The sequence below is a fragment of the Cryptomeria japonica genome, chromosome 6 (genome assembly GCF_030272615.1).
Source record: "Cryptomeria japonica chromosome 6, Sugi_1.0, whole genome shotgun sequence".
NCBI classification, from domain to species: Eukaryota; Viridiplantae; Streptophyta; class Pinopsida; order Cupressales; family Cupressaceae; genus Cryptomeria; species Cryptomeria japonica.
Genome location: NC_081410.1, coordinates 128,880,947 through 128,953,035, shown reverse-complemented (window position 1 = coordinate 128,953,035; position 72,089 = coordinate 128,880,947). Strand labels below are relative to the sequence as shown.

At 37.1% G+C, this 72,089-nt stretch overlaps 1 pseudogene; it reads right to left on the bottom strand.

Moving 5' to 3' along the window:
* Window positions 1-31,004: 31,004 nt before the first annotated feature.
* LOC131876530 (uncharacterized) lies at window positions 31,005-32,871 on the bottom strand (annotated as a pseudogene).
* Window positions 32,872-72,089: the final 39,218 nt, after the last annotated feature.

Genomic DNA, 72,089 nt, shown 5'->3' with positions numbered 1-72,089 from the left:
CATGGCTATACTTAGCATTGATCCTCTATGCATAACTTGTGATGAATCACTACTCTTAAGGCACATGAATATGTCACTACTCTTAAGGCACACAAATATTTTTTCATCTCTGCACTTGTTGAAAATGTGGCATTGTTCATGTGCTATTATTGTAGTTCTAGGGTGGGTTGTATTGATCATTGTTTGGAAGCCTCGACTTCATGTTATTGGCTACCCTTATGTCCCTTTTCAATGTGACTTTCACTGATATACTACCCTTTCTTATACATTTAATTGTCTTTATGATCTTATGACTGTAAAGAAGCTTTGGGATTGAAAATGTTCATTGAATTATGAGTCCTATGGTTGTAGCTACTCATGATGTCTTGTTATGATGACTTCTACATGTCACGATCTCTATGTTTGGATGACATCTATGTGTTTGGAACTTTATTATTGTTGAATGTAGCATTAAGAATCTATATATTAATGATGAGATCTTTGCAGACCTAAGGACTGTATGTCTTAGTGTCTTTATGTGTTAAAATAACAACATTCTTGACATTTATTATTCAATGCCCTACATAGACTGATTTGGCTTAGAAAATGAAGGTTTTATTTGGCTTTGTCCCTTTGTGCTACTACATAGACTACATCTGTGTTCTCTTCAACGTGATTTAGGACAATCTTTTTTACATCCTTTCTTCTCATTCTTCGTGATTGTTGTCAACTATCCATAAGCACTATTATATCTTTATATCATTGAAATGGTGACCTTAGATTGTATAGAAAAGTTTATTTTCCTTTATCTCTACCCTTCATTGATGTAAAACTCTTCTCTAATGCTTTTGTAGACACTTAAAAATAATTATTTTAATTATTTTTAATGCCTCACATAATTAATTAATTAATTATGTTAATTCAAATTCTCCTCAATATTAATTAAATATAATTAATATTGTCACTATAGCATGTGATTGATTTATTTATAAATCAATCCCTTTCTTTATTCTTCTAAAAAATCAAATCCTCACAAATCTTCCTCTTAGCTAATTAATTTCAATTAATTAGTTAACCTACATGATTCCTACAAATCATCTTCTTAATTCATCATTAACCTAATAAATTCTTCTAGAAACTCCCTAAACTCACTTAACCTTATTCTTCTAATTTTTTATTCCCTCCACTCATTCTCTCTCCTAGTCTAATCCTAATCCCACCTAACATTTCCTCCAATCCCCCTCCTAATGAATCGTTAATGGCTAATCATCATGATTAGCCACAAAGTCAACTCCTTGCTTTTAAATACTCTTTTCCTAGGTGAATGTAAGATTTTCGAAATCTCACATTCCTCCAAGCATCCCCTCTCCCAAGGAATTTTTAATTCTTTTTTTTATTCCTCCAATCCCCATGATATCCTTTTTTGGAAAAAATTTAATTCCTCCAATGCACCTTGTGGAGTGTGGAGATACGAAATGCCTTTAAGGCATATTTCTTGGTCTCCGCACCCTCTCTTGGAGCTTGTGTGAGCTCACAAGTAAATCTTAGCCCTTCATCTCGAATCCATCCTAGCTATCCGTTTTTCTCTCCTCTTCCTATAAATAAAAGGTCTCCATCCCTTCATTTAAAACATCTCGAAATCCAATAAGCTTATGCTGCCCTTTTGAGCCCAGGAAATCATCTTGGCAGCTTCATCATTTTCATCCTTATCATCCTCCTGAAATCCATTTCATGTTGTGCACATCATTGGAGAGCCATCCACATCCAGCAATCAAAGGAGCACATCAAGTGGAGCATTATCAAGGGGCGTCTTCACTTCATCAAGCTCAATCTAAAGGAGAAGGTAAAATGGTCTTTTCATGCTATTTTAGCATTTTGCAGGTTTATTTTGTTATGTTTGGATCATTTAACCTTCTAATATGTTTTCCCCTCTTCATTTTGGCACGCCCGGTGGGACCCACGTCCCTAAGAACTAATGTTTTTTTAAAAAAGTTTTTGTGAGTTGTGAGACGCAGGTTCCAGAATAGCGCGACTACAAAAAAATATATATATCTTTTTCGCAGGTTCTAGAATAGCGGCTCTGCATTTCTGAGCGATAGCTCCTCCTTATTCTTTTACTTTTCTGTTTCTGTTTCAGCACGACATATCTGTTATCTATTCTATTTATTTATAATCTGTGTGAAAGTAGGAGAGTATGCTCGTCTATATAGACAATCAGAAATCCAGACCTTTGGCACTTTTCTATTCTGTTTAGCGCGACTGTATGCTTTGACCGCAAAAAAGTGTGAAAATAGGAGAGTATGCTCTTGTCTATCTAGACAATCAGAAATCCAGATTTTCGGCACTTTTCTATCTATTTAGTGCAACTGTTTGCTCTGTTAATGTGTCTGAAATTTGTTAGGTGCCAACAGTAGTCTGCATTTTCTTTTCATTTCGTGTTATCTGTTCTATTTAATCATAATCTGTCTGACCACAGGAAAGTGTGAAAGTAGGAGAGTATGCTCTTGTCTATCTAAACAATCAGAAATCCAGACCTTTGACATTTTTTTTTTTATTCTGTTTAAGTGAGGCTGTCTGCTTTGTTAAATCTAGGGTTTCTGTTGGCTCTGTTAAATCCAAGGTTTCTGTCTGCTCTATTAAATCTAGGGTTTATGTGTGCTCTGTTAAATCTAGGGTTTTTGTTTGCTCTGCTAAATCTAGGGTTTTAAAAAAAAAAAAAAAATTATATTTTTTTTCTGTTTTTTCTCCATATCTTCTTTATCTTGACTCCATTTTCCTCCAAACTTCACCAGATTCTCCACATTGCCATTTTCCACATTTTCTTCATTGGGGGCCTTATCCCAAAAATCCACTTTTTGAAGCCTAAATCCCATATTTCTCTATTTTTAGGGTTTGCCATAACTTCTTCCCCTTTCATCCAATCACCTCCAAAAATTTTCCCATATTATCCATCTCCAACTTTTGCTTCTTTGTCCCTCTTTGACAAATTTTCCCATTCCTTCATCTCTCCTCCAAAATCCCCATTTTTTGCTTGCTTGTCCCTTGAAAAGTGGCAAAAAACCTAGTCGAACCCCATTTACCCATCAAATTTCCTTCAAATCCACATTTGTCATTAGTAAAAAAGTTTTTATTTATGTTTTTCTACTTATTCCCAAAAAATAAAATAAAATAAATATTTTGTCATTTTGTTGTCTTTTGCAGGACGCTTGTTGAAGACTCCATTTTTTCAAACTACTAATCAAATTGTTTTGCAGAACACTTGTTGAAGACTCCATTTTTTTTAAAACTACTAATCAAGTTGTTTTGCAGGTTGTCTAGCTGATTCAACCAAATCTTGTGCATTTATTTAAACTAGGCACCTAGATATTAATTAAAATGGAATGAACCATTGTCTTATGTGTCTTTAAGAAAAGTGTAAAGGTAGTGTAAAGCGGAAAAATTGAACCCTAGTCGTTCTCCCCTCCCCAACTCCGAGGAGAGAGAAGGGAGGTCACTAGGGTTGATGGTTTTCACTTAGGAGAGACTTTACATTCAAAAGAGGGGTTGAAACCCACAAGATCCAATCCCACACAATGCAAGATTGGATTCTATATGAGTTTCAAGGGTTAAGACATCAAGGATACCCTCTTTTGTAAAGAAATGTAGATAGAAAGATTGAACTAGGAATGCATGAAAAGTGAGAAAGATTCACTTATAAATAGAGATAGGAATATAGGATGAAGCTGCGGACCTGGAATTAGTAGTAAAATGTCAAGACGGTGCTGTTCTGCAAATTTGAGCGAAAGTTGACAGGACGATGGCGCCCGGCGTGCACACGGTCCTCCGAAAAATCCGCGAAACGAAGGTGGATCTGTTCGTCTCTGCACAAGGATTCCAGATCTTCAATTACAACCGCGTACCTGCAACCTACACACAAAAAAGAGAGGACGATTGGGGGGTTAGGGATGAGGGGTTTGCCTTTAGGTCAAACCCCAATTTTGGAATTAACCAAGAAATGAGAATGTTGTAAATGTAAATGTTTGTAATGTAAACAAGTACTGATACCTTGTTGTAAGAATGTTTGTATTCTTACATGCGAAGGTGTAATGTATGTAGCATGTAATGTGTTGTATGTGATCTCCTCTTCAATGGTTGAATCCTTGTCTTGAATGCAACACTTAGCCTTGAATGGAGACTTAGAATGATCAATTGCTTGAAGGAATGCTTGAATGCTTGAATGTTTGAATGCTTGAATATCGTTTCCACCTTTTTTCCATCTACCAAAATGGGAGAGGAAATGTAGTTTATATACTTGTCAATTAGGGCTGATAAACTGATTTTCCCGACCTTAGGCCGACCTAGGAAGATTATTTTCCAATTTGCAAACTTAAAGACCCGAAGCCCCATAAGAGACCGGGCCCAAAATAGGGCCAGGGACCAGGGCGCTGGGCGCCATGGTCCCACCTCCAGGGACAGCAGGGTGCAAGGAGGATCAGGCCAGGGTGCAGAAAAATGCAGTTTTTGATGTCATGAACAAGTTTCGGGGTCTCCATTCAGGTTTCGTGTTGCATCGCCATTGTGAAGACCCAAATGCAGTCGAAATTGCAAGTGTCGCAATTTTAGGACGCTACATTTAGCCCCCACTTTAGCGAGAGTATAAGCGTATGCCAATACTTCCGGTAAAGTACAAGGAAACAACATTGAAAAACTTTCACCACGTCAAGGAGGCAAGATACACCAAGCCCCCAGTGGACTAAGGATCTTATGACTTCGATTGACAAAGTAAAAGGGAAGATCATGAGGGAGAACCATGACTGTAAATAGTAAGGTTCCCTCACTATGAGTCATGCAAGAAAGATATCAAAAATTTTCAAGGCAAAGCTAAATTTGTCAAGAAATTTTCAAGTATCTTGAAAAGATATGAACAGGATGTATGCCCCCCTACGTTAAAGCGATCGCACACGCCTCACCGGGGGTGATTACTTTAAGGTAGTGATACATATAAGAAATGAGAAGGGAAAGGAGCACATTACCACAAGGATTTAGCCCCCAAGTGTGAGATAAGCCCAAGGATAATAGACACAAAACACAAAGCACAAGGTGACTTCGCTTTCCTCGGGGTCAGTATGCTGTATGATAATTCATGTATATCATAAGTATGTATGCATAATTGTTCTTCATTCCCCAATCAAGGAAGGTCACCTAGAAGAAGGGAACACATGTGTCTTTTGAGTCAACATGAGAGAGACCAAAAGAGATCTCAATGCTTTGCATCGTCCTCAAGTAGACAACACTAAGGACAACAAATAGAAGAATGAGAATAACACATAGAAGAAGTAACAAAAGAGAGGAGGAGAGAATCTGCTATGCTAATGAAACTAGTCTAGCACGTCATCTACCCCCCGATCTTGCTGATCAGTATTTCGGGAAGGTAGGAAACACGCTAGAGGAGGAACATCCAACACAGCAGATGGAGCTATCACAAGATCCAAACAAGGGCTATGTTCATATCCCAAGCCGCGGTGTTCTTGTCTACGAGCTAGGATAAGTGCTTTAGAAAATGCGTTAGATAAATGGTTATCAACATCAACATATTCATATTCACTATCAGAATGAACAGGAGTAACATTTTCATCATGAATAACATTTTCATCTATATCATATCAAGATTTATAAAAATAGGATCTTTAACTCGCACAGGATCAAGACCATCATGCATCTTATGTTTAGGAGATTTTGGCTCAATTTTCGGCTGAGGAGAAAATGGAATAATACTAGCTGAAGGTGTTTTTGGGGATTGCAAAGTTTGAGAAGCAGCTGCCTGAGCTCTAAGACGACGCTTTCGTCGGCGTTCACGTGCAGAACGATTTCATCTAGTCTTAGTAGGAAGTTGAGAAGATTGAGGAGGAGGAATGTTCTCATCCTTATCACTTGGGTGTTTAGGTTGTGGTCTCTTAGGTTGAACAATAGGAGAAGAGGAAGATCTCTTCTCTCCATAAGAGGAAGGAGGAGGAACTGCTCCATATAAGGGAGGAATATTTGGTTTAGGAAGGAAGCCAAGTCCATCATGACGAGGAGGGATAGGTCTACTTTTAGGAAGTTTATTAGATATAGGCATAGTCACATTCATAGGAATGGGTTGGGAATCTTCTTGAGGAAAGACATTAGTTTTATCTTTCAAAGGAAGAACTTCCTTCTCAAGAATGATAGGAGTATCAAGTTTGGGTGTTCTAGGTTCTCTTAGAGATAGGATCATATCTTTTTTCCACTTTTGATAAGATTTGAAGAGATGATCACTCCGCGGTGGAAGAGATTCAAATTGTTTAGGCCAAAAGTAATCAATAGGAACGCTAGAAGTTCTTTCAGCTGGTTTAAAGAGACTATGATTGATAGTAACAACTTCACCATTATGGGGAAATTTCAAACACTTGTGAATAGGAGAAGCAATAGCTTTCATGGAAGATAGCCAAGGATAGCCTAGCTTCACACGAAATTGTTCGGATGATGGAATAATAGCAAAGTCCACATCAAGGGATTTGTTATGGACCTCAATAGGTAATGTAATAGAACCAATTGCAGGAGAAGAAAATGCATCAAATAGTTTCACAACCACATTTGTTTCGTCATAGATCACTTGATTCAATTGCAAAGTAAAAAGAAATTCTTCAGTAATGACATTAACCATACAAGAAGGATCAATAAGCACTCCACGGCAAGGTGTATTCTTGACTTTTGCAACTATATATAAAGGACCATCAGGTGCCCTGATAGTCTCACTGGAATCAAATGTGATGGAAGGTTCTTTAGGGATTTTCTGCTAGTCTACAAAGTTAGTCACATTCGCAGTCATAGACACGAGATCATCAGGTGAGACAGAGGAATCAGTAGTATCAATCACATTAGAGGTATGAGAAGGCAATGGATCAGTGAAAATCTTAAGATTTTGGTTAGGAGGAGCTACAGATGTGTTGCCTTTATCATTCACTCCAGAAACAGAAATAGTATTATTATCAATCAAATCTCGAATTTTCCCCTTTAAAGCAAAACATTTTTCAGTATCATGCCCAGGATGAGGATGAAATTGACAAAAAGATTTGTTATCAAAATAGGGCGAATTAATCTTTGCAGGATCTATTTGCCTTATAGGAGGAAGAGTAAGCACATTTTGTTCCAATAACTTATTCATAATACTATGCAATGATTCATTCAAAGGAGTAAACTTTCTTTCTTTCTTGAAAAATTTAGAAATAGGAGGCACACCTGATGCTGCATTCACATTGTTGTTGATGATGTTTTCATTGAATTTAATGGACTCTCTATTCGGTTTAAACTTCCCAAATGGTTGTTGACTACTATCACCCTTATCACTTGGAGTCATAGGATTTGCTTGTTCCATTTGACTCACAGTCAGTTGATAATTGTGAAGAGTTGCGCGCAACTGGTGGAAAGAAGTAAACTCAGAAAACAGGAGTTTTTCTCTAATATCTTTTTGTAAATTAGAAATAAAGATTCTTTGAATATCATTGTTAGGCACTGGAAAGGAAATTTGAGCATACAAATGCTTATATCTACCAATGAAATCAGTCACTTTTTCTTTAACACCTTGTTTACAATGCATTAAATCAATCAAAGTAACTTTAGGACTTATATTGTTTTGAAATTGTTGAATAAAAGCATTTGCAAGTTGTTCGAAAGAAGTAATAGAATAGGAAGGCAACAAGCAATACCATTGTAGGGCTTTATCTCTTAATGTTCTAGTAAACAGTTTTGCAAGCAACCTTTGGTCATAAGCAAAATCGGTACATATCGTTTGAAAGGTCTTAACATGTGTTAGGGGATCACCCTTACCATTATAAAGCTCCAAATGTGGAATTTCAACATGTTTAGGGGGAATAGCTCGAACAATGTCAAGAGAAAGTGGGCTCGCAACATCAAATGTGGGCACACTAAACTTAGATTGATTCATAGAGGCAATTTGTTGCTGTAAGGAAGAGACAGTTTGTGCAAAATTGTTAATGGTTGCTTCAGTCGAAGAGTTCATATTAGATGTGTTAGATTGTGATGGAGGTGTTATGTTATTGAAAGAAGGTAGAGAGTAAGGTGGTGGGACACTATGATAGTTAGTCATAGGAGATGATTGGAAAGGAGGAACACTACAAGGAGGAATGGAATGATTAAACGAATTGCCCCCTTGCGTCATGTTCATTTGTGGTGATATAATAGGAACACTTATTGAAGGAATGAATGAAGAAGTTGGATTGAATGAAGGAAGAGGGTTGATTGAAGAAGAGGGATTGCCCCCATGACTGGTGATCATAGGAGGAATGTCTTGTGTTGAAGTAGTCATTATGTTTGATGTAAAAGTAGGTATACTAGCAATAGGAGTTGTGTATAACCCAAAGTTTCGGCACAACTCTTCATAGGCATCACATTCGAATCCACAATGTGTGCAATACCACGCAAAATATCAATTCCATTCTTATCACTTTGAACCATACGTTTTAGACCCTCAATTAATGAAAGAGCTTCGCTATCAGGGTATTCTTGAGACATCCATTGTCGAAAATCATCAAATTGGTTATCCAATTTTGAAAGTTGTTCTACAGAAACCTCATGGAGAGATTCTTCATCATTAAGAGGATTAGAGGAATTACCCATGTCCTCGTTAAAAAGACCATTCAAATTAGGTTCCATCTCCTCGGTAATTACACCTTGGAAAGACTTAATTCTAAGGCTTCGTCTAACGGGAATAGTGTAAGTAGGGCTTATTGTTGTAAAACTCATGCACTAAAGAAGGAGAGAAGATTTTGAATTTTAGAGGTAGAAAATTTCAATAAAACCAGCCAATCTCCTAGATTTAAGCTGTTAAATGCAATTAGGACAATCTCCCGAAATTTCGGAAAAAATGTCAGGGACCATGGCGAACGGAGTGCACACGGTCCTCACAACTTTTTTCAAAATTTTCAGGGATGAAAGTTATGATGATTTTAAAGCTAATCTGAAAAAATTGAGTGATTTTACGATCTGTAGATAGGCCAAATTAAAGTTGCAATCTCAAAATTGAACCCTACCAAGATTGTTGAAAAATGCAAAATTTGAATTTTGAAAAAGAGAGGGAAACTGAAATTTTGAATTTTATGATTTTAGAGGGAATACTGAAAGCAATGCAGGCTTTGAAATTTAAAAGTTGACTCTATTTCACGCAAAATTCAAATTTGAAAGTGGAAATCAAGGTTATCGCAATTAGACACTTAATTTCAAAAGTCACAAATTGCAAGAATTTGAATAAAGTATTGAAATTTCGAATGAATGCTAACACACTTTTCAAATTTAAGACTGTAAGAAACACAATTTTGATATGAATTTTAATTTCAATGATTTTTGAATGATTAGAAGCCTTAATCCAAGCAATCGCTAGACCAACTTTGACTTTAATTTTGAAAGTGTTAAAATTGATAAAATCAGCCAAAATTTTGGATTTTAGCAGAAAAATACAGTAAGATCTAGCTCCCAAAATTTCGGAAAAAATGTCGGGGACGATGGCGCTCGGGGTGCACACGGTCCTCGCAACTTTTTTCCAAATTTTCAGAGATGAAAGATATTGTGATTTTGTTGCGGAATCCAAAGTTACAGCCGATTTGGAAGTGTTTTGATCAGTGAAATTATCAGTCAAAGGTTGAATCAAGAAGGTTTAAAAAAATTAGGGTTTTGACATTTAACCACTTAATTTTCAGAATTAAAGCACAAATATGAATTGACAATTTGCAATAGAAGGGTAGATCTGAAACAAGCATTAACAATTAAACATTTCACAAGTTTAATTACTAAAAAGAAAATTTTAGGGTTTTTATGCGATTAGCCTCTAAAATTTGCAAAAGATCAAACATGGAAACGTGATTAAGGAAGCAAATTTTTCAGATCTAACCATGAATAATCAGAATGAGGATGTTCACGTCGGGTTCACCAAAATGTAAAGCAGAAAAATTGAACCCTAGTCGTTCTCCCCTCCCCAACTCCGAGGAGAGAGAAGGGAGGTCACTAGGGTTGATGGTTTTCACTTAGGAGAGACTTTACATTCAAAAGAGGGGTTGAAACCCACAAGATCCAATCCCACGCAATGCAAGATTGGATTCTATATGAGTTTCAAGGGTTAAGACATCAAGGATACCCTCTTTTGTAAAGAAATGTAGATAGAAAGATTGAACTAGGAATGCATGAAAAGTGAGAAAGATTCACTTATAAACAGAGATAGGAATATAGGATGAAGCTGTGGACCTGGAATTAGCAGTAAAATGTCGAGACGGTGTTGTTCTGCAAATTTGAGCGAAAGTTGACAGGACGATGGCGCCCGGCGTGCACACGGTCCTCCGAAAAATCCGCGAAACGAAGGTGGATCTGTTCGTCTCTGCACAAGGATTCCAGATCTTCAATTATAGCCGCATACCTGCAACCTACACACAGAAAAGAGAGGACAATTGGGGGGTTAGGGATGAGGGGTTTTCCTTTAGGTCAAACCCCGGTTTTGGAATTAACCAAGAAATGAAAATGCTGTAAATGTAAATGTTTGTAATGTAAACAAGTACTGATACCTTGTTGTAAGAATGTTTGTATTCTTACATGCGAAGGTGTAATGTATGTAGCATGTAATGTGTTTTATGTGATCTCCTCTTCAATGGTTGAATCCTTATCTTGAATGCAACACTTAGCCTTGAATGGAGACTTAGAATGATCAATTGCTTGAAGGAATGCTTGAATGCTTGAATGTTTGAATGCTTGAATATCGTTTCCACCTTTTTTCCATCTACCAAAATGGGAGAGGAAATGTAGTTTATATACTTGTCAATTAGGGCTGATAGACTGATTTTCCCGACCTTAGGCCGACCTAGGAAGATTATTTTCCAATTTGCAAACTTAAAGACCCGAAGCCCCATAAGAGACCGGGCCCAAAATAGGGCCAGGGACCAGGGCGCCATGGTCCTGGGGGACCAGGGTGCTAGGCGCCATGGTCCCACCTCCAGGGACAGTAGGGTGCAAGGAGGATCGGGCCAAGGTGCAGAAAAATGCAGTTTTTGATGTCATGAACAAGTTTCGGGGTCTCCATTCAGGTTCCGTGTTGCATCACCATCGTGAAGACCCAAATGCAGTCGAAATTGCAAGTGTCGCAATTTTAGGATGCTACAGGTAGGAAAGTATGGTCTCGTCTTACTAGACGATCAGAAATCCAGACCCTCCAACCTTTTCTTGTTTGATTGTGTGTTTACCTCTAGTGGGCCTGCCCTCCCAACTTTCTCTTTGAGAAGGTAAGAGGGGAACGACCCAAGTGAGTACACCCAGACCTGGGGTTCCCAACTCACTATAATAAATAGGCCATTGACTACAAAAGGGTTAATGGTTGGGGCTATATGAGAGTTCACTCTCACATTGGGTGCTTAGTAGGGTCCTAGAGATCTCAATCACGCTTGCGTGACTACTAAGTTCTTGGTGCTTCGTTGGGCTATAGGCCTCAATTGCGCTTGTGCAACTTCAAAGGGTAGCTCCTAACAAGAAGACTTACTAAACACCTTGTTCATAGTGGCCAAAAACCTTCTAGTCATTGGTGCAGAGGTCGGACCTCTGAAGCGGCCCATATTTTTATGACCCTTAGTAGAGACACAAAGTTTGCCATGAGGAGTTTTCATGGGAATTGATGCTTGGCTGCCCCGAGAAGTGAGTGTCGTGGAGGGGAGCCAGTGGGGTCAAGCATCTAAGTGTCTGCTCTGGGTAAGCGTAGCTGGAAAACCAATTGGGATCCAATGACTATTGTCCTTGCCAGCCTTAAGAATGTTGTATATGAGCATGAGTGTCTTTGAGATAATATGCATTTGATCATTGTGTTTGCTTTATTTGATACATACTTGCCAAGAGAAGACTAAAAACACATCACTATCCCCAAACACTTTGCATAAACACTTGTCAAGACACAAACAATTGTCCAAGTCATTACCCACACCAAGTCCAAAATTACGTCAAATCTCTATCCATCCCATATTTCATAAGCCTAAGAGAGAAGCTAAGAGTCCGTCCTCTCCATCAACATTCAAGTTTGTCCTTTGAAATACCAACTATCATCCAAATTAGGGTGGTCATATCCCTTCATAAAACTTGTCATTCGAATCGATCCTTCATGTTCATACCAAAGACAACCTAGTCATCAAGTTTCTTCTAAAACCATACCTCCTCTATCAATCATCCTCAAATTTTCTAAGTCCTTTCATCACAAATTTCTTAAGTCCTTTCATCACAAATATCGTGTATGGCCGCAACTCAATCCCAAAAGAAAAAGATGGCTGAACAACAATATGGCATGCCAGACATTGGTGTCCTATATGAAGATCCCACGCAAGATCATACACAAAGTGGGCAACCTAGCAATCAAGATCAAAGTCAAAATCCTGACATGGTTAGCCAAGATGAACTTTGTCTAGAAGTGCAAACTTTCCTAGCAGATTCTTACAACCAAGAGATGATGGACAAGTTTATTAAACACAACCCTACTGCACTTCTGAAAGCTCTTCTTGAAAATGGAGCTCAACTTCCGCTTGAGTTTAATAGATCTGCTCTTGCCCAACAACCACAAGTAGACCTCGCTCCCACACAAAGTGCTGCACCTACTATTCAAACTCAATTAATTGCAGCACCATCAATCATCCAAGCTCAATCAATGCCACCCACAGTACTTCCCACATAAAGTGTTGCACCTACTATTCAAACTCAATCAATTGCAGCCCCATCAATCATCCAAGCTCAATGAATGCCACCCACAGTACCTCCCACCATGGTCTCCATCCCACCTTCTTCCTCCTTACCATCCATACCACTATCAAATCCGATCTCATCTATTCTCCAACAAACTTCTATACCACCTCCTTCTATTCAACCACATATTTCTATTCCACAAACTTCCCTTCCTCCCAACAATGTCGCAAATTTTATCCGGGTCGTATTCAATCCCGTCACAACTATTTGCGGAACACAACCAACTATCAGACAAACCCCAGCGACATCGGTCATCACATCCCACATTCCCACCTCCTCATCATATCAATATATTGGTGGTGGTGCACCTTCTTTGGCTCATCCAATTCTTGGGGCAAATACACTTCATCATTATCAAAGCACACAACAAGACCTCATTAAGGAAATTCAAGACATGAAAAATATCATCAAGGACATGAAACAAAGGACTAATAAAAGGAAAACTTACTCATTCGAAGAGTTTTTCCCTTGTCCTTATGATCCGTCTATATCAGTTGCACCATATCCCCCAAGATTTGAGATTCCTAAATTCACCAAGTATGAAGGCAAAGGAGACCCCCGCGATCATGTTTGAGAATTCCACATCTTATGCCAGGAAGTCTCCTATAGTGACCTTTATCTTCGCAGACTCTTTCCCAAAAGTTTCACTGGAGACGCCCTGGCATGGTTCTCATCTTTACCATGAGGTTCCATTGTCTCTTTTTCCAGACTTGGCAGAATTTTTTTTGGCCCACTATGCATACAACATGGGTAATGATGTTTCTATGATGGACCTATGTAATACAAAACAAAGGCTCAGAGAAACCTTTGCCAATTTCCTACAAAGATGGTGACATCTTATCAAGAAATTCCAGTGGGACATGCCAGAACAACATCAAATTGAACTATTCCAAAAGAACTTGGTGCCTGAACTTTCAAGACCCTTAATATCCCAATGCATCAAATCCTTCCAAAAATTGACCGATAAGGGCCTCACCCTCAAATGTGTCTTGTTGGAAGAAGGAACCTTGAAACATTACCAGAAGTCGACACAAAGTTCTTCCTCTTATCATAACGACAAGCCAAAATTTTGGTCCAAGAACAAAAACGTGGTCAATGATGGTGTAACTGATGCAAAGCGGGTCCAAACCATGGCCGCTCCCCCAAAACCCACCACCAATAATCAAAATAATCAAAATCAATCCCAAAAACCTCACAACAATGTCTCAATCCAGGGATGACTACCCCGATCGAATAACAGGACTCCAAGAGATTTCACTCCTTTGGCTGAGCCTATTGAAATGGTGTTTCAGAAACTTGTCCAAGCAGGTGCAGTGGTTTTTCCAATCACTCACCCGTTTGACCCCAATCAACCTAAACCAAGATGGTATAATGAAAATGAGTATTGTGAATACCATCATATCAAGGAACATGATACACGCAAGTGTATGAAACTGAATATCTACATACAAGATCTCATTGATAGAGGTGAGATTGAAGTAGCAAATGCAAAACCTAGTAATAACAATAACAAACTCAAAATGTACTAGGAACCCTTCCCGAATCATGATAAAGGAAAAGTCTCATCATCTAACGCAATGGGTTATGACTACGCTAATCACATAATCGGCTTTGATTTTTTAGTAGGTCGCATTGAGCCTGCAGACAATCATGTCAATGCCATAACCATCCAAGGAGTCAATCCTCCTTCTTCCCAAACCAGACCAAATCCTGGTAGGATAGTCATTCAGGGCACCACGCCTTCCACCTCCCATTTCCATAATGACTGCAATGCAACTACACACTGAGGTAAAGTCAGCATCCAAGGAATCCCTCCCCCACTAAACCCCCCACCCATGTCTTCCCCCCGCTGATATGACCTCCTTGATTAACTTGGGAAGACACCTGTGCAGATCTCCATTTTGGAACTTCTCAAGACTTCCCCGATCCATAAAGAAATTTTGGAACAAGTCCATCTCCAATCACGTGTTCCTGATAATATCAACGCCACCCAATTCCAAGGCCTCATTGGAAACCTTGTTGTCCAACAACACATTGTATTTAACTCCAAAGACGCTCCCACAGATGAAGACCATAACAAACCTTTTTACATCAAAACTCTCATCCACAAGCACAAGGTCAAACATATCCTAATAGACAGTGGATCCGGGCTTAATCTATGCACATACAAATTAATAAAACAATTGGGACTTTCTAAGGATCTGATAGACACATCAGGAAGGATCACAATAAAGGCATATGATGATGCAGAAAGAATTTCAAAGGGCATGATCACCTTACCTCTTCAAGTGGGCCCCATTACAATTGAAACCCCTTACCAAGTACTAGATCTTGATCTCCCCTACAACATTCTCCTTGGGAGGCCATGGATTCATTCCTTGCAGGCCGTACCCTCCACCTATCACCAATGCATCAAATTCCCCTATAATGGAAGAGTGATCACTATCAAAGGTGATCCCCAACCTTTTCAATATTGCAAACCATTAGAGGGGAAGCATCTGTATCATTGCCCACTAAATAGACCCTCACCAATGCCTCCATCTAACACATCAAATGTTGCCTCCACATCATCCCAACCAAATAATCAAATCAAGATCTTGGACAATGGCTGTGGAGAATACAAATTGGAGGACATCTTATTGATAGGCAACCTCCCTCTCTCTCCTAAGTCATTTGGCAAACCAAAAGAGCTCAAAAAGGACCCAAAACCAGTCATGCAATGCCAAAATGCCACCTTCCAATAATGGGGCCCACTTGATAATGAGAGGCTCAAAGCAGATATCTCTTCATGGCTATACAAAGAAGAGGATGAAGATCCAGCAAGAATATCCAAAAAAATGTACCCAAAAGCATCTGCCATAGTTGAAAAAATGGGTTACAAAGGACACGGCCTGGGACCAAAGGAGAAAGGAAGAAAAGAACCCATAAATCTTATCTCCTACAGATACAACAGAGGCTTGGGGTACACCCCGGTGCCTAAGATTACTATTGCTGGTGCCCCTTCTAGTTCTTCTTCGAATATCGAAAGCGTTGACGAAGAGGAATTCCACGAAATGCCTTATGAATATGAGAAAGATATCTTCTTGGACGCTTACATCAATACCATCACCCTCGTAACCCTTCCCACTTCACATGAGCTACATCTTGTGTTAGGCCTAATATGGAAAGCTGATGTACTGAGAGGGGAGGGGTGAATCAGTACTCCAAAACTTTTCTTCGATAATAACCTTATTGTTATGCATAAACAGAATAGTGTAGTAACATAAAATAAAACTAAAATCAACAGATAACAATCATACATGATTCACTCCATAACACATATATTTTGGTCACGCAGAAACTCTTGGTTAGAGAGAAAAAATGCGGTGGGGATGGCACCCACAACTTCACTACTACAATAATAAAGATTGCTCGGTTAGAGCTACACTTAGCTATTTCTGATAGCTTACCCCGTTAGGAGTATCAAGATCAGTTAGATCTACCTTACTAAAGGATTTTACAACACTATATAAGTGTAGCACCTGGTTAAAGGATTTACAATTTATAGACTTGGTTAGAGTCTTTTACCATGTTAAAGGTTTCTCTTACAACTTCAAAATATTACAATAAAATTATTACAAATATCTGCAACTTTACATTTTAAATGCTAAAGCAAATTGTATGTGCTCTGAATAAGATTACCTAGCTTGTACCATACCTCGGTAACCCATAATTAAACTTGGTAAACCCTTTTGTTTACTCTGTTCTTCGACTGTTCACTGATAACCTTCTCAGTGACCTCTCCGTGTCTCTGTAACAGTCTTCCTTCATGCATACACACACACATTCCCTCTATCTAACCCTAGAATCATGTTGTATAAATAGATCTTTTACAGCGGTGATTTAATTCAATGCTTTGATCTTATAAAAAGATTCTTTGAATGAATAACTAAACAAAATATCTCATTGGTTAGATTGACCTTGTAATCATACACAATCTCCTAATGCAATTTCCAATGCAAAAACGGTTAGATGTGCCCCGATCTTGTAACACATTTTCATGTGCATGTTCAGGTTTAATGTATCAAGTAAAACGTTTCACTTGGTGAATATCAACTCGGTGAGTTAACTTTACCACTCGGTAGCCATGAAACTTTACTCGGTAAACAACTCGGTGAATACTACGTTCTGTGACTGCTTTCTTCTGTAACCGACTAGACTGTTCATACCGAATTCTCTGTGTGTACCGACTGCATGATTTGGTAATACTAACCGACTAGAATATATAGTATGACTTTGGATATGAAACTAATGGCAATTTGATAAGTAGTAATAATCTCCCCTTTTGACATTAGTTGAGATGTTTGACAAAAACTACTTACAAAGTCATAACTCAAAAACTATATACTTGCAAAATGACTATACTTGACAATATATACAATATTCAAAAAAATAGTATATGCAGATATAATCCCCTTATCATTATTCTGTATATAACTCTGAATTTTGCATGTTCAATTTTGTTTTGTACTTGTGTGCTCTGAATGCTCTGTATATTCTTCTTGGTATACTCCCCTTGTATACAATACTCAAAATTGTGTTAACAAAACTGTATTACTCTCCAAGTGTAGAATTACTCCCCCTTTGCTAGGCTTTCCTCTTTGTAGTATCATAATATTACTCCCCCCTTTTGACAAACATTAAAAACTTAATTTCCATCTGGAGGTGGTAACTGATCAAAAATAGTCTTGTACTTGGTTCGGGCATCGGTGAGGGTGACTGAGAGTGAGTCCTTGACACTTTCCATTAATGAGTTTTGTGCTTGAATATCAGATAATAGTGATATCAAGCCATCAAGAGTGCTTCCCTCTTGTGTAGTTGATAAGCGTGTAGCTTGGTTGATCTATTCCTGTACTGATGAGAGATGAGGAAGGAATAATGTTTGAAGGGTCATTATATCCATCCTAATTTTATGCTCTTCATTCCTCAGTTCTAACTGTTGAGCCATGAGCTGTTGTAGCTTTTTGTAAAAATTCTGAACTGAATTAGGCTCAGTGGTCAACTTAGATGAGAGATCGGTGATCTCTTTCTCAATTGCATCAGTTTTATTTTTGATATGTTTAATAAATAAAGAAAATGTACACAATTTCTGGAATAAATAAAGAATGTGCTTGAGTTGAGGGGACAACTCAACAATGAATTTGACAAGTTTTACCTTACCAATAGCAATTGATTTTTGTACTTCATCTATCATTTTTGCTGTAAGCTCTTTATCCTTGAGCTTGCTTAAGTACTCAGATGCATCAACTCCAAATGTTTCAATCTGATTAAGGAGTTCATCCAACTGAATATGGATGGCTGCATCGATTGACACTGTTGCTGATGGTAGCATTTTTGTTAGAGTGTCCTAACCTTCTGAAGTACTTTATTCTTTTTCTGTATGGCCAATTGCTTCTCCTGTTCGACCTTTTCTTTGCATAGTTCACTGAATTCAGTGAGTGCTTTCCCTTTCAGTTTGGAAATGTCTACATTGGGCAACACAATCAGTTTAGATAAGTCAAATTTAAAACCATGCTTTCTCACCTTCTTTTCTTTTCCTTTGGTCTGTGGCACTAAGATAAGTGCTTGTGAGGCTTGCTGACCCTCGGTAGGTTGCTCAGTAGATGCAACACTTTGGTCTGTTCCTGTGGCCGTTGCAGTGTCTTTGGGTGGCTCGGTGCTAGGGGTCTCAGTTGTAATAGTTGCAGTGCTTGTCTGTGCTTGAGACTTCTGATCTTTGGTTGTATCACCTGCAACATCAGATTTGTTACTTGTATCTCCTGCAGCTTCAATTTTTTGCCATCGGTAGCTTGCTCGGTGTCCTTGGGAGCTTCGGTTGAGACTGGTGGCTTCATCGGTGGATAAGGCTGAACTTGTTCTAAGACAAATTCACTAGAGACAATTTTTGCATAAGTGGTGCCTTCAATCATTTCCTGCTTCGGTGTTGCTTCATCCATTACATCTTCATCTATTTGTATAGTGTCAACCGGGTCTGGACCTTGCTCGGTGACATCTGGATCTTGCTCGGTGACATCAACAATTTCAATTTGAGATTGTTCACCGACATCCTTTTGTTTGAATATCTCCTGCCACTTGGCTTTAGTCTCATTCTCCACATCAATATATAGCCCATTCATCAATTTTAAGGCTCTCTGTTTCATAAGAAATTTAGAATTGTATGTGGTCAGATGCTCCTTGATTTTAGCTATGGACATGTCAGGAAATAGATGGACTAGACTTCTTTCTCTTATTTGTCTCTCTGAATCCATTGCATATTTCCATCTGTTATCAATGTGTGAGTAGAGTTCACTCGGAAGTGACTTTGCTAGTTCTAATGGTGCTAACCAAAACTTCAGAAGTGTACAGATGACAACTTCTTCAATCTGTCATTTCTCATCATTATTCCTAGTCTCATACTTAACATATCTGAATCCTGCAAATCCATCATATTCTTTAAGATTGGCACAAATAATTTAAACAATGTAAATGTTTACCTTTTTTCTTTTCACAATCTGGAATTTGTTTGCATCATCAGACTCTGTATCACTCGACTCTTTTGCCAAAATGAGTCTCTGAGTGGATTGCTTATAAGTTTTGGTTACCTTAGGAGTGGCAATAGTCTTTTTTTTCTTACTCGGTGATGGAGCTGATGCTCTGGTGTTGGGTCTCTTTTTTGGTGGAGTCGGTAAGGCCTTTGTGATGTCTTGTTTCTTTCTTTTCAGAACTTTACCCTTTGGCAACTTTGTACTCAATGTTATTGCAGCCTCCTGTGCTTCTAATTCCTCTTCGGTAATGGCAAGATTACCTTTGACAGGTGTAGAGGAGGATACTTCTCTAAATTTATCAGATAAATCCTTTATCATCTCTGTAGCTTTTCTTGTAGCCTTAGGAACTACAATGCTCATTTTTACTTTCTCCTTAACCTCTTCATAGGTTCCATACCTTAGTTTAGTTGCATGCCTTGGCAATGATAGATAGGCATCAATTTGTTGATGTGTAATATCATAATCAATCTCATAACCCATTGGTTGCAACGATTGAGTCCTTGGTTCGACAACATTTACATAGCAATAATCAGTGTCAACTTCAAAACATATATTGTCCTTGTATTTTTCGACCAGCTATGGTGGGATCCTGTACCTGTTGTGCATTTTCTCTTGGAATTTGCTGAAGTAATCATCCATGATATCATTAAAGTTATCTCCTAACTTCTTGATATAGTTATTGATCTGATGGGTGATAGGTCGGTGTAGCTCCCATACTACTTTACTGACTGAGGGAAAGAACTTCTCAAAATAGAAAAACATACATACAAGTAGTGAACCAAACTTTAGTGTGTTTGCCGAGTTGTTCTTCTTTGGCTTCCTTATTGTGTTCAAGTTCTCAAACAAGTTCTTTAGTAGTACTTCACATAAGTCTACTTTCATTCCCTTCTTCACTATTTTGTAGGCCAGGTCCACTGCAGCACATGGTACACTATTTTCCCTTGCAAATTGGAAGAAATAGTAACCAATAACTCTGATTGCAAATTTTAGTTTAGCATCAGTGACATTATTCAATTTCAGTCCTTGGTAATTAGATTCTACTCTAGTTAGACTGATTAGCTCCTTTTGTGATATCATTTTTTGTGCACGAGCATGATCGTAGATGGGATATCCGTTGATCAGGTGAATGACTTCCTTCATGATCTTGAATGGTTGCTCCCTTAGCCACATGAAATCATCATGTACTCTACTCAATACAAACTTAACCCATTGGGGTTTGAACACACAAGGATAGACTAGGGCTTCAGTTAATCCCTTGATTTTGATATGCTCAAATTTGCTATCGAGTTTTCCATCAGTGCATAGTTCATCATATGTGTCACTAATCTCCACATGACCGAGTTCCTCAACACAGCATTTGGTAAAGAATCTGACATCTTCCACTAACAAGACTCGATCTAGGATGAGTGAAAATGCAATTTTATCATCCAGTTCTGAGGCAACTTTAGGAGTTAGAGAATATTTCAGCGAGGGCTTCTCCACATTTTGGACAACTACAGGGTCTTGGATCTTGGGCGCCATGGTAGATTTTGGGTAAGATTCAACAAGTTATCCTTAGAGTTTACAAATGACTGAAGCTTCACACTCGGTAGACAATAGCAATTTGACTAGATCAGAAACCAGCTTAACAGTGTGAATAGATTGATGCAAGTACCTCAAAATTCCCTCTGAATGAAGTTTGATCGCTTTGATTCACTCTACTCTACTTCTCGAAAACTTGGGTGAATGAAAATGACCACGAAAACACTTTTAAGTACTCAAAATACCTCATCGGGCTTCATGCAAGTCAGGTCAAGATATTAAATGCACTCGGTTCACCTTTTACCGATTTACTCTTTTTTTTGTTTTCACCGAGTACCCAACTTTTCTTTATTAACCGACTTGACAGGTTTCCTGTATACACTGACTTGACAGGTTTCCTGTATAGTATATAAACTGACTAATTGCATCTTAACTATGCAGATTCTGAATTCTGTACATAATAGAATAGGAACTATTATGATTTAACCTTTTAAAGAATGCAATCCCTTCATACCTTTCCTTGACTAATTTGAAATAGGTGCACCTAACTCGGTAGGTAAGGTGCTTTCTTCATTAGACATAATTTCTTTCTTTTTCCAAATCATCTTGAATTTTTCTTTTATCTCTTCAGTGTCTCTTCTCGGTTGATCTCTGCAATCTTCAGCTAAATGTCCAGCTTTGTGACAATGAAAACATGCCATACCAAGATTTCTCCATGATCTCCAATTGTTCATTCCAAACCTTATAAAATAGTTGGCACTTATATGTCCATATCTTCCACAACATTCGCACCATATCCTTGTATTATAATCCCATGGTACTGCTGTATATTGTCGGTAAGGATCTGTGTGAGTTCGGTAACCTCCAGTGTTTGCTAGGTGTGGATACTTCATGTAGTTCTTTTGCTTAAACCAGCACTTCTTGGTACTATGTCCATATCTATTGCAGTTTTTACAAAACCCCTTGAATTTTGCCTTCTGATAGTTGTTAACAGACTTTGTCCTACATTGATTAGGTGTGTGACCATATTTATTGCAATTATAACAATATCCATTGGACTTAGAGATATTCGATTGCTTCCCTTTTCTGATCTGGCATATGTTGGCAGTATGACCTTGATTTCCACAGTAGTAGCAAATAGGCTTCTTCCTTTTGATGTTATTCTTTTTTCCAGCTTGTTTTGATGATTATCCTCTCTCAGTAGTATGAATTCCTTTCTCAGTTTATTCTTTTCCTTTGTAACCGAGTCCTCCATCTTTGTAGAGTCTTCTTGTATGCAGTTGCTCATCCACCATCTTTGATACCTCATAACTTTTCTCCAATGATTCTTTGGATTTCTTCTCAGTTTCAAGTTCACCAGTCAACCTTGATACTTCAAGTTTCAATGATTGATTTTCATCATTCTTCAGAATTGCTTCATGATGTGCATAACTTAGTTGATCTGTCATATTTTGTTGAATACCACTTAACCTTATGATTTCATCATCCTTATTAGATACTAGAGCTTCAAGTTGTTGTTTCTCTCTTTGTAGATCTCTTGCTTTAACGTTAGCTATCCTTAATGCATCTAGATTTTCAGTCATCTGTGTACTGAAATGTTCATGTTCTCTTTTCATTGCTTTCAGTTGATCAGCCAATGCTTTGTTGTTTTCTTTCAACATTCCAATCATTTCTTCAGTCTCTTCAGATATACTATTCTCAGATGATGTCTCGATTTGTTCCACTAGCTCTTGAGAATCCTGCAAGTCATCAGATAATCTTCTCCTTACTTTCAGAGATTTTTGCATTTGCCTCTGCATGTCTGCAATCACTTGATTTGCATTATCCATCTCTTCTTGAAGATGCACAATCCTCTGAGATTGTTTGTAGCCTTCCATTGCTAAGATCTTTCTCTTTAGGTAATTAAACCCTTTTCCAAGATTCAAGCTCTGATACCAATTGTTAGGCCCACTATGGAAAGCTGATGTACTGAGAGGGGAGGGGTGAATTAGTACTCCAAAACTTTTCTTCGATAATAACCTTACTGTTATGCATAAATAGAATAGTGTAGTAACATAAAATAAAACTAAAATCAACAGATAACAATCATACATGATTCACTCCATAACACATATATTTTGGTCACGCAGAAACTCTTGGTTAGAGAGAAAAACTACTATGCGGATGGCACCCACAACTTCACTACTGCAATAATAAAGATTGCTTGGTTAGAGCTACATTTAGCTATTTCTGATAGCTTACCCTGTTAGGAGTATCAAGATCAGTTAGATCTACCTTACTAAAGGATTTTACAACACTATATAAGTGTAGCACCTGGTTAAAGGAATTACAATTTATAGACTTGGTTAGAGTCTTTTACCATGTTAAAGGTTTCTCTTACAACTTCAAAATATTACAATAAAATTATTACAAATATCTGCAACTTTACATCTGAAATGCTAAAGCAGATTCTATGTGCTCTGAATAAGATTACCTAGCTTGTACCATACCTTGGTAACCCATAATGAAACTCGGTAAACCCTTTTGTTTACTCTATTCTTCGACTGTTCACTGATAACCTTCTCGGTGACCTCTCTGTGTCTCTGTAATAGTCTTCCTTCATGCATACACACACACATTCCCTCTTTCTAACCCTAGAATCATGCTGTATAAATAGATCTCTTACATCAGTGATTTAATTCATTGCTTCGATCTTATAAAAAGATTCTTCGAATGAATAACTAAACAAAATATCTCATTGGTTAGATTGACCTTGTAATCATACACAATCTCCTAATGCAATTTCCAATGCAAAAATGGTTAGATGTGCCTCGATCTTGTAACACATTTTCATGTGCATGTCCAGGTTCAATGTATCTGGTAAAACGTTTCACTCGGTGAATATCAACTCGGTGATTTAACTTTACCAGTCGGTAGCGATGAAACTTTACTCGGTAAACAGCTCGGTGAATACTGCATTCTGTGACTTCTTTCTTCTGTAACCGACTAGACTATTCATACCGACTTCTCTATGTGTACCGACTGCATGATTCGGTAATACTAACCGACTAGAATATATAGTATGACTTTGGATATGAAACTAATGGCAATTTGATAAGTAGTAACATCTTGTCCATCCTAAACTCATTGACTGGGGCCAACAAGACAGACCCACTCTAGATATCTACACCGACGATAATGTTCTTAGTGCTCTCCTGATGGTGCCAAACCTGGAAGATTGTAACAGAATCGAGGGTATTAAACTACATGAAAAGGGATACTTTGGTAGTCAGGTCAATTCCCTTAGCCACAAAAAAGATAATAAAAGGAAAAGACATGATTCCCTAGGTGAAAACCTCACTGACGCACCTTTAAATGAGCAAAAAATTAAAAAAAAGGGCGTATCCGAAAGTGAAAACCTGGAAAAGGCACTTAACGATGAGGGATTTGACCTCCCTACCATTGGTTATCTTCCACAGGACAAATCAAATTTGCTGATAGAAGAAACAAACAACATCAACATGGGCACCGAAGTCATTCCGAAAAATGTGCTCATTGCCAAATCCCTCACAGAAATATAGAAACAAGACTTCATCAACTTCCTTATAGAGGTAAAAATCAATTTTGCATGGTCCTAGTGGTTCACAATCTCGCCGTCCACCCAGATGCAAAACTTGTAAAACAAAAATTGCGTAGAATGCACCCACATGTTGCACTCATGGTCAAGGCGGAACTCCAAAAGATGTTAGACATAGAATTTATCAAACCAATAGATTATGTTGAATGGGTCTCCAACATTGTACCTGTCGGCAAACCTGCTGGGGGCATCCGCATCTGCACAGATTTCCGAGGTTTAAATATAGCTTATCCTAAAGATGATTTCCCACTCCCAAACATAGATATGATTGTGGACATTATAGTAGGACATGAGATGTTGTCACTTATGGATGGATTCTCTGGATACAACCAAATCACAATTGCAGATGAGGATCAGCATAAAACTGAATTCACAACACCATGGGGGACTTTCTGTTATCGGGTCATGCCTTTTGGTCTCAAAAATGTTGGAGCTACATATCAACGTGCAATGACAATAATTTTTCATGACCTCTTACAAAAAATTATGGAGGACTATGTGGATGATCTGCTAGGAAAATCTAAGACAAGACAAGAACACATTCCCATTCTAAAGCAGATCTTTGAAAGATTAGAAAAATACAAACTATGGCTGAATCCAAAAAAGTGTGTGTTTGGAGTCACATCGGGAAAACTATTAGGATTCATTGTTTCCCGCAAAGGCATCGAGGTCAATCCTGCAAAAGTAAAAGCTATCATGGAAATGCCTCCACCAAAAACTCTCAGACAATTGTGCAATCTCTAGGGAAAACTCTAGTCTGTCAGATGTTTCATTTCACAACTAGCAGATAAGTTCCATCCATTTGCACACATCCTGCGCAAGGACACAAAATTCAAATGGGACTGCTTATGCCAAAAGGCTTTTGAGAAACTAAAAGAATATCTAGCATCACCTCCAGTATTGATGCCTCCTGCTCCTGGAAAACCCCTTATTTTGTATATATGAGCTACTACAATGGCATTGGGGGCATTATTGGCACAGACAGATGATCAAGGGAAAGAACATGTCATTTACTACATCAGTCGTACACTAGTAGGGTATGAACTCAATTATACACCCATTGAAAGAGCATGCTTGGCATTGGCGTTTAGCACACAAAAACTCCAACACTATATGCTAAACAACAAAACAAAACTAATTGCTAAAATCGATCCACTTAAATATCTCTTGTCCAAAGTTGCTCTCACTGGTCGAACGGCTAAATGGGTCATGCTCTTAAGTGAGTTCGACATTGAATATGTGGACATAAAAGAAATCAAGGGACAAGTCATTGCAGATTAGTTGGCTGAAGCTCCACTTCCAAGTGACCATCCTCTTCTCACAAAATTACCATATGAGTTCATTATGACTGTTACCACATCCTCCACATGGCAATTGTATTTTGATGGCTCCTACACTCAAAATGGATCGGGGGCAGGACTATTATTGGTCACACCTCAAGGAGATGGCATCCCAAAATCATACAAGATATCCTTTACATGTACCAATAACATAGCAGAATATGAGGCCCTCATCATAGGTTTACGCTTGGCTATCCACTGGAAAATAAAGGAATTTCAAGTCTATGGTGATTCCCAGCTTGTCATAAAACAAGTCAATGATGAATACCAGACAAAAGATGATTAACTCCTTCCCTACCATACCATGGTTGAAGATCTTAAGCAACGTTTCATAGCAATCAAGTTTGATCAAATCCCATGAACAAACAATAGGGTTGCAGATGCAATGGCCACCATTGGCTCCCTCCTTCAAATGCCAACACACAGTCAGAAGTGCGAGTTCTTGGTTGAGCAATTGTTTATACTGGCATATGACCTACCAAAGTCTGAAATGGTGTGTGTTCTTGTTGGTCCCGAGTCCCCTTGGTACCAAGAAACCTTTGCTTTCCTCAAAGACAACACCATTCCCCCACACCTCACCAAAACCCAACAACAAACCTTCATCCGTCGATGTTCCCGTTACACCATCCTTGCGAACACCTTGTTCAGAAGACATTTTGATGGTTCCCTCCTAAGGTGTTTAGATAAACAAGAAGCAGAATGGGCATTACGTGAAGTACATGAGGGTATCTGTGGGGCACACTCAAGTGGACTCACATTGGCTAAAAAGCTTTTGAGAATAGGATACTATTGGCCTAAAATGGAAGAAGATGCATACAACTATGTGAAGAAATGTATCCCTTGCCAGCAGCATGGCGACAAGATTCATGCACCACCACAAGAATTGCAGCCATTCATTACACCATGGCCCTTCTCATAGTGGGGGCTCGATCTCATTGGGAAAATCCACCCTTCATCTTCCAACGGACATAAATTCATTATCACCGCCACCGAATACTTCACCAAGTGGGTAGAGGCTATCCCTCTTGCTCTCACCACCAGCAAGCAAATATCCAAATTCATCCTGAACTACCTAATCTGTCGATATGGCATCCCAAAAGCTATCATCACAGATAATGGTAAACAATTTAAAAACCAGGATGTCAAAGAACTCTGCCAAAAATTCAACATCCAACACCGCTTCTCCACTCCATATTACCTCCAAGGCAATGGCCAAGCTGAGGCTTCTAATAAAACCCTAATAAAAATCCTCAAAAAGACAGTCAATGAAGCGGGCCATGATTGGCACCTCCAAATCCATCCTGCATTGTGGGCCTACCGCACCTCCATCCGCACCCCCATAGGTGCCACTCCTTATTCCCTAGTATTTGGTTGTGAAGCCATCCTTCCCCTTGAGATCGAGATCCCCTCTCTAAGGGTATCGCTGCAAAACATCCTACCAAAGGAAGAATACAGAATTGCCCATTTACAAGAGCTATAATTGTTAGATGAAAGGCACCTCAAGGCCTTGAATCATCTCCGGGTATATCAAAACCATCTACGCATGAGTTATCATAAAAAAGTCATAACCCGAGAATTCCAAGTTGGTGATCTTGTCCTCATGGAGAATCAAAAAAATCTACAAGAAAGAGAAAAGAAAGGCAAGTTCGAGCCTAATTGGCTTGGACCATATGTAATCACAGTGAAATATAGATCAGGAGCTTATCAGTTGGCTACTCCTGAAGGCGGTCCTTTGGATGATCCAATGAATATCATGCACCTCAAAAGATTTTATGCTTAGTCCTCAGAAAGTCTTAAATTGTCAAAAAAAAAAATTTATTAAAAAAAAAAGAAAAAGAAAGAAAAACAATTCGTCCATTAGTGAAAACTACTTGGTGGCGCTATGGACAAGTATCTTGGTGAAAACCTTTGTGCAAGCGCCAAGGTAAATAACCGGATCCACTATCTATCATGTCGATACTACAAATCATCTGCCATCTAGCCCACCCATGAGCAACATTCCTTCTTTCCTACCTCCCAATAAAACATGTGTATGATGATGAGTCTTCACCTGAGTCATGAATAGGGAATGTCCCATTGAAACTGAGCTTTTATGCCTCTGTGTAAGCTTCAAGAAGTCTTGAGCAACAATCCCAAGTCCATCCTAGTTCTACTCTTGGCAAGAGGTATCATTTGGTCGCAAGGAAGAGACTTGTTAGATTTTGTTAGATCTTTTCATATAGACTTGCATCTTTGCCCTACAACTGCCACTATTTACAACTACCTAGATTCTTTCATATCCAGGTACATTATGATAGGCGCATACTGGGGCATAATTCATAGTATGGAATGTTTTGGATTCTTCTTGTATAAACCAGTGACCTGGTACTAGTGTTTACCAACACTTACCTTCTCGTGTACAAGAGGTATCGGTGTGTTTGAGGGTTTCCTTGCACGAACCCACAATTTTGTGTTAGTGTTTCTTAACACTTGCATTGTTGTGTGCAAGAAATTCCCGTTTGTCTACAGAGTCAGTCCACGCCTTAGGTTTCTCATGGCATCCTAATTTCTATAATCAGTGGTGCAAGTCACTCAGGGCAACATCAAACTAGGTTGGCTCTCCACATTTGTTTTGCACAAAATCTCACCATCATTCCATCAAATCCTAAACTCAATAATCCCATGGAGTTCTCAATTGCCCCCATTTTCCTCCGTAGTCTCGCATCGCTTATTCTTCTTTCCAAATACCTCACGACTACTTCATATATCTTCCTCATTTATCCCTTCCACCCTAATTTTTCTTGCTCTATTTTTCCTCACATAATCAATTCGGATTTTGATTCATGTCTTATACAGGATGAATCCTTCCTGAAACCAGACGTTGTGATTGATCATATCTTATACAGGATGAATCCTTCCTGAAACTAGACGTTGTGATTGATCATGTCTTATACAGGATGTATCCTTCCTGAAACCAAATGCTCTGATCATGTCTTATACAGGATGAATCCTTCTTGAAACTAGACGTTGTGATTGATCATGTCTTATATAGGATGAATCCTTCCTAAAACTAGACATTGTGATCAATCATGTCTTATACAGGATGTATCCTTCCTGAAACCAGACGCTCTGATCATGTCTTATACAGGATGAATCCTTCCCGAAACCAGACATTGTGATCGATCATGTCTTATATAGGATGAATCCTTCCTGAAACCAAACGCTTTGATCATGTTTGTCTTATACATGATGAATCCTTCTTGAAACCAGACATTGTGATCGATCATGTCTTATATAGGATGAATCCTTGCTGAAACCAGATGTTGTGATTGATCATGTCTTATACATGATGAATCCTTCCTGAAACCAGACTTAATCTAGATCTTATCAATCGAATCGAATCAAATCTATTGGGAAATCAATCTCACAAAACTCCAAAGATCAATTACCTCAATTGATTTCCCAAGGGGGCATCACCATACTGTAATCTATCAATCAAGAGCCAGGGCATCCTATCAAACCAATATAAACATCAAAACAAGATTATTCTTTGAATCAATGTGTCATCACACCTCGCTTCAAAGAGGGGCAAAATGTAGACACTTAAAAATAATTATTTTAATTATTTTTAATGCCTCACATAATTAATTAATTAATTATGTTAATTCAAATTCTCCTCAATATTAATTAAATATAATTAATATTGTCACTATAGCATGTGATTGATTTATTTAATAAATCAATCCCTTTCTTTATTCTTCTAAAAAATCAAATCCTCACAAATCTTCCTCTTAGCTAATTAATTTCAATTAATTAGTTAACCTACATGATTCCTACAAATCATCTTCTTAATTCATCATTAACCTAATAAATTCTTCTAGAAACTCCCTAAACTCACTTGACATTATTCTTCTAATTTTTTATTCCCTCCACTCATTCTCTCTCCTAATCTAATCCTAATCCCACCTAACATTTCCTCCAATCCCCCTCCTAATGAATCGTTAATGGCTAATCGTCATGATTAGCCACAAAGTCAACTTCATGCTTGTAAATACTCTTTTCCTAGGTGAATGTAAGATTTTCGAAATCTCACATTCCTCCAAGCATCCCATCTCCCAAGGAATTTTTAATTCTTTTTTTTATTCCTCCAATCCCCGTGATATCCTTTTTTGGAAAAAATTTAATTCCTCCAATGCACCTTGTGGAGTGTGGAGATACAAAATGCCTTTAAGGCATATTTCTTGGTCTCCGCACCCTCTCTTGGAGCTTGTGTGAGCTCACAAGTAAAGCTTAGCCCTTCATCTCGAATCCATCCTAGCCATCCGTTTTTCTCTCCTCTTCCTATAAATAAAAGGTCTCCATCCCTTCATTTAAAACATCTCAAAATCCAGTAAGCTTATGCTGCCCTTTTGAGCCCAGGAAATCATCTTGGCAGCTTCATCATTTTCATCCTTATCATCCTCCTGAAATCCATTTCATGTTGTGCACATCATTGGAGAGCCATCCACATCCAGCAATCAAAGGAGCACATCAAGTGGAGCATTATCAAGGGGCGCCTTCACTTCATCAAGCTCAATCTGAAGGAGAAGGTAAAATGGCAAGGTAAAATGGTCTTTTCATGCTATTTTAGCATTTATATGTTTTGATCATTTAACCTTCTAATCTATTTTCCCCTCTTCAGCTTCTTTTCTCCTTATAAATAAGCCCTTTTATTTATACCTTCTTATTTTGTGGCCTCTTATTGATTCATTTCAGCTATTGATTTACTCCCTTATTAGACAGGGGTGTCTTAAGATTGGTCTCTAATTTTGGACCTATAATTTCTCTTTTGATAATACTATGAACACCTTATTACAATAACACTATAACAATCATATGAGTGAATATACGTGCCTTGTTTTACCCTTCATGTTGTCCATTATCTTAGATGTTGATGTTGCAATTGTATGATACTTTATTTTCCATGCATTGAGATTGTACGGAGACTGTATTTATTGATAATGATTGCCAAGTTAACTACTACTACAACTGTGAAAATAATGTTGTTCTCTATTTTGGAAGGCTGGAATCATGTTTTGCCTTGTATGCTTTCTTTTGGCTATTGTGGACAGAGCTATTTACTATTTACTGTCCTTAGGCATCATTGCTATGTGCTTTGACCCTTATTGATATGATTTTCAATGATTATCACATATCAATCCTCCATCACTGTTATTTTCCCCTTTGAAATTCTCAAGAAATGTCAATGAATGTTCTTTCTCTTAGGCCTTCTAAAGTGCAATTCCTTTTCTTTTTCCTTCTGATTTTTTCACTGTCACTCTCATCCTCCAAGTCAGATGCCCTCACCCTTTTCTTTCTTCTTGTTTTTTCATACTCATTGTCATGCTTTGAATTATTTTTCTTTCTTGGTGACTCCTTACTGCTCTCACTGTCAATTTCACTCTCAGAATCTGACGAACCTGATGAACTAGAAGAATCGTCATTAGAGGTAGATTCATCTGACCTAGAAATAGACTTTTGTTGCTGCATTATAAGCCTTGGCATATTATTCAAATACTCACGTAAACTCTCAGTGATACCACCAAGACCAATAGAAGTAAATAAATTGATAGCAAACCATGAATTTTTGGGATTGTCCTTTGGAAAAATTGAATCAAAAGACTCCCACATTGTTGGATCATTCAACCTTTCATTAAGTAACAATATACCAAGCTTCTCTGCCAGCTCCTGAAAGAGAATCTTTATAAAAATATGGGAAGAGGAAGTAGTATCTTCCTCTGTCAGACATATATAAGCAAGACAATGCCATGGAAGAGCATCTGTGTCAAGTAAGTGGGCAAGAAACTTTGCAACATTACGTAGTTTATTTGTTTCCAGTCTATGTATCATAGAATACTGTTGTACAAAACACTTATCAAAAAATTCTTGATAAATTTTATTGATCATACAGAATCTTTGCCCAAGAAGACCATAATAACGAAGGTATGTTCTCTCTTGACTGCAACATTCTAATAGCATGATGCATAATTCCATCTCTTGACTAGGTTCAAGCTTGATCTTTAGTAGCTTATGACCAACTTCCTCAAAATCAACACTTGACATGATTGTCAAATAAATTATACGTCTTAAATTGACCAAGTTTGTCTCTGTCTCATCTTTGTATTCTTAGTGCTTCCAAATCTTCCTCTTCATCATCATCATCATCATCTAAATCATCACCTAAATCATTCTCCCCTTTTGCTTCATCTGAAGAAGCATCTCCAAGGATATCTTTCTTTAGTTTTTCATAGGTTGCCTCATGCTTTAAGAAATCAAGATCTGGCTTGAAAACATCCAAACCAGCTTCTTGATCAAGTTCATCTTCTAGGAAAACTTCATGTGTTAACTGATCTTCTTGCTCTACAAGGTCCAATTCTAGACGCACAACTGGATAACCCTCAAACTTAGCTTTGCGAATTGCAAAAAGGCCTTCAATTAAAAACTATACTCATTTGTCAATTTCCCCCTCACGGAGAATACCTCTAAATCTTTCAAAAATCCCATAGAGACCTTTGGGTGAAAGGTCTTGCAACAAAGAACCACATTCTTTCACGAACCCAGCAACAACCTCTACACTATCATCTGTGGGGTTCTCTAGTAAAAGGGTGAGAAGTTCAAAGGCAATGATCTCATGTGCAACTTGTTGATTTACTAAATGAGCTATGAATTTGGCTGCTGCTATCAACATGTGCTTGTCATTGCATTTGTATGCCCTCTTAAGCTGCAAAATAATTCTTCGCAAAAGAAGATTGCCAACTTCAGGAAATTTTGTATTTACCACAGCAACCAATGCAACAAAGACATCTGTAAATCTAGGGGATGCCATTTGGGATTTCATACAAGACCTACAAAATAGACCCCTCCCACGGATGAGATTCTCTGCAAACAACTCTGGAATGATGTTCTTGATGTTAGATGCATTTACCTTGTTTACTAACCCATTGATACTCTTTTGAAGGGCATCCCATGTCATGCACTGGTATTCCACACTGCTCTTGTCTTCCACATCTTTCATCATTTGAGCCAGTTTAAATGGGGGAATGTAAACACCCCCACTTCTTCCAACACCCTTCTCAGCTCCTCTTACAGCACCTTCGCCATTCCTATTCTAAGATGGAGCAGACACAACACCAGAAGTTTTCACTTCCACTGCCTCTCTGTCCCTCTTGTTTCCGGAAGCCCCTTTACCACTTAATTTGTGCTTATTTATGTACATAAACCCACCAAGAAGCATGAGTTTTTGCATATAAGCTCGCCCAAATATTTATAGTTATTTTTCATCAAGTTTCTCTCAGGACCTGGCAGATCCTGCTTCCATACTTTAATTCTATTTTCTCAAAGGACAATCCTAAAAATCCATGCATTGCAAACAACTTTTTACACCTTTGTTTCTTGTGGTGGCATCACAGAGAGTTTACATCAATAAATAAAAAACATGCCAATGCTTTTAATGCAGCAGTAGAAGTCTATCTCTTATTCAATATCTCTAGTGAAACCCCCATGATCTTTTGTTGGAGTAGAATTTGTTATATTCTAGAAAGGGTCTTGTCCTTTATTGATGGGATATTCATCTACCTCAAGAAATAACTGTTCTTTTCTCCAACAAGAAGTGGAACTAAATGAAGATCTAGCACCATGAAATGAATCCTCAAAAGGATTACTATAGTTAGTTTTGGTAGATAATGATCTGAGTAAAATACTAATGTGGCTTTAGGAAAGATAATGTACTAGTTTAGCATACTCTAACAACTTTGGTGAGACATGCTAAATCCAAGTAAGTCTCCATCAGTATCTCTATTGTGTTTATGATCTCTAGATTTATGATCTCTATAATATAACTAATATGTGATATCTAGATTTATGATCTCTATAATATAACAATCCCATAATTATGTTTTCACGCATCTATACCACAACACAAACATCATGCTAGTGTTCAGCCATAGCAATTGATATCCTAATTATAGAATGTGAAATATGCACATAACTATGAATAAAGATTAAGAAAAACAAACAAAGATGCTTATTGCAAACATAAATGACTAATGGACAAGAATTGAATTCATTGTAGATAGTTTTGAATATCAAATTCACTTATTTGTGTGCATTTAGTAACTCATGTACTTGTGGCCAACCATTTATCTCTTTCATAAATTAAACATTTATTAATAACATTAATAAATGGATGAGTAATTATGTTTTAGTTGAAAATGAAAATAAAATATTTTATTTCAGGACAGCTCACACTATTCCCTATCATATTTTAGACTCTTGGTTTTGTTAGTAGTGGTTTGATGTCTTTGGAGCTAATCATTGCATTTCTTTAGTTACGTTTGCCAGCGTACTCCTAGCTTGTGCCAAAATGGGAGCTTTGGAACAGGGTATGGACATCCATCAAGGCATAAAAGATAGAGGAATTTTGTCAGATGTAGTTGCAACTGCTCTGTTAGACATGTATGCAAAATGTTGAAGCATAGACAAGGCACGGGAACTATTTAACGGATTGCCTCAAAGAAATGTGGTTTCTTGGACTGCAATGATTGCCAGATATGCACAAAATGGATTTGTTGAGAAGGCTTTAGAAACTTTCAAGCAAATGAAATCGACATGTGTAAAGCCAAATTCCACGACCATTGCTACTTTCCTCCCTGCCTGTGCCAAAATGGGAAATTTGGAACAGGGTATGGACATTCATCGAAGCATAAAGGATAGAGGAATTTTGTCAGATGTTGTAGTTGCAACTGCCCTGGTAGACATGTATGCAAAATGTGGAAGCATAGACAAGGCATGTGAACTGTTTGATAGAATGCTTAAAAGAAATGTTGTATTGTGGACTGCAATGATTGTTGGATATGCACAAAATGGATTTGTCGAAAAGGCTTTAGACACTTTCAAGCAAATGAAATTGGTAGGCATAAAGCCAAATTCCACAACCTTTGCTCGCATCCTCCCTGCCTGTGCAAAAATGGGAGCTTTGGAACAGGGTATGGACATCCATCAAAGCATAACGGATAGAGGAATTTTGTTAGGTGTTGTACTTGTAGATGCCCTACTTGACATGTATGCAAAATGTGGAAACATGGACAAGGCTCGTGAATTGTTTGATATGATGCCGCAAAGAGATGTGATCTCATGTGAACAATCAACACGCGCATATACGAGAGGAAGGGATTGTTGCGACAAAATTGAACGCTGACTCCTCAATCACAGGTCTATGGTTTTATGAGGAGTGGATTCCTATAGGGTATTACGCATTTAGGGAACCATACCTTTGACTAGAAGCCATCCGGCCTAAGAATGGATAATCAATATGAATACGAGATTGACCAATTTGCACTAAAAACTAGGGCAATTTGCACAAAAAAGGAATCTCTTGAATGGTATACTTTTTGTAACATGAAATTAAGGTGAAGAATCTACCTCCTGCATGGGATTGCAAGAAATGTCACAAATTCCTTCGATGCGGGTTTGATGTTGTTGGGAGTTGAAGTCGCCACAGACGCCTACGCAGGATTGCAATGCACGAATGAATTGCCCTCTTCTTCTTTTTTAAGTAATGGTCATTGTCGTCGAAATTACGACGAACTCGAGCACTTTTTTGAAAAAAAGAAAATTTTCATTGCTAATGCCTTCTTCGTCAAAACCAAATGGCAAATTGCCATCGGAATTATGATGAATTCGAGCATTTTTTCAAAAAAAAATCAAATTTGGCCACAATATACCTTCGCCATCCGAAACCTCAGTTGGAAATCTAGTCCAAATGTATTACTGATCTGTGAGCACTAATTTGGAAGACTCAATAGGTCCTTGGAGATAGATGACAATGGAGTCCTCTTGAATCATTTTGTTGCATTTCATGTTTCTAATATGCTTTTGTTAAATCTTTCAATCTAATGTCTCATTGATACACTTGGGTTTGTAACTAACCTATTTTTTTGTGTACATCTTTGGTACCCATCATGGAAGTGATTTAATACCCCTACATGTTGAACAAATTCCTTACTAGAATCTATTTAAAATAGAAGGCTACCCGGTTCACCTCCAAACACTACTATTCCCTCAGTGCATGGAGGGGGAAGAATCTCTCTCGAAGACACCCACTATATGTTCCTCTTGAGCTTATGTGTGAACTCCCCTTTTGAGACCTTATCTCTAGGCTCATAATGGGACTCCACTAGCTCTCACAAAGGCAAAAACATAGATGCCCTCTAGGGGGTGACAAGGTTGTGTGAGATGACACGATACCAGGTTGTGGGCTGAGAAATAACTAGTTAAGCCAAACTCCTTTAGGTAGCTTGCTTGTATTTGTCTTCTTTGTTCAAAACTCGTGAAAACTTGGGCTTTCTTCAAAGCCTAGAACATACACTCAATTTTTAGAGGAATAGGGAAGACAAATGTTTGATCAAGTGTTTGTTGTGTCTTTTTTATCAAATCACCAAGAAAACATCCAAGTCATTGCAAGAAGAATCCAACTTTCAAACTTGAAAATTGTCCAAATTGGTCATAACAGTTAACATCAAAACAACTTAGCACATTTGATCCACACAATTGCGTATTTGATTCACATAATTGTACATTTGACAATCAGTTTTGCACAATTGCAACATAAAATTTTGCATTTGATTCAAACAGTAGCACATATAAGGTTCAGAATAACACATATGTTGTGCACAGTCACACATTCGACCAACAATTTAGCACATATGCAAATTCTTGTCACACATATGAAATTGTGCATTTGAGACAAAGGGCATTTCCATTGAATTTTAGGTAAATTGAAAAACATTCTCAAATACCCTTTTCAGTCTAGTGTCCATTCAAAGCTTCAGAATAAGCAAAAACTGAGCTAAAACACTTATTAGTGAGTGAAACAAAAAAAATTCTATCACGTTATCAAAGATTAGTTTTTTTATCACATCAGATTATCTATTCCAACAAGGTTCACCATCAGGATATAGCATTCCTCACAAGAATCTAGACTTGGAGTTTGTAATCACATCTAAATAGCCTTATCAATAAGGTTACATCTAATCCCCTATTTGGATTTGTTCAAATCAAAACAAGACTAAAATCTTTGATCAATCTCTCACAAAATTTGCATCACTCAAATGACCATCCCTCATCACTTGAAGAGGGAGAAACTCAGTCAAAAGAAAGACTTGAAGAAGAAAAGACCTAGTCAAAATCAAATATTGAAGAAAAGGAAGTTTCTTTTCATTAACCTTAAACTCTTACTAAAGCATCACACATTCCTACACCACTATCATGATTATCTACGCAGTCGTGGAAATGAGTTTAATGAATATGATGGTATGATGAAAGAATAAGTATCTGGTCAACTACTAAGAGGGGGGTGAATTAGTAGATAGAAAAACTAATAATAGCTTCACAAATTTCAAAATCAATCTCCCAAAGAAAACTTAGAACTATCAATGTAATACCACTATCAAGATAAAAACTCATAAGATAAATAGGTTGACTATTACAACAAATTAACAGTAAACAACTTCTTCATTTCTCAATGCTTCTGGTTATCATGACTTATCAAAGTAGTTAAGTAAATCAACCATAAAAACATAACCACAAAAACATTCACCACTTGACCAATATTTTTGACATGGAAACCCAAATAGGTAAAAGCCACGGTGAGATGAGACTCACAAGATAACTATCTAAACTCTTCTAAAGTTCACCTTATTAGGAGCCTAGCCTATTAAAGCTTTACAAAAGTCCTGTTAAGAATTGATCCTGTTAGGAGTCACCTGGTTAAGGGATTGACTACAATGCCTTGTTAGAAGCAATACCCTGTAAGGAGTAACCTTGGTAGAGGATTTGAAAATCCAAGCTAATGGATCATCTTCTTAGAGGATTTGAATAACACCAAGCTTGTTAGAGTTTAACCGGTTTGGGGATTTCAATTTTGCTGTAATAGTTTGAAAACAACAGGAGTTTGCTGATCTATTTGAATAGCACTGCACTTTCTTGATTATATTTGTTTCATGCTCCTATCTTCCTTTACTCAAACTGCAGATACATCATCTGTTTTGGCAACGACACACTCAACTAATCTTTGCTAACTCTTTGCCAACTAATTAAACTAAACAACTTCATTGACCTAATAAACAAATCAATTAGGTCGGTAACACAACAAAAACCTAATTCTCATAGAGATTACAAACAAACCGGCTCAAGTATAACTGTTGGATTACATAGCAATCTCTACACATCAATCAAGAAAACCTTAAACGCTCCTTGATCACCACATCATCAAACTTAGTAACTCATCACGTACTTTGCATTATATGCAATACATTTTCCCATTCCCTAGACAAAAATCATTACAACAACTTGCCAAAATCTCTTCAAATTGTCTTCATACAATAATCATACATGTCATAATCGTTACTGCTCATCATCATATCATAAACCAATATAACCAATTCACCAAACTTAATCGGTTAGGGTTTATCAACAACAACGGGTAGGGTTTACCGGTTACATCAATAGATAGGGTTTACACCGGTTATCGGTTTACTCCACAAATTCATCCTACCGGTTACAGTTTCCTTCACTTGTTCATCCTACCGGTTACAAAACAATATTACAACAATATATCATTACCGGTTAATTGACATCAATGAAAACATAACATATCATTAATGCAATCTTCATGCAAATGCCAAGATAAGAAACTTTGAGAACACATGCTTTAGAACAAAGATCAAGGTTATCTCAATCTCTCAATCAAGGTGGTCGTATTAACTTGGCCTCAAGAATTAATAACCCATTGAGTCTTTCAATAAATCATTCATGGTACCTATCTACACTCGAAGGAAAAGAAAAGAGCAAGTAGAACAAGAAGATACACAATCACAATCACACTTGGAAGAAAAACCCTGTCATATATATCAAGATCTTGAACCAGGGGAGAAAATAGAGGAACTGATTCAAGAAGCTCAGCAAAATCCTAGCTTTCAAAGGTTTATGGAATGGCTTATAGAAGTGGACAAAGAGAAATATTTCCTAATGTTAGCAAGCAAAGGCATCAAGCTTCCTTCGGACTTTGTTATAGACCAACTAAGGCAAACTCACGATGAACCAAGGGAATAAATAAGGAGATACACCAACCGTAATGAAACCAACTACAATGAGACTAACTGTAATGAGACCAATCACAATGAGAATAATCCTCTCATCGCTCTCGCATAACAAATGTAAACATTGCAACAAAAAAATCAGGACATGCAACAAGGAACACCCACTAGAAGATACACATTATATGACATATGTCCTTACCCATTTGATAGACATCTCAACATGATTCCATTTCCTCCAAATTGTGAAATTACCAAATATGATAAGTACATGGGTGATCCTAATCCACAAGATCACATAAGGGAATTTTGTACCATGAGCATGGAATTTTCACACAATGAGACATACATGATGAGACTATTTCCAAGGAATCTATGGGGGCAATCCATGGAATGGTTCTCCAAACTACCTCTCGGAATTAGATCCTTTGAAGAATTGGTAAACAAATTCTTCACATAATATTCCTACAATATTGAACATGAGATCACAATGTTAGATCTATGCAATACAAATAAAAAAAGTGGAGAGCCATTCCTTACCTTTCTACAAAGGTAGAGGAGATTGTTTGCAAAATACCTACGTAGCATACCAAAAAAAGAAAATATGGGTATCTTCATAAAAAACTTGGTCATTGAGATGACGTATCAATTAAAGTTACAATGTTCTCCTACATTCTCCAAGTTGATTCAAAATAGATTCCAAATCGAGGAGGCAGTGGTTGAGAAGGGAGAGCTCAAATTAAACAAAGACAACAAAGGTTCCTCAAGAAACAATAATTCAAACAATAGTTCTAACAATAGGAAACCAAAGTTTTAGATGAGAAATAAGAATGTGGTGAATGATGGAGTTGTTGATGCCAACAATGTCAAACCAAAGCAACTCACTTTTAACTTATCCGCCAACACTTTTTCAAACAATCAAAACAATAAATTAGACAACAATCAACAAAAACCATCAACAACCAAACAGTGAAGGAAATTCACACCATTAGGATAACCTTTAGAATTTGCATTCAAGACTCTTCTTGCCAACAAACTAATCACATTACCAGAAGCAAGAGACTTTGAGCCACAAATAAAGCCTTCTTGGTGGAGCGATGCTCATTATTGTGACTTTCATAAAAATAGGGGACATAAGACTGACAATTGCATGAGGTTAAAACATGTTATACAAGACTTGATAGATAACTGAGTCATAACTGTGAATGGACATAGGTCTAATGATCAACACGCAGCATTATGCACCCCTCTTCCCAATTATGAAAAGGGTGAATCATTCAAAGATGACAAAGGCAAGCATGTGAACCATACCCATGCTTATGATAACACAATTAATAACCTTGAATCATATGAGTCACAAGTTAACGTCGTCATCATAAAAGGGAAAGGATAAAATGAATCCACTAACGCAATCAAAAGAAGCCAGGCTAAGGTAAATTTAAAAGGAGTCTCTCCATCAACATCATCCACTCCTCAATACAATATCATAGACCAACATCAAACGATTTTGGTGTAAATATCTATATTAGAGTTTCTAAAGCTCTCTCCTACTCACAAGGATATTTTGGAGAAGGCCCCAGTCGAAAGAACGGTACCGAATAATTTTGATGCAGCACAATTCCAAGCCATGGTGGGGCACCTAATTTCCCCTCACTATTTATCCTTTTCAGAAGAGGATTACATGTCTTTAAAACACCTTCGTAATCTCCCTCTTCACATTGAGGTCATGATCCATTAAAATCGTGTCAAAAGTGTCTTGATAGATGGAGGGGCCAACCTAAATATTTGTACTTTGAACTTAGTAAAAGCATTAGGATATTCAAAAGATGCTATGGACCCAAGGAGAAAGATCATCATAAAATCTTACACTGATACAGAAAGATCCTCGAAAGGGTTGGTGTTACTACATATCAAAGTGGGACATGTACAAAAGAGCATAGTTTGCCAAGTCTTGGACTTGAATTTGTCATATAATATACTTTTGGGTAGGCCATGGATACATGAGATTCAAGTAGTGCCATCTACTTACCATTAGTGCCTGAAATTTCCTTGTGATGGGAAAGAGGTTGTTAGCCCAGGGGATCCAAATCCATTTCCACATTGCAACTCACTCAAACCCGTGATGGATGTTATTGTTCCACACAATAGGGAGGCTCCTGAAACTGCTCCATCAAATCAATAAAGCGTGTCACATCAAGAAAGTACACCTAATCAAGAAAATGCACAAGAGACTTCTACATCTAGTGCTTCTAACATGGATGGTCATATGGCAACTATGTTGGCCGATTATGAGAAGAAGCTCAAATTTAAAGACAAAGGGGTAGGGGAGTATTCTATTGAACACTCATTGGATTTGGCACAATTATCACTCTCACCTAAATCATATGGAAGACCATCTGCATCACGACAACAAGTATCAAAACCTCACATGATTTATAATGGTACATTTATTAGAGCACCAACAACATTATCAGAAGAAGATGAAGACAATGACACTCTAAAGTGATTTTACAAGGATGAAGAAGAAACTAGAACAACAATTGAAAATATCCAAATTCCCACATAACAATATGGGAAGGGCTTTCTCATTATGCAAAAAATGGGATACAAAGGAAACATACCTATAGGAAAAAGAGAGGAAGGTATGGTGGAACAAATCCTACCCTCTTTTAGGAGTTCTAAGGACAAGGTCGGACTAGGGTTCATAGAACAATTAAATGAAAGTTCACCATCAACAAGAGAGGCAATACTCCCATCATTAGAAGATGTTGATTCATAAAATAACTTAGAAGAATTTATACCATCAGAAGCACTAATGGAGTTCATTTCATAAATCACAATAGAAGAGGTGATCACATCGGAAACAACAAAGGAAACTACTCTAGCAGTTGCACCAAGAGTACTCATTCCCAACATATATGATCAAATTCAAAGGTTGTAAGAATACAGTGGATCTGATTCAAATGAATGGGAATGGGATTCACCATCACCTTCTGATTGGTCCTAGGATGACATTGAGATTGATGTAGTTCATACCTATGCACCTACATTTGATGAGGGACAAAGTTTGAGGCCAATACCTTTTGAATCCGAATCGCAAACTTTCGATGATGACTCTACTGAAGACTATAATATTCATAACATTGTAGACAATTTTGAGGAGAGTGATGTCATTGACCTCTTTATTCCTACCTTTGACGATAATATCGATGTTAGGACTTTCACTTCTATTGACCCCAATGATCCATTTCCCTTAAGACATGCCAAACTTATTGATTGGGACCAAATGGAGCGTGCGGAACTTAAAATTTTTCCCAATGACACTGCCATTGCAACATACCTTAATGCAATTGAACCTATGGTATCTTCTACCAAGGAACTTGATACTGCAGCTCCAACTCAGGGGAGTATCAAGTCTTTCAGTTGCAAAATTGTAATAAATGAATTAAAAGAAAGATCTAACGATGAAAACCATCTAATCAAAGCATTAGATCATAAAAAGTTAAAAAGAAAGGGTTATCCGACTGTGAAAACTTCTTACTGGAACCCAAGGATGAGAGACTTGATACTCTCCCCAAACACTATTAGGAAAGGTCATCATTCTTGATTGAACCAATAATACCAGTCAATGTGAGAATGAAACAAACTCCAAGGCTTGTTCATTTGGCTGCATCTCTATTTGAGCAAGAGAATCAAGATCATACCAAGTTCTTCAAAGAGAAGCAAATCAAATTTGCTTGGTCCTACGCAAACATTCCTAGATTAGATCCATACCTCATCATGCATCAATTATCCATAGCACCAGGTGTAAAACCAGTTAAGAAAAAATTGAGGAAAATGCACCCCCACATTGCATAACAAGTGAAAGCTGAGTTGAAGAAGTTGCTTGATGGATCTCCAATATTGTGCCAATATCAAAGCATGACAAGACCATCTGCATATGTACTGACTTTAGAAACTTGAACAAGGCTTTCCCGAAAGAGGATTTGCCTTTACTAGATATAGACATGATAGTAGATCAGACAACAGGGCATGAAATGTTTTCCTTGATGAATGGTTTCTCAGGATACAATTAGATAAAAATAATTCTTGAAGATCAAGATAAGACAAATTTTACATGCCCTTGGGGTACCTTCTACTAGAACGTCATTCCATTTGGACTTAAAAATGTTGGGGCTACTTATCAAAGAGCAATGTCAACTATCTTTCATGATATGATGCATATCACAATTGAGTATCATGTGGATGATGTCCTAGGAAAGTCTCTAAAAAGGAAAGATCACTTGCCCATACTAGATCATATTTTCACAAGATTGGAGAAGTTTAACCTTCATCTCAATCCTAAGAAGTGTGCATTCGGTGTAACATTGGGAAAGTTGCTATGATACATAGTTTCAAAAAAGGGAATTGAAGTGGATCCAAAATAGGTTCAAACTATAATGGAAATGCCACCACCAAAGAATCTTAGTCAGTTAAGGTCATTAAAAGGAAGGTTGTAGTCTATAAAGATATTTGTTTCACAACTTGTCGATAGGAGTCACCCATTCACCAAGTTATTGCACAAAAATATACAATATCAATGTGATGACGTATGTGCAAATTTTTTTAATGAGATCAAACAGTACTTGGCAAATCCACCAATCTTAATGTCACCTATCAGAGAAAAGCTACTATTACTCTATATCTCAGTAACAAACATATCTTTAGGATCTTTGTTAGCACAACAAGATCAACATGGGAGACAATGAGCAATATATTACCTCAGCAGGACATTGGTCAGCTACGAGTTGGACTACACATCGATAGAAAAGGCATGCCTAGCAGTTGTCTTTGCATCACAAAAACTAAGACATTACATGCTCAGTCATTCAACCAAGCTCATAACAAAAATAGATCCACTAAAATATCTCCTCAGCAAAGCAGTATTGACAAGATGACTTGCCAAATGGGTTATGATCTTGAGTGAATTTGACATATAATATATGGATAGAAAAGCCATAAAAGGATAGGTTATAGCCAACCAGCTCACAAAAGCACCTCTATAAGATGAACAACCAATGCACATTGAATTTTCTAGATGCATCTATCCTACATACTAAACAATCAATATGGCAACTCTATTTTGATGGCTCCTATACTTAACAGGGATCGAGACAAGAATTCTATTTGTCATGCCTAATGGCTATACTATCCAAAGGCCTACAAACTAATGTTTCCATGTACAAACAATATTTCAGAGTATGAAGCACTAGTAAATGGCTTAAAGATGGCATCATAATTAAAAATCAAGGACCTATATATCTATGGAGACTCACAGCTCGTAATTTGCCAAACAAACAATGATTATCAAATAAAGAATGAAAATTTGTTGCCATATAAAGCAATGGTGGATGAGCTAAAGAGAAACTTCCAGTTTCTATAGTTTACACAAATACCAAGAGAACAAAACAAGTCAGCAAATGCTATGGCCAGCTTGCCTCATTACTACAAGCACCTAAATAGAAAGCTCGTTATGAGTTCCTAGTGGAAGGCTTACCATCTCCCGCACATGATAATCCTAATCCCTACATCATATATTGAATCAAGGGTCCTAACTCACCTCACTATGGACTTATCTATACCTACCTTAATGAGAACATGCTTACCCCAAGCCTATCAAGAAATAAAAAACACAACTTTATTTGGCAAACTTCTCGCTATACCCTTATCGTTGATAACCTTTATCGAAGGGGTCTTGATGGTACTTTACTTAGATGTCTAAAGCATGATGAATCTGAAAAGGCTTTATGAGAAGTCCATGAATGAATTTTTGGGGCTCATTCAAATGGTCTAGCCTTGGCAAATAAACTCGTATGAATTGGGTATTACCGGCCCACAATGGAAAAATATTCCTTCCAATTTGTCAAGCAATGCCAAATCCATGGGAACCTACTACATGCACCCGCTAAATAATTTCAACCTCTTACCACTCCATGGCCCTTTTTCCTGTGGGGACTAGATCTTGTGGGGGAGATACACCCATCTTCTTCAAATGGACATAAGTTCATCATCACAATAATAGAGTATTTTACCAAATGGGTCGAGGCTATACCTCTCAACACAACAACAGGTAAACAAATATCCATGTTTATCTTGAACTACATCATTTACAAATATGGGATCCACATGGCCATTGTGACAAACAATGGGAAGCAATTTAAAAATAGGGATGTTGCAGAGTTGTGTCAGAAAGTCCATATCACACACTTTTCCACCATCTACTACCCTCAAGGGAATGGACAGGAAAAAGAAACAAACAAGACATTATTGAAAATCCTAAAGAAAATAGTAAATGATGTTGGTGGAGACTGGCACATCCAAATGATGTCGGTGGATACATGCTTGAAGAAACAATCAACGCCCAACATCTCAAAACATTTTATGCATAAGATGTTGGTATTTTGGATATGTTGATATGGTTTTGTCATTGATGTCAACACTTGTCAACACTTATCAACACTTGGAGATCTTTGGTTATGTTCACTGGCATGATCAGTGACTTATGCACAATCATTGGTATCTGGTTCACCGATAGGTTATCTTGTTCACCGGCACTTGAAATGACTTGGAGATTACTTGGTTATGTCATAGACATTGTTTGGACACTTTGTTTTGGTGATTTATTCATTGGTATAATCGGGTTTGCATATTTGTTGTTATCGGCAAATAGGTCTAGGTTATGGACCAACAAGCATATCTATTCTAGATCAACACGACACGTCATGAAGATGATTTATTATTATTGTAAATGCATTGAGCCGACATCATGCATCGCATATTGATTCATTTGTAATTGATTTTATTGTAATATGTTTTAGTGAGACGACCTACACATTTGATCTTAGATTATGGTATAAATGTAAAATCACATTTATGAGATTGATATAGGATTGCGAAAAAGGTTTATAAGGTTGTAATATTCGGTATATGCGAATATAAGAAGAGCTATAGACACAGACATCATTCAATATTGAAGGAAGGTTTGAAGAAATCAAATCAAAGATTAACTAGTACTGAATCCAGCATATGAAGCTGCTAATTTAGGCAGTACATTATCATTGGATTTAACCATCCAATTGTAGTCAGTGTGACTCCCATTTTGTGATTGAGCAGTGAGCTCTAGGCAGTTGTCCTTTCTGCATGTGCAGACTCCATATTGTACACACATACTATCTGCAGTAGTATCATATGATTGTGGGTAAGGTTTCCCATCATGGCTTTTTCCCTTATAGGGTTTCCATGTACAAATAACTGTGTCATGTGTTGTGTATGTTGTTTGTCTTTCTATTTCATGCATTAAACTTTACCGGTACTGTAATTAACTATTAAACTATCTACCGGCATTAAAGTTTGGTTTACCAGCATTAAGCATTAAGTTTGGTTAAGTTAGTTTTGGTTAGCATTTATTAGACAATTGATTCACCCTCCCCCCTCCCTCTCAGTTGCCTCTGGGACCTAACATAAGCCTTTCTGCAAAATCTGCAAAATCAGCAAAATCCAAAAAAGCAAAAAATCAACAAAATCCAAAAAAGCAAAAAATCAACAAAATCCAAAAAAAAAGAAAGCAAAAAATCATCACTATGATGAAAACCTAGAAAATAGGTGCCTTGTAACACAAAAAGAAAAGAAAAACCAGAAAAAAAAACTGCAATAAACACAAGTGGTGAAAACTTGGAAACATCTGCTACCTATCTTAGATTAGTTTCTCCATCTATTAAGCACACTTGTGCTCATCCATGCATGTCCATACTTGTATCCATCTCATATGGTCATCCTAGCCATCAACATCTTATCCACATCAACAAGAAGCCTTAACAAAATATAGCTTTTGGACACACTTAGAGTAGTCATTATCCTTAATTGTCCAAACAACTCTACAATCAACATTCCACCATGGCTTGGTGATCAGTGTACATATTGTTGGCAATTGACACTCATTTGATTGGTTTCATATGTTGTCATTGATGGCAACATAATCCAGCTTCATTGGTTTGGTACTTCACCGGCACCAACAGGTATCTTCACCGGTAGGAAGTATTCTATGGGTACCAGCATTGAAGGCCGACATGATTTGTATATCAAGCAAGGATAATAACCGACAATCAGGGTACCGGTATAGGAGACCAACATCATTGGGAGATCCGTCAATCGACAAATTATATTTTTATTTATGTATATATGTAATGATCCAACATGTATAATCATTTTTGTATTATCTATGTAAGCCGACATGAGTCATGAAGGACTGTAAGGGTATATAGGTCAGTTGTTAGATCATTTTGAGTTATGATAGTAATGATGATGTTGTTAGATTAGATCTATAATGCGAATATTATGTATATGAGGTCATTTGTGTATGAGATCAATATTTTGTAATGATGTGTAGATTATTTTGGATGCCCTCATAGAGCAAAGGTTATTCCAGTAAGGGTTTAAGGTTTTAGAACCAAAATAATTAGAGCTTGAACCAGAACTCGATTAGGCATAGCAGATGCATTTAATGAGTTCAATTTTATATTTCATTATTCAAAGTGACTGTAGTTAGTGAGACTCCTTTGTGTTGAGCAATGTTCTCTAGGCGATAAGCCTTCCTGCATGTGCAGGCCCCCATATTATGTAATATCTTTTCATATGGCTAGTGGATTCATACTGTGGGTCACAAATCCCACCGTGGTTTTTCCTCTTTTAGGTTTTCCACATATAGATTACTTGTTTTATAGTGTTCATTTATGTGATTGGTTCATTCATTGCTTTACTTCTTTTAATTATATATGCATCGATTTGCGGGTTGGTGAATGCATGTTATAATAAGGTTAAAATTGAACTTTCCAGTAGAACATTGATTCACCCCCTCTTAGTGTTCTTGGATTCCAAAAATTTGTATTAGAGCCTTGTGACTTGGAGGAAGTCTAACAGCTTAAGGGAGATCCTAAATCCAGAATCCATGGAAATGAGTATGGAGAAGCAACTTGAGGTAGCACTTGAAGAATATGATGCAGAAAGGATGATGAAATTGAATTTACAAGATGAATTAAATTCTGCAAAGGAATTCATTCTTATCCTACGGGAGAGGCTGTCATCGGTTCAAGCTAGGATGAAGGAACTTCTGCAAAATTAGGATAATAAAGAGAAAGTTGCCCTTAATGAAAAATATTAGAAGCTGAGTCGAGAGAATGTTGTCATGAGGAATGAGATGCAAGCCCTAAGTATGAGGATGTCAAAGGATATTGAAGACCGAAAGATGAATGAAGAAAACCTTGGGAGATCTCTGAAAGATAGATCTAAAGAATGCATCTGGTTGGCTCATGAAAATGATGTGTTGAGAACAAAATTAGTGCAATCCCAAAGCAATTAACAAGAACTTGGAAGACAGATGATAATCCTAAGAGATGATATGACTATTACAAATGAGTGCAAGGACAAATTCAAAGTTAGTTCAACATTGATGAATTATTGAAAAGCCAAAGACAAAATGAAGATTCTAGTGGACTTGGATTTGAACAAGGTCAAAGCTCCGGTACTACAAATTAAGATCAGAACAACCAAAACCAGAAGACATTGGTAAGGCAACTTAATGCTTACAAATTCAATGGTAGATGCTTTGTTTGTAATAAATTTGGTCATATGGCTAGGAAATGTAGAAATAGAACAAATCAGAACTATAATTCTACTCTTGGTCTATGTTCCAAATGCAATAAGTATCATCATAAGACAGAATATTGTTGAATAAATGTAAAATGTCATGCATGTGGAAAATTTGGACATATGGCTAATCAGTGCAGGTCAAGCAATTATTCCAGTTATAACAAAGAAATTCAAAAGAACAATGTTACATGTCATGCATGCAACAAGATTGCTCCTGCACCGATAAGAAGCTCATCCAGTAACTGAGGCAGATGCCTTAGGGGTAGGAAAACTTCATGAAAACATTGCATAAGCCCTGGGAAGGAGATCTGGAAGAAGTTCTAGACATTGGAAAAGGTTTATCCTGCATGGAGATGTCCGACTGAGATCTAGTATGTTTCATCAGAAGACATTCATATCAATGACGAATTAGGGTTTTTCGAAGGTTAAAATATTGAATCCACTTCATTTTTTATCACCTTGCATTTAGAGCGATACAAAGTGAGTCTAAGGTGATTCAGAGCGATCAGAAATCTTCATCCGCGATTCCACCAGCACTTGGAAGAATTCTCTAGGGTTATTCATCGACAACCATTTCTCAGGTATTTATCGCAATCATCTTTCATCATGGAAGTTGGATCATCCTCTACACCTAATTTCATTGCAAATATAACTATTGTCAATGTTAAGGATCATCCCAGGCCAATTTTCAAGCAATGCCCACATATTGACACCTTGGATGATTCGGTTGGTACATTTTCACGTGTTCTGGAAGGAGTTGTTTATGTCGAAGACATTAGAGCATATATTCACTGCCACATTGAGGATCTGGGTACCAGTGACATCAAGATATGTACATGAATGAGTTGATGGGTGCCTCAGGTAAGATCAAACCCGAATATAAGCACATTGAAGATCTAGGGTTAACCGAATTCTTAATATCCCTAAATTCGAAGATGAGATCATCCGATATGTACTGAGTAGAGTTCATGGAGAGTTCATTTGGTTGGGCAAGCCATATAAGATCTCAAAGGAGGCCATTAGGGCCATCATCAGTTTGCCACATATTGGTCATCGTCCAGAGAAAAACATTTCAAATGATCAAGTTAACAAACTCACTGGCACAACTTCGGATCGAAAATCGATGAGGGTCAGCACCATCACTGATCGAGACATCAGATTTGGTAGCATGATCATTGGGTATAAGGTAACTCAATCAAACTATCTCAATTCTATTTCTAGCTCCTGCATATATGTTGCACATAAAATTATGAGGTAAAATGAGAAAATAGATCTTTGTGGATGGATGAATAATGAGTTGATCATTAACCTTGGAAATATTAAAGGAGAGAAAAGGGGGATATTCCAGTATGGGAATCTCATTGTTTACTTAATGTTATTTTTCCTTAATGAAACTCCCAGTTTTGGATAGAGACAATGGGCATTTCACATCCCGGTAGGCAGAAAATTGAAGCAATCTATTGCTAGCTTAGGAAGCCAGTGAGATGATAAGGTTTGGGGTTATTTCAAGTCATTTCAGAAAGCAATGAAATCCAGAGAGAGGGTTCCTAAACATATTGCTGACAAACACTCTACCGAGATCTACTTTATGGTCAAAAAGGATGAAACCTTAATGGAAGTAGTTAAACCCTAGAAAATATGGATAGAGGAGATGGGGTATGAGGTTGATGTAGTGATTCTGGATGCTTATGCTAAAATGTTGATTAATGCTCCATTTGATGAAGCTGAAAAGTCTTTTGGTACTGCAAAGAAAAAGAAGCAAGAGGTTTAAATTGAATTCAATCGGAAGAAGAGGGAGAAACAACAAGGTAAGGCAAGAAAATTTATTGAAAAATTATTCCAAGACATCATGGCCTTAATGGAAGTTGTTCTGGCAAAGGGAATGAAGAGGAAAGATCCTGAAATATTCATTGAGCCAATTCCATCAGACTCTGGAACTAAAGATTATATTCATCTAGCATTCAAGACGGTATTGAGGAAGAAAGGTGAGGAGTCTAAGGAGGAGGCAACGAAGAAACCGGCGAGGAAGGTCACAATCAAGGTACCGGCCAGCAAACCTGCAAAGCAAAGAGCTCCAAAGGAAAAATCTCTTACACCTTCTGCACCATTCGATACCGACAGAAGAAAGAAGAAGGAAGACATAGACCTTGCTATTGTAATCGATAATGTATCTATAATCCCTCCCAAGGCTAGTGCAGAACTGATAGATGAAATCACCAAGGATGGAATTTTGAAAAATGTACAATACTATTATGAGTACTTAGATGATGATGAGCAGAAAGAAATTGAGGAAGCAGTCTTTTTATACCTAGATATATTTAAGAAGGCTTTATTAGAAATTGAGAAGCAAATACTGACACAACTGTATAACAATCTAGATGCTAGGAGATTATCTGCTATGGGGGAGGATAAGCAATAAAAATTCAAGAGTTATTAACTACTTGTAGTTCTATTATCCCAAATGAGTTGGATATGACCATTGAAGTTGTAGACAAAACAATTTTATGTAGCAGCATGGGATAATTAGCCTTAAATGGCAGGCAGGGTTAATGAAATAATCACTGAAACTCACAAGGCATGGGTTCAATTCTTTGTTGACAACCCTAGTTTCTTCTCTTCATCAAAAGCTAAGACTAACACTACTGACATCCTGGCTAAAGGGAAAGGAAAATGTGCAGTGGATGCCTCATCCACAATTTTGAAACATTCTAAGGAATTGGATGTAGAGCCCCCAACAGAATCAAATGTACAAGACAAAGAGGAGATACCGACAAAAGTAGATAATGTACATAGATCGACTGATACATAGAATGTACAGGTTATAGACGTTGAGGACAATAGTCCTCCAAATTAGAATGTACTGGTTGAGGATACAGTTCATGTGGAGCCAGTAGTAACAAATATTGCACAAAGTGGGGAAGCCACTGATGCAAAAGAGGATGTTATTAAAGGTAATAAACCATCAGAGGAAAAGGGAGAGGAATCCGACAAGGAACCGGTAGCCAGCACATCTTTGTTGTCAATTGACACCTCTCAAGTAGAGCATAAGAGCATAACTGAGATGAGTTCTACTGAGCTCATGATGATGGTTGCTTAGAATATGATAAAGGAAAGATCAATGGAAAAAGAAATAATTGATCAGTCAATTCCAATTTTGCACATACTTGTCCCGAAGTGCCAGTTTGACAAAGGAGCAATCCCATCCAACAAGCTCAAAATAATTATTGAGCACATTTCTAAGGATTTTCAATCACTACAGCAAATATCTAACTGATAGGGCTTGGAAAGATTCACTCAAGATAAGAAAGCCACTTTTGATCAATTGATTGAATTAGAGAAGGAACAAATTATTGACAAATTGAAGTTAATTGATAATGCTTTAAGGCAATGTACACATATATATAGAGTATGTTGTAACACTGGATTACTAACTGTAGATATAGATAAAGGTATTAAAGATTATCAGGATAAAATTTTAGGTATAGTCAATTCTTTTGATGGTTCCAATTATTTGACTACATCTATTGATGGGCAAATTTTCTTGTTAGAAGCTCAAATTTCAGCTCTTGAAAGGGAAAGAGACAAAATCATAAGGAGAGCTAAAGGGCTCAGAGGATTGGTGAGTCCCCGGTTGGACTCCTTGAGTGTACATAAAAAGGAATGCATAGATATGGTTGACAAGCCCACATCGGCAGAGATTAAGGAGAAAAAGTCCCATGCTCATATGCTTAATGGACTTGTATCGATATCCGACACATTCAAATCCGGCTGGGAAACTTATCTAGAGCTTTTGGAGAAAGCCTATCTATAAATTTTCAAGTATATCTAGCTCCGGTAAGCTATTTTGGGACACATTTTTTGTACAAAATTTTATTCTTCATCCCGGTTTTTGGTGTTGATGTCAAAGGGGGAGGTATAGGTGAAAAATGTATCCTTGACATCAAGAGATATGGATTATTTGTATAGATCATGATTACAAATGAATATTCAACTCAGGGTGAATCTAACAGATGGAAACCATTATCAATTTTCACATGAGTGTTGTCATCAATGCAATAGGGGGAGATTGTTGGAAATTGACACTCATTTGAGTGGTTTCATATGTTTTCATTTATGGCAATATATTTCGGCTTCATTGGCTTGGTACTTCACTGACAGACACTTCACCGACACCGACATGTATCTTCACCGGTAGGAAGGATTCTATGGGTACCGGCATTGAAGGCCGACATGATTTGTAGATCAAGTAAGGATAATAACTAGCAAGTAGGATATTGGTATAGGAGGTTGACATCATTGGGAGATTTGACAATCGGCAAATCATTTTGTTATTTATGTATATATGTAATGAGCTGACACGTATAATCATTTTTGTATTATCTATGTAATCTGACATGAGTCATGAAGGACTGTAAGGCTATATAGGTCAGTTGTTAGATCATTTTGAGTTATGATAGTAATGATGATGTTGTTAGATTAGATCTGTAATGTGAAGATTATGTATATGAGGTCATTTGTGTATGAGATCAATATTTTGTAATGATTTGTAGATGATTTTGGATGCACTCACAGAGCGAAGGTTATTCTGATAAGGGTTTAAGGTTTTAGAACTGGAACAGTCAGAGCTTGAACCATAACTCAATCAGGCATAACAAATACATTAAATGAGTTCAGTTTTATGTTTCATTATTCAAAGTGACTATAGTTAGTGAGACTTCTTTGTGTTAAGCAGTGTGCTCTAGGCGGTAAGCCTTCCTTCATGTGTAGGCTCCCATATTATGTAATATCTTTTCATATGACCAGTGGATTGATATCATGGGTCACAAATCCTACCGTGGTTTTTCCTCTTTGAGCTTTTCCACGTATAAATTATCTATTTTATGGTGTTCATTTGTGTGATTGGTTCATTGATTGCTTTACTTCTTTCAATTATATATGTACCGGTTTACCAATTGGTGAATGCATGTTATAATAAGGTTAAAATTGAACTTTCTGGCAGAACACTAATTCACCCCCTCCCCCCCCCTCTCAGTGTTCTTGGATCCCAACATATATCCATAATAATCAGTACGTTTCATAGTTGGGGGAAAAATCCTAACTCCCATCATCCTACTATTGGGCATTTCAAAGCAAGAAACCATCAAGAGCAGACAACTTAACATCAATGCACAAATTCAAATTCGACAAGTGTGAACATCAAATCAATGCAACATCAAACTCATGAGAAAAAAATCAAACAAACCATAAAAAAAAAAGTTACAAAGAAATGATTGGATGATCTTTTCTGAGTTTTTATCTTGTCAACACACTTGTTCATCAATTATATTTTGATTTATGTAGCCATATCTCCTAGTAACTCAAGGATGTCATTGAGTAGAGGAACAAGGATGGAGACATGACCTTTTCTTTGTCTGTTGTTTGTAAGTTAATTTCTAGTAATTTGTGGATTTGTCTAAGGATACGGTCAATCAAAAGATCAAGGAAGACATTTCAGATTCATACATCAATGAAATCTACTCTTTCCTATTTTTACACAAGTGACACTCAAGTCATCTCGATCCTTATACCTAGATGCTTATAAGAACTTGAAATATCAAAATCCATGCAAGAGGTACTCAGGTCATCATGGTTTAATTTACCATTGATGTTTGTACTATCTTGCAATATTTTAAAAGCTCAATGATGACAAAAAGAACAATCAAAAGATTCTAAAGATGACATTGTCAGGTTGCCATTCATTTTAGGAATGCATTTAGATCTTAGATTTCATCTATGGACTTTCCAAGGTCAGAGTATCTTAACTTTGATTGAGTACATGGGACATTGATAAAAAACAATCTATCCTCCATCAAGTTGTATTTTCATATCATTGTCACATCATTTAGTATCATTTTCATTGTTCATATCATTATCATATCATTTAGATTCATTGTTCATTCCATATCATTTAGGTTCATTTTTATTATCATTATCATGTCATTTAGTATCATATCATTTAGGTTCATTGTTTCATTCCATATCAGTTATGTTCATTTTCATTTTACATTATCATATCATCTAGTATCATTTCATTTAGGTTGTTATCCATTCTCATATCATCTAGTATACTTTCATTTCATATCATTATGCCATTTTTCATATCTTATTATTTAGATCCATTTCACAACTATTTGGTCACATCATTAGCATTAAGTCATTTCATATCATTAAGCCATTTCTTATCATGTAGTTATCCATTTCAGATCCATTTACATTATCATTCACATCATCCATACCATTGAGACTACATCTACCCATATCCTTTCATATAACAACATCTGCATACACAAAGATCATTACATTCACACATCCTCATATGCATCACATCCATAAGTATTATCATGACATCACATTATCATTAATCATCACATTTTCAATATAAGAATTTTCATAAGATCACAATCATTTTTCATACATACATTCCCTCATTTCATATGCATTAATCGGATATATTTCATCAAAAACCATCTACTAAGAATATGTCCTATTTCATGTATTCACATCTTCTCACACAAAAATATTTTCATGTATAAGCATCATCATAAGTAAATAAATACATAATCATAGGACATACTGTTGGCAATTGACACTCATTTGATTGGTTTCAATATGTTGTCATTCATGGAAACATGCTCCAGCTTACATATTTTGGTTTGGTTAATTACTGACAGACACTTCATTGACACTGACATTGGCACCGGCAAGTATCTTCACCGGTAGGAGGAATTATTTGGTACCAAAATTGTAGGATGACATGTCTTCATCAGAATACCGGTATAGGAGGCCAACATCATTTTGGGAGATCTGGCAATCAACAATTGATTTTGATATTTATGTATATTTGTAATTGGGCTGATTTGTATATTCATTTTGTAATTATCTATGTAAGCCAACATAAGGCATGGGGATTGTAAAGGGTATATAGGTCAGTTGATTAGATCATTTTGGGTATGGAATGAATGTAATATGTTAGAGGAGTTATTTTTGTAGTGCGAGGAATGTTGATTATGTAAGAGGTTATTCCAGTAAGGGTTTAGGGTTTTAGAACCAGAATAGTCAAAGCTTAAACCAGAACTATATTCAGGCATAGGAGATGTTATCTTATCAGTTCATTCTCTTCTCCAGATTGTATTCTGGATTTTTATGTAGTCAGTGAGACTCCTTTTTGTGATGAGCAGTGTTCTCTAGGTTGTAATCCTTCTTGCAAGTGCAGACCCTCATATTTTGTAATATCTTTTCATATGGCCAGTGGATTGATATTGTGGATCACACATCCCACCATGGTTTTTCCTCTTTGAGGTTTTCTACCTATAATTCTCTGTGTTATGGTATTCATTTGTGTGATTGGGTTATTGGTTGTTTTACTTCTTTCATTTATATATGTACCAATATATCGGTTGGTGAATGCATGGATTAATAAGGTTAAAATTGATCATTCTGATAGAATACTAATTCACCCCCCCCCCCCTGAACCGCCTCTCAGTGTTCTTGGATTCCAACAATTGGTATCAGAGCTTTGTGCCTTAGAGGAAGTTTAAATAGCTTGAGGGAGATCCTAATTCCAGAATCCATGGATATGGGTTTGGAAAGGCAACTTGAGGTAGCACTTGAAGATTATGATGTTGAAAGGATGAAGAACTTGAAATTGCAAGATGAATTGAATTCTGCTCAGGATTTCATTCTTATCCTACATGAGAGGTTGTCATCTTTTCAAGCTAGGAGGAAGGAACTACTGCAAAGTCACTATAGTGATGATAAAGATGCCCTTTGTGTCGACTTGAATTTCATCCTCAGAATGTTACCAGCAACAAGTTAGTTTCACAAAATACAAATGGAAATGCTACAGGAAATCCAAACTCAACCAATGAAACCACATGAAATATATATGAAATAAAAACATTAATATTACCTTCATGATTTATGTCTCATTGTGTCCTAACTCCACTGTTCCTGGTTGTAGATGGTGTGCTCTCAGACAATGCACTAATGGCTTCCAAGATGGCATATGAAGAATGGACTGATAACTTGTAGATAACTGATGCTATGATATGCAATACTACATGATTATGCTAAATGATTATACTATGATGCTATATGATATTTTCTATTTGCTATTTGCTTCAAAAACTCACGGATGCATATCATCAATTTGAAGACTCACTCTCTCTCAACTGAAGCTCTTGATTTTATAGACCTTGAGAGGATTAGATGATGTGGCTCAGATCAACGGTCATGATCAGATCTACAGATTTGAATGGTTGTGAGGAAAGTTGAAGGTTGAGAGAAAGGGGGAAGGAGAAGACAAGTGTCACTCGTCTCACCTTGATTGGGTTGCTGACTGAGAGAATCTAGAGATGGTTGGAGGAAATTTAGGCATCATAGGACAAGTGGACTCAAGTCCTTCCTAAGATGTAGGGGGGTGTTGGAGAGAATATAGGAAATGGTTATGAAATATGTGTACGTACACAATATTCATTAAAATTTGGAAGTTGAAGATAAATGATGAATTAATATTTAAGAAATATTAATTTCCTTAGCCACATGTTTGATGAGTTGGCAAAGGGAAGATGAAGTGGAGATGGAAGGTGAGTTGGAAAAGGGATTAAAATAATTTAGAGATCATTTAATATTTGAGACTATAGGATAGGAGAATAACCATTAAATATTAGATATTTAATTGTTTGGAGGAGATAATTAAACATTAGATATTTAATTAACTTGGTTAAAAGGATAATTAAATATTAGATATTCAATTAACTAGAGGAATAGGATAAATGAATTAATTAATAAAATATTAATTAATAGAAAGACATGAAAATGAATTAAATAAATTAATATTTTCAAATTAACTATTTAATAGAAGAATAATCATTAAATAAATATAAAATATTTATTTAATTGCTCATAGCCAATTTTTATGTGTATACACCCTTAATGAGAGATGTCAGAAGCTGAGTCAAGAGAACATGGTTATGAGGAATGAAATGCAAGCTCTAACTATGAGAATGTCAAAAGAGATTGAGGACCAAAAGAAGAAAGAAGAAAATCTTGCTATAACTCTGAAAGACAAATTTGAGGAATGCACCCGGTTAGTTCATGAAAATGATATGTTGAGAACTGATTTAGTGCAATCTCAATGTAATGAACAAGAACTTAAAAGACAAATGATAATTCTGAGAGATGATCTGGTTATTGCAAGTGAGTACAAGGACAAATTCAAGATTAGTTCAGCACAGCTTGATGAGTTATTGAAAAGTCAAAGATAGAATGGAGATTCTAGTGGACTTGGATTTGAACAAGGTTAGAGCTCCGATACCGCAAATGAAGATCAAAATTAGAAGGCACCGGTAAGGTAACTTAATGCTTACAAATTTAATGGTAGATTCTTTGTTTGTAATAAATTTGGTCACATGGCTAGGCAATGCAGAAATAGAGCAAATCAGAACTATAATCTGCTCCTGGTCAATGTTCTAAGTATGGTCATAAGACATTAGACTGTAGAATGAATGTTAAGTGTTATGCATGTGGAAATTTGGACATATGGCTAATCAGTGCAGGTTAGCATATTATATCAGTTTTAGCAAAGAAATTAAAAAGAACAATGTTACATGTTATGCATGCAATAAGGTTGGACACATTGATAAGTTTTGTAGAAGCATAAATCCATCGGTTGATAATAATGGATCAAATGATAAAGGGAAGGAGAAGGTCAATGAAATTCGACAAGACCAAATCAATAAATGGGTCAGGAAGTCAGAAGATCAATCAGTAGATGGAAATGCTCTGGTTACTCAACTAACAGAGGAGGTTGCTCCTGCACCGATAGGAAGCTCATCTGGTAATTGAGGCAGATGCCTTAGGGGTAAGAAAAATTCATGAAGCTAGTGCTTATGCCTAGGGAAGAGGTTTTGGAAGATGTTCTAGACATTTAGAGATGCTTATCCGGCATGGAGATGTTTGACCAAGATCCGGTATCTTTCACCGGAAGTAATTCATATCAATGATAGATTAGGGTTTTCTTGGAGGATATAAGGTTAAATTCACTTCATTTATGATCACCTTGCATTCAGAGCGATTAAGAGCTATTCAGAGAGAGTCTAAGTCAATTCAGTGCGAGTGATATCTTCTTGAGCGATTTCACCAGTGATCGGAAGAGTTCTTTAGGGTTTTACCGGCAACTATTTCAAGTACTTATGCAATTAATCTTTCATCATGGAAGTAGGATCATCCTCTACACCAACTTTTATTGCAAATCCTATTGTTTTTTAGGTAAAGGATCATCCTAGGCCAATTTTCAAGAAATGTCTACATATTGCCACCTTGGATGATTCAGTTGGTATATTTTACCGTGTCCCAGAAGGAGTTGCATATGTTGAAGATGTTAGATAATACATTCACTATCATATTGAGGATTTGGGTACTAGTGATATTAAGAGCATGTATATGAGCGAGTTGATGGGAGATTCTAGAAAGATTAAGCCCAAGTACAAGCATATTGAGGATCTAGGGTTTATCATCATCCTAGATATTCCCAAATTTGAAGATGATATTTAATATTTTTTTAGCAGAGTGCATAGAGAATTCATCTGTTTGGACAGGTCGTATAAGATTTCAAAGGAAGCCATGAGGGCCATCACCAGTTTACCACAGGTTGGTCAGTGTTTGGAGAAGAATATTTCTAATGATTAGGTTAACAAGCTCACCGATGCAACATCAGACCAATGATCGATGAGGGTTAGTACTATCACTGACAGAGATATCAGATTCAGAAGCATGATTGTTGGTTACAAGGTAACTCAATCCAATCGTCTGAATTATGTTTCTAGCTCTTGCATTTACGCAGCACATAAGATGATGAGGGATAATGAGTTGTTAGATCTCTATAGATGGATGTTGGATGAATTGTTGATTAACCTAGGAAAGATCAAAGCAGAGAAGGAGGGAACATTTCGGTATGGTAATCTTATTGCTTGTTTGATGTTATTTTTCATTAATGAGACTATCGGTTTTGGGAAGAGGCAATGAGAGTTTGATATCCCGATAGGAAGACAATTGAAACAATATATTGCTACTTTGGGTAGTCAACAAGATGATAAGGTTTGGGGGTACTTCAAGGCATTCCAAAAGGCTATGAAATCTAGAGAGAGGGTTCCAAAGAAAATTGTTGAGAAATACTCAACCGAGATATGCTTCATGGTTAAAAAGGATGAAATAGTAATGGAAGTGGTCAAGCCCCAAAAGATATCGATTGAAGAGATGGGTTATGAAGTTAATGCTCAGATTCTAGATGCTTATGCAAAGATGCTAATTGATGCACCTATAGATGAAGCTGAGAATTCATTTGGTACTACAGAGTAGAAAAGAAAGAGGTTGAAACAAAGTTTAACAAGAAGAAGAGGGAGAAGAAGCAGGGAAAGGCAAGAAATTTTGTGGAACATGTATCTCAAGACATCAAGGCATTAATAGATGTTGCTCCGATAAAAGGAAGGAAGAGAAAAGAGCCTGAAATTTTTATTAAACCTATTCCATCAGACTCTGGAACTGAGGATGACACACCCTTAGCATTCAAAAGGGTATTGAGGAAGAAAAGTGAAGAATCAAAGGAGGAAACAAGGAAGCAACCAATTAGGAAGGGTACATTCAAGGTACCGACAAAGAAGAAAAATCCAAAGGAAATACCTTCTGCTCCATCCGAATCTGGAAGAAGAAAGAAGATGGATGACACAGATCTTGCACTTGTTTCTAGTAATGTAACTATTATTCCACCCAAGAGTTTTGCAGAATTGGTTGATGAAATAACTAAGGATGGTATGTTAAAGAATGTAAATATTAATTATGAGCATTTGGATGATGATGAACAGAGAGAAGTTGAGGAAGTTGTTTTATTGTATTTGGATATATATAAGAAAGCCTTGTTAGAATTTGAAAATAAAATCCTAGCACAATTATATAACAATTTAGATGCTAGAAGACTATCAGCAATGGAGGAGGACAAGCAAATAAAGATTCAAGAAATGTTAACTACCTATGTATCCAATACTCTTAAGGAGTTGGATATGACACTTGAGATTGCAGATAGAAAAATCTTTTAAAGAAAGCATAGGATAGTCAGTCTTATATTAGGGAGGGTTAATTAGATTGTCAGTGAAACCTAGAAGGCATGGGTTCAATTCTTTGCTGAAAACCCTGGTTTTTATTCTTCACCGAAGCCTAAAACTGTCACTACAAACATCTCAGTTGAAGGGAAAGGTAAAGGTATAGTAGGTATTTCATCTACAATTTTGAAGGATATTAAGATATTGGATATAGATCCCCCGATAGAATCTAATCTATAGGACACATAGGTATTACCGGCTAATGTAGATATAACGACAGATTTTGAGAGTGTGCAAGTTGAGGTCACAGTTCATAAGGAGGAACCAATAGTAACCGATACTGCACTAAGTAGCGAAGCCACCAGTGCAAGAGAGGAAGCTGTAAAAGTTGACAAACCATCAGAGGAGAAGGGTAAGGATTTTGACAGGGAACCCATAGGGAGCCCATCATTGTTGTCAATTGACACCTCGCCGGTTGAACAGAAAAGATTAACTGGGATAAGTTCTACAGAACTCATGATTATGGCTACATAGAAAATGATGAAGGAAGGATTTATGAACAAAGGAGTTATTGATCAGTCTATCATATTTTTGCATAGACTTGTCTCAGAGTGCAAATTTGATAAAGGAACAAGCCCTTCCGGCAAGCTTAAAACAATGGCAGAGCACATTTCCAAGGACTTTCAATCTTTACAACATATATCAAATCGGTAGGCACTAAAGAGGTTTACACAAGCTAAGAGAGCAACATTTGATCAGATGATTGAGTATGAGAAGAAGGAAATTAATGATAAGTTGAAATTGATTGATAATGCATTGAGGCAATGTTCTAATATTTATAGAGTATGTTGTAACATAGGTTTACTTACAGCTGATTTGAATAAGAGGATTAAGGAATCTCAGGAGAAGATTGTAGGTATAGTTAGTTCTTTTGATGGATCAAATTCTTTAACAACTTTTATTGATGGTCAGATTTTGATATTGGAAGCTCAAGTTTCAGCTCTTGAGAGAGATAAGGATAAAATCATCAGGAGAGAAAGAGGTCTCAGGGAGTTGGTAAGTCCCTGGTTGGATTCATTAAGTGTACATAAGAAGGAGTGTATTGATTTGGTTGGTAAGCCCACACCGGCAAAACTTAAAGATAAAGAGTCATATACCCATATGCTAAATGGACTTGTATATGTTTCTAGAACACTCAAATATGGTTGGGATACCTATATAGAGCTTTTGGAGATAGCCTATCCATAAATTTTCAAATATATTCAGCTCCGGTAAGGTATTTTGGGACATTCTTTGTACAAACTTTCATTCTTCCTCCCAGTTTTTGGTATTTTTTTGGCATTGATGTCAAAGGGGGAGGTATAGGTAAAAAATATATTCTTGGCATCAGAGGTATGGAGTATTTTGTTTAGTTCACAATCACAAATAGATATTCAACTCAAGGGGAGCAGTCTCAGAATGAAACTGACAAATGGAAACCGTTATCATTTTTCACATGAGTGTTGCCATCAATGCCAAAGGGGGAGATTGTTGGAAATTGATACTCATTTGATTGGTTTCAATATGTTTTCATTGATGGCAACATGCTCTGGCTTTCACATTTTGGTTTGGTTGATTATCGGTAGACACTTCACCGACACCGGCACCGACATGTATCTTCACTGGTAGGAGGAATTCTTTGGTGGCGGCATTGTAGGCTGACATGTCTTCATCAGAATATCGGTATAGGAGGCCGACATCATTTTGGGAGATCTGGGAATCGGCAATTGATTTTGATATTTATGTATATTTGTAATTGGGCCAACTTGTATATTCATTTTGTAACTATCTATGTAAGCCAACATAAGGCATGAGGATTGTAGAGGGTATATAGGTCAGTTGATTATATCATTTTGGATATGGAATGAATGTAATATGTTAGAGGAGTGCTTTTTTTAATACGAGGAATGTTGATTATGTAAGAGGTTATTTCGGTAAGGGTTTAGTTTTTCAAAACCAAAACAGATAGAGCTTAAACCGAAATTGTATTCAGGCATAAGAGATGTTATCTTAGCAGTTCATTCTCTTTTACGGATTGTATTCTAGATTTTTATATAATCAGTGAGACTCATTTTTGTGATGAACAGTGTGCTCTAGGCTATAAGCCTCCCCGCAAGTGCAGGCCCCCATATTTTGTAATATCTTTTCATATGGCCAGTGCATTGATATTGTGGGTCACAAATCCCACCATGGTTTTTCCTCTTTGACGTTTTCCACATATAAATATGTGTTATGGTATTCATTTTTGTGATTGTGTTATTAGTTATTTTACTTCTTTCATTTATATATGTACTGGTATACCGGTTGGTGAATGCATGGTTTAATAAGGTTAAAATTGATCATTCTGATAAAACACTAATTCACCCCCCCCCCCCCCCCCCCCCGCTCTCAGTGTTCTTGGATTCCAACACATACATCCATGAAGAAACATCACAATGTATCACACACATCCATATACATTGGTGGTATCATATCTTCACCATCATATATGAACACAAGCATAAAGGCATAAATCATCATAGATGTATAATCCTCATATATCACCTTCAAAGCATATAGATCACACTACATAGAAATTACATCACAGACATCATGTAGATCCATACATATAGAATCAAATAAGCATCCATAACATGTAGATCAAATAAAGGTATCTCATGTAAATACTGCATCATGCATCATCACGTATATAATCATGTAAATACTACATCAAGCATATAGAATGCATCCATAAGATCAACATTGCATGTCAAATCATAAAAAAAAAATTAATGTCCATGTACAATGATATCAATACAACAAGGAGGTAATAATCAAGGTATATAATCAATGTGTATACATCAAAATACATGACAATACATCCGTACAAGGGAAATAAGGAGCAAAAATCTATGAGTGGCTCCCTCTAGAATCTATAGGTCTCGATGTTGTACCAGAAAATCCTACACCTATGCCATCACCACCCGGGTCTCTCGGTAGACTTGTCACCATTGAGACCCATCGCACCTAGAGCTTTGGGCATATCAGTGTGCTCATCTATTTGGGGGTACCACCTAAAAGTACAAGGTCCTATAGTAGTTTGCCCTTCCCATCTGGTATACCAGCTCTCTCATAGTATCATCACCTATCCCTAGGCCCACACCCTGCTATAAGGTCTAAACAAGTGCCTCTTCTCTGCCATACCTCTCTATGGTTATATCTCACTCTGTCGTGAGCTTGGTGACCTATCCCTACAACTAAGCAATCTACCCCTATGCCTGCCTCAACTATGCCCTCAACTACTCAATAGCATCCTGTAACCGATGAGTTTGTCCCTGTGATGGCACGTGATACCAAACCTGTAGACGTATCTATGGCCACGTCACCGGATAACCTAATCCATGTGGTCAAGCATGTCCCTGACCTTGTGGTTGTGGCTGCACTCATTATAGTATTGACAATTGTGGACCCCTCAATGTTGCTGGTACCATAGGTGGAGATAAGGCCTACAATGGATGTTTTCATTGTACCTATCCTCCTCCATCTCCCCCTCCTCTCCACCTCCCCCTCCATCTCTCCCGCATCTCCCTCATCTTCCATCTCCTCTACCTCTACCTCTCACCCTCCCTCCATCTCCCTCATCCTCTCCATATCTCCTCCTCCTCCTGCCTCAAGCTGGTTATGGATCTTCATCCTCAAAAAGTGGCATTGACTCCTCTCAATATGTGAGCCATGGAAATGGGTTCTTTACAAATAACGTCGGATATTGATGTGTCAACCCTCCATCCAAAACATGTGGGAGTAACTCTCATGCTTGTCCACCTAGTGTCAATATCTCTCCATAGGCTATATCAAAATCCAAGGATGGCCCCCACTTCTATCTCTTCTTATGTGTCTGTGCGTACTTCATTTTACCCTACAGCATCCCCTATGCACGACCATACTGTCTGTAAACCCGCGTGATGATAAAATGCTTAATAATATATGACTTCTTACAAATCAAATATCTTGATGTAAACAAATAAGGGGTCTCCCTCCAATGCTCTACCCATTGCTCGCAACCAATGTAGGGTTGCCAAACAACTATTGTCAAATCATCGAGCACCCTCCTCCAATACTCTAGCTTGCCCTATCCATGCTGGACAACTACTCTGACATATACATACACATAAGGTATGCTCAATAAATGTATCCTTTCAGCAAGTGCTCATGCTACTAGGGTATGCTCCCAGGCCCAAATCTGCAGCAAGATGACCCCTGAAGACAATGAAGCCCCCTCATCATAGATGACCTTGTGTAAATCATGATATAAGTATGCCAACATACACGCACCCCAAGAATACCTCATCTGCTCCTCGAACATCTAACCTAGTATCTGTTAGGAATCCCATAGATACTGAGAGGGGGGGTGAATCAATATCTAACCGGCGATAAGAATTTCTCAACTTAAAACATGCAGAACATATTATAACAGTGTACCGGTATGTAAGAAATAATGCAATAAACAGAATTAAAAGCATCCACATGAAAAGCACACCATAACACAAGGATTTAACCAAGAAACCCGATGTGGGAAAAACCTCGGTGGGATTTCTGACCCACAATATCCACTTACTGGCCAATAAGAGAATATTACTTACAAGAGGGACCTGCACATGCAGGAAGGCCAATTGCCTAGAGCTCACTGCTCAATGGGAAGTCTCACTGACTTACAATGTGGATTATACAAATGCAATATCTTGTACTACTTTACAATAACATCTATAATGCCTGATCCAGTACCGATTGCTGCTCTTCTTCTTACATAAACCCTTCAACCTATATTTTGCATAATAGGTCTGCCTTAATATTTTTCCTTTTCGCTTACTTCACTTACAAAATGTCTACAATGATCTCTCTTATATATAAGAGTCATTTTATAACTTGCCAAGTCGGCTTTACAAATTTTTTACAATAATAAAACAAAAATCATGTCGGCCTCTGTGTCAGTATACTTCCTTTCTTTGTGCCGGTGTTGGTGGTCTGAGTGGCGGTGTAGAGTCTGATCGTTGATGCCGGTGAACTATCTTGCCGGTGTAATGCCTTGCTGGTGCCATAGGATTGTAAGGTTGCCATCAATGACAAAACCTTCAATCACCTACAATGTCTCATTGGAGTGTGCATATGCCAACAATCTCCCCCTTTGGCATTGATGGCAACACTCATGAGAAATTTCAAAAAGTGTATCAAAAAATGTGAAGTCCAAAAAAAATGTTACCAAAAATGTGTGCTCCCCCTGAGCATATAATTCCTGTGATATTGAATTTTCTCATACCACTACTCCCCCTTTGGCATCAATGACAAAGGTTGTCAAGATGTCAGTAGAGTTTGTAGTTTCAACCTTGTAACCGGGTAGTTACAATTTGAAAAAGCTCTACCAAAATCAAGTTTATACTCTCCATAAACTTTTTATTGTCTCTTATTGTTGTCTCTGTTCTTTTAACTATATCGATGAGATGTTGCATATGCTTTGCCAGTGTTTTCTGTCCCTGTATCAGTGCCTCAAATATTTCCTTCCGCAATAATGCTAGATAGTCCAATCTTGGACTCAATTTAGTCTCAAATTCTTTGCTTTATTTACTATTCTCTCCTTTTCTCTTTCTAATTTAAGTAACTCTTCCTCAAAAGTTGTTATCTTCTGTTCAAAAACTGATAATGTATCAGGTGAGTTAACAAAATTATCTGCAAGTTTATTGATTTCATTCTATACCTTGCTCATCTTCTTATCTATGTCTAATGTCAAAAAGTTTGTTTTGCAGGTGTCTTTGTATAGAGTTTTGTATTCCTTTAATAATTTACACAGTTCTGGTAGAAGTGTGTTAAAATCCCTAGTACACTTCTTTATCTGATCTTCAAAGAATTTCTACTTTTCAATTTCTACCTTGTCCTTCAATGTCTCTTCTTTTATTTTCTCAATGGTCACTGTGTTCTTAGTGATGTATTTACACAAAGTATCAAGTTGTCCTAAAGAATCTTTATTGTCTAAATTACAGTTAGGAGCAATTACCTTCAAAATTGGGATTGTGTCATCTATGGCTTTATAGGCCTGTGAACTACAATCTGTTATCCTTTTGATTGAATCCAAAAGTACTTCAGTTACATTTTTTGGTTTGTGGCCTGCTGAGGAGGAACCAACATTCTGAATTCTGCTAGTGGAGGAAGTAACCAACCTTGTTGTGACCTTTGGTAGGTTTGTTTGTGTTTGCATTTCCTTAAGCAATGGTTTGTGTACTTCTCTAGTTGTCGGTGGCACTGTTTCCTCATTAACCTATTCCTGTTTCTATTTTGGAGCCTATTCCTGTTGTTGTTGCATTTCTTGTTGTACTGTCTCAGTTTGAGCTTCTGCCTATTGTTCTTTGTCATCTGTCGGTTTCCCTTGTGTGTTATCAGTTTGCTCAGCTACCGGTGGCTCACTAGCCATTTCAGTCTTACCAGTTGTATCTTTGTCTACCACAATATTGATCTTTTGTGTATCAACATCTACTGTATATAAGACTTCAAGATTTGGATTGACATCCTCTACATCCATACTTTCAACTGCCGATTGATCTTCTATAGTCGTTGTTACCAGTGATGTAAAAGAGGGTGGGGTTAAGTTGTCTTTTACTTTAATACTCAGAAGTCCACCAACCTTTCCTTTTCCTTTGTCTCTTTCTTTCTGATATACCTTTATTGGTTTGGGGTTCCGGTATTCTTCCTGTTTTTCTTTTTCAACTAGGAATATATCCCATCCATTTTTTGTTTCTTCAGTCACCTCATTGACTCTTCCAACCATTAATGCAATGTGTTGGTGTGCAATAGAGAATACTGACCGATTGGCTTCAGCAATTAAATCATCAATTTCTTTAGGTGAGTTCACTAGATACACAGCAAGTAGCTTTTCTATCTTGATTTTCTTGTCAATTTCTATTACTGCTTGTCTCCTTGCCTCTAGTCTTTTGAACAATTCATCTGGTACATCATCTATTACTTCCATCAAAAATTTCTTATACATGTCCATATGCAATATAACACTGTTTTCTACTTCTTCTTTTTCATCTGCAGTTAGAGGTTCATACAATATCTCTATATTCTTCAGTTTCCCTTCCTCTGTAATTTCGTTCAATAGTATGTCAAGAGGAGCCAAGTTTTGTTTTGTTCTCTTCTTCTTCTTGGGTGTCAAATTTTTCTTTGGTGTAGTCTTTCTAACCGGAGATCTCACTGCTTGTTATTTCTATCTTGTCCTCCTAGGTAAGGGTGTGGTTGCCGGTGAGGGATCTCATTTCCTTACAACTCTTTTAAAAGTTGTAAGCATGTCACTCTCCAAATAATTTCCTACCAGTGATAGGTGAGTTTCAGGCTGTGGGGCTGCCAACTCATCCTCAATGATACCGGTTTGCTTCAGTATATCTTCTTTAATAGCTTTTGCCTGTCGAGGGCCTCTTCTCACAACTGCCTCAACCTTTTTCACTCTCTTTTTATATTGTATTTGATTTTCTATGGTCTCAGCACTACCAAATACTTCTTCCTTTGGTTCATTTGGAGCTTCCAGAAGTGCTTTAGCATAAGTCTCAACTATATGATCATCAGTCTCATAACCCATCTTTGTTACCCAGATTGTTCTAGGGATGACTGCTTCCATCCAAATCTCATCCTTTTTTATTACAAAACATATATCATCCTTGTACTTGTCAACAATATTTTGTGATAATCTGATTCTCTTCTTCATTTTGGCCTTAAGTGCTTGAAAGTAATCATGGATATTGCCTATCCTCAATTTCTTTACAAAATCTCATAGTCATATCCTACATCTCATTCTTTGTTGTCATGTTCTCCAGTTTCAGCTTGCTTATCTGATCATTAAGTGATTCCTTTTCATCATTTTCATTTTGCATCTTTTCACAAAGTTCTCTTCTCTTATTTCTTGCAACAGTAAGATTCTCTTGAAGTGCCTGAATGATATCCTGAGCTGCCTTTAGATCATCTTCTAGTTTGATATTTTTCAATTTTTCTGCATCATACTCTGAGAGAGCTCCTTCAAGTTGCTTCATCCGATTTTCCATCTCTACCAGTGTCAAGATCTTCCTCAAGCTGTTAGGCTTCTGAAAATACAGGACCAGGCTCTGATACCAATTTTTAGGAATCCCACAGATACTAAGAGGGGGGGGTGAATCAGTATCTAATCGGTGATAAGAATTTCTCAACTTAAAACATGCAGAACATATTATAACAGTGTACCGATATGTAAGAAATAATGCAATAAACAGAATTAAAAGCATCCACATGAAAAGCACACCATAACACAAGGATTTAATGAGGACCCGGTGTGGGAAAAACCTCGGTGGGATTTGTGACTCACAATATCCACTTACTGGCCAATAAGAGAATATTACTTTCAAGAGGGGCCTACACATGCAAGAAGGCCAATTGCCTAGAGCTCACTGCTCAATGGGAAGTCTCACTGACTTACAATGTGGATTATACAAATCCAATATCTTGTACTGCTTTACAATAACATCTATAATGCCTGATCCAGTACTGATTGTTGCTCTGCTTCTTACATAAACCCTTCGACCTATATTTCGCATAATAGGTCTACCTTAATATTTTTCCTTTTCGCTTACTTCACTTACAAAATGTCTACAATGATCTCTCTTATATATAAGAGTCATTTTACAACTTGCCAAGTCGGCTTTACAAATTTTTTACAATAATAAATAAAATATAATAAAACAAAAATCCTGTCAGCCTCTGTGCCAGTATACTTCCTTTCTTTGTGCCGGTGTCGGTGGTCTAAGTGGCGGTGTAGTGTCTGATCATTGATGCCGGTGAACTATCTTGTCGGTGTAATGCCTTGCCGGTGCCATAGGATTGTAAGGTTGCCATCAATGACAAAACCTTCAATCACCTACAATGTCTTATTGGAGTGTGCATATGCGAACAATATCCACCCCCATTCAACTGAGAAAGCATGGCCTCATCTGTCTGGACACAAGAATCCCCCAATCAATCCTGTCAAAACTAAAGGAAGTGGCCATAATCATCGACCATATCCTGCCACAGAATAGAATAACCACCAATCTGCGGGTCATCAAGTATCCATCTAAGGGCCTTTGTCCCACCCTACTCCTCGACATCATATAAACTAGCTGACCCATCACTAGAATACGAAGGATACGATAGACATGATCATGGGTGACCATCATCTCTCTGGTCAATAGATGAAAGGTGTTGTGGTCACTATTCCACCACTCTACCAAAGCTATCAACAAACCATGATTCACCCGATACGATGGCATATCCAACAAGAACCCCAACCTGCGAGCATCAATAACTTCTTGGTCATCCTCCGTCAACTGAGGGATCATACTAAACTTACTAGGGTACTACCCTCACATCTGAAGGAATCGTAAATCAGCCTACACAACAACAATAGACTAAAGTCAACAACTAATCTATTCTACCCACTCAATCAATTGTCAGTCAACAAACACCCAAAAATCAAGTCACACGTCAACCAAATATCAAATTGCTCGGTGCAAGCGAATCATTTCTCTTTTGAGTGCATCCTAATTTCTCTTTCAAGTACATCAAATTGCTCATTCCGATTGCATCATTACTCCTTGTGAGAACATCATTGCTCTTTCGAGCGTATCCTAATTGCTCTTTCGAGCACATAAAATTGCTCATTGCAAGCGCATCAATTTCTCTTTTCAAGCAAACCATTTCTCTTTCGAGTGCATCCTAATTGCTCTTTTGAGCACATCAAATTGCTCATTGCAAGTGCATCAATTTCTCTTTTCAAGTGCATCATTTCTCTTTCGAGCGCATCCTAATTTCTCATTGTGAGAGCATCAATTGTTCTTTTCAAGTGTATCCTAATTTCTCTTTTGAGCACATCAAAATTTCTCATTATGAGTGCATAATTGCTCTTTTGAGCACATCCTAATTGATCATTGCAAGAGTATCAATTGCTCTTTTTTAGTGCATCCTAATTTCTCTTTATAGTGCATCAAATTGCTCTTCACGAGTGTATCAAAATTGCTCATTGTGAGTGCATCATTTTCTCTTCATGAGCGCATCCTAATTGCTCATTATGAGTGCATCAAAATATCTAGTTTTGTCTTTTGAGTGCATCTAAATCACTCTACTAGAGCACATCTATCATCTCATCCGCTCTTTCGAGCACATCTATAATCCTAATTCATCAATCATCCATCTTATCTAACTAAATGATCATCCTAAGTTGTTGACTAAATCAAATCAGACTGTCAAAAAATAAAAAATCCTAAGATTTGAATTGAATGTGCTAATTTAACTATCAAATGCATTAAAACAATCATATGCACAAAAAAAAAATGTCAAATGTGCAAAACTATGCATAGAATGTGCAACATCCAATATATGCGTTGAAAATTTTATCGAATGTGCTACAGAAAAGACCATATGTATAATTTAAATCATATGTGCTAAAACACCACTCGAATGCGCTATGACTTTTGTATGCGCAACTATAAATTTTGAATGCGCTAAAAACCTAAAATTGTGCCCTAACAAGCCCTAGATGGATGTGCTAATTAATGCCTCGCATGCGCTAAAATGTGCATTGTGTTGGTCTCAATTTATGACTACTTTGTTTTCCCTTCATAAATTATGCCTTTGTTCACATAAGAAGAGAACAACAAGATTAGGAAACAAGACAACAATAATGAGGTTTACAAGGAAACACCTCCTACACTTCAAGATTTACAAAGCTTAGGCGGGTGAACCTAATTGTGACTACTTTCTCACAACCTAGTAGATGGTTTACAAAAAACCAATGCACATTTCTGCAAACTCCCTCAATTTAGTGCAACCAAACATGTATGAAACATTTGATTTGATTATATAGGATTAGTGAGATGTCACAAATACTAGCAATTTAAACTAGTGCCTTATCCGGGCATCAGAGTCATCAAAAACCAGACTGAAATCTGACAACAAAATTCATATACATACCACTATTTTGATCTATTAAATCTGTATATGCCTGACATACACAGACTTCCAAACTGCACTTGACCTAGTCATCAAATTCATGTGAATATATTGATATCAATGAAGATGAATTAAGTACATTTAATTTTCCTCCTTGAGAAAAAGACTTAAAACATTCCCATTAATTGCCTTGCAAATCATTTAACTAAACAATCCTTGATTATCTAATTAAAAATGAAAACCAGCATGCAAACATAAAGACAACATATATCTGAGCTTGAAATATTTTTTGATTGTATATTATTCTCTCATCAAAGATTATAGAGATATAAGAATGACTCAAAATGTCAAAA